The sequence below is a fragment of the Cibotium barometz genome, chromosome 10, assembly GCF_041138505.1.
Source record: "Cibotium barometz isolate CiBa-2024 chromosome 10, ASM4113850v1, whole genome shotgun sequence".
NCBI lineage: Eukaryota > Viridiplantae > Streptophyta > Polypodiopsida > Cyatheales > Cibotiaceae > Cibotium > Cibotium barometz.
In genome coordinates this window covers 20,484,656-20,556,744 of record NC_141055.1, presented here as the reverse complement: position 1 = coordinate 20,556,744, position 72,089 = coordinate 20,484,656, and the positions used below count along the sequence as shown (strand labels likewise).

The 72,089-nt window shown below is 38.8% G+C and overlaps 1 protein-coding gene across 1 annotated transcript; it reads right to left on the bottom strand.

Annotated features, from left to right (window-relative positions):
• Window positions 1-58,740: 58,740 nt before the first annotated feature.
• LOC147634647 (uncharacterized) lies at window positions 58,741-60,922 on the bottom strand. Its single transcript, XM_086803280.1, has 4 exons — window positions 60,682-60,922; window positions 59,524-59,723; window positions 58,962-59,422; window positions 58,741-58,867 (listed from the first exon to the last, which is right to left on the bottom strand). Exons 1-4 carry the CDS (start codon window positions 60,920-60,922, stop codon window positions 58,741-58,743), a joined length of 1,029 nt encoding a protein of 342 aa, XP_086659406.1.
• Between the last annotated feature and the right edge of the window lie 11,167 nt (window positions 60,923-72,089).

The following is a 72,089-nucleotide window of genomic DNA, read 5'->3' as shown; positions in this document are numbered from 1 at the left end:
AGGACGAAGGACTAGATGTGCAAGAGATCAGAGCAAATCCACACAACATGAGATGGATGAATGAGTGTATGTATAATGATGAGTATAAGAGGCCCTCTAATGTGAGGTGACTCTGAGTAGTAGACCGGCAAAGAAGTAAAGACGAAGTTGGTGTAAGAGGTTGGTCAATGACGAAGGCTCGTGGTGGCGAGGATGTGTAGACAATGATCACGATGGATGATACAACCTGGTGCTGCTGAAGCGATGACGTGTTGGGTTGATGAAGCTATTCTAGGCGGCTGCTACATTGGTTGTTGATCCAGGCGGCGCGACTGCTATGTTGCTGAGAGTATTCCATATGGGTTGCTCTTCTCGTGTTGCAGCAGCACATCAACAAACTTTGGTGAGAGTCGTGGCCAAGACCAGCGAAATGGTTAACGTGGTGTTGTTTAATGCAATGTTCTAGGTGGCTACAAAACAGTGATGGAGATGAGTCACACCAGGTTCTGGTTGATTGCCGGATTTAGGCCCAGTTCACAGTGAAGCGGCGGAAAACACACTCAAAAATGAGCAATTCCAGGTGGAAAAGTTAAAAAATGCACACTTCCGCCACCCGAGTGTTCACACAGAGGGCGGGAGGAAGACTGCACTAATTTTCTTCCGCCGCCCAGTGTGAACCTTTCGGCCGGCGGAAGAAAGAATAAAACAAAAACATGGAAAGTAGAGCCAAGAGTTGATTGGTGCCAACATGGCACTTTTTGCCAAGTTGGAGGGTGGAAGAAGTTTGTTCCAAGGGGGGGGGGTTGGAACAAAACTCCCTTTTTTCTTCCACGATGTGGCACCTCTCAACCTTCTCTTCCGCCGCTCTATGTGAACACTAATGTCCATATGGCAACTTTTTGTTGGCTTCTACACTTTTTAAATTCCTTCCGCCGCCTTATGTGAACTGGGCCTTATATAGCGCTTGTCCGCTCGCTCAACCGACTATAACAAAAAGGCTTTTTTAAAGGTAAATATAAAGGGCCTTGGGTGGCCTTTGGGCCTTCAAGCCAAAAGGGGACCATGAGAGAAGATGAATGGTATTTGGGTGAAGAGGAACATCACTACAACAAAAAGAGAGGTTAGCGGCAGTTATAGCGTGGCTTTTATAAAAATATCTGGAAAAGTGTTGGGGTATAAGCATCGTTATTTTTTCGATGCTATAACCGCTGCTATATCTACATTATAACTGTCGCTATATTCCACGCTATTTTTTGTCGCTTAGGGCACTGTTAAAAACATCGACGTCGCTATTTTTTGTCGCTCAACGGCGTTGATAAAAACATCAGTGTCACATTTTCGCCGCTTAGTGGCGTTGACAAAAAAATCAGTATCACTATTTTCACTGCTTAGCAATGTTAATAAAAAACATAAATGTCACTATTTCTGTTACTCATCAGCGACATTGTGGAATTTTTTTGGGGGCAGATTGGGGCATTAAAAAAATTTAATTCAATATATGGAAGATAGTTCTAATTTGTACAAACAGACATATCGACATATGAAAATACATTTGAAACATGGATACTCTCGAAATCTTAATTGTATTAAATCCCAAATGCCATAAAAGGCAAGTTACATTCAAAATGCCATAACAAGCGAGCTACATTGAGTATGGAGTTACACAACATTAAACACAATATGCCGGTCTCTACTATCCTTCTCCTCCTCCTCCTCACTCATCATCCTCCTCCTCCTCGCCTATTGCCTCTTCATCATCTTCTTATATCACACAAGATTAAGTAATGTTAAAACACAAACTAAAGCTTATAAAACCAAAATAATATAAACTAGCAAGCATAGCTTCATAGTTCAAAGTGACACCCTGTTGTCGCAACCATTCAAATGTGGCTGAGATAAGCAAAGTTGTACTTCTCACGGGAAGGAGAACAGTCCACCACATTTTTCTACGTTAAATACACATTAGAAATAATATTTTATATAAGATTTAATTCTTTGGAAACCAAAGTTTTGAATTAAAAATGTTAAGAGTTCAAATACTTACAAACTATTCTCAACAGTTGTGTGCGAGAAGATGAATTCGTTACGATATTAGAAGAAGCACACTAGGGAATAGTCGGAGGACATTTTGTTGGAGAAGTTCCAACTCGCAAGGTGCTTCAAGCAGGACTATGGTGGCCTATGTTATTTGGAGACACCATAGAATTTGTGAAGAGATGCAAAGAATGCTAACGATTTGCCATTCCGCAGTAGGATAGGATGCCACTTACCCTTGTAATTTGTGAGACGACCTTTGAGAAATGGGGTATTGATTTTGTTGGACCCATTAGTCCAGCAACGTATTCGTCACACAAGCTAGTTATATGATCATGCCCACAGATTATTTCACCAAGTGGGTAAAGGTGAGAGCCTCTAAAAAAGATACTCGACAAGTTCTTATATGAACAAACTAACCGGGGTTCACATTTCATCAATGAGGTGATCGAACAATTACTCATGGGATTCCTTGTAGTCCATCGTAAATCATCACCCTATTATCCACAAGCAAATGGCTAAGCTAAGAGCACTAACAAGATTCTATGTGATATCTTGACCAAGACCTTAGAAGCCAGTAGAGTAGATTGGGAACACAAGCTAACTGTAGCACTATGGGCTTATCGTACGTTGTACAAGGTAGCAACAGGATACACTTCCTATCATCTAACTTATGGCATCGATGTGGTAATGCCTATGGAATTCTTAATTCCAGCTTGTGTAGTGCGGTACAAGAAAGGCTCACAGAAAATGCCCTAGCCGAGAGGTTGATTGACTTAGAGAAACTTGATGAATGGCTAATTGCATCGCATGGGATTATGGTTGAGAAACTACGGAGAAAACATTGGTTTGACCCCATAACCTAAAATATAAGGAACTTGAAAAAGGAGACCTTGTCCTCATGTATGGTGTTCGAAGCACCAAGAAAAGGAAATTGAAATACGGAGGGTAAGGACCTTTTAGAGTGTTCAAGATCACCCAACAAGGGTCAGTCAAAATCGAAACTATCAATGGGGTAGAAATGGAGGGGTATATCAATGGAAGGAAGCTAAAAAAATATGTTACGGACCCCTGACCCAAGACATGCTCGCACAAGAGCATCTTCTGAAACACAACAAAAAAGAGCTGAAAAAGAAAAAATCAGACAAGCTCAAGAGGAAGCCAAGTCTAGAGAAGCCAAAATAAAACAGAGACTCCAAGGGAGAACACTACATGTAAACATGGCTTCACTCACTTTTCTTGTAGAGAGGATGACCTAGATATTGAACGTGCATGCCTCAATGTACATGTCTCTACAAAGGGTAATCAAACAAAGAGCATTGCATTGATTGATACAGGGTCAAGTCATAACTTGATTTCCTATAAAACTTGGGTAGCTCTAAACAGACCCACCCTAGAGGCAACTAATGCCTAGGTTCATAGTGTGCATCTGTCTATTATGTAAACCATGGGGTTTTTGAATGTTAACATCTCTATCAAAAATAATCCCTTGGTTGGGAAGGTATCTATTATGCCGGCAGGAACAATGGAAGAGGAGATGATTCTAGAAAGATGTTGGATTTACGCCACCAAATCATCCAATGGGAGAAACGAATAGTACAACTCATGATGGCAATGACACCATGACCATCCCATTATGGAGTCCCTTGAATAAGAGAAATCAAGCAATTATATATGACATGGAGCCCCAGTGCTAAGTAAAGCGGAAGGATCCACGGAATAGGCAACCACCTCTAACCAACATCACCACTCACATGAGGACCGCAGTAAAAGCATTATATGTATCCAGTAAGATAACAGTGGGTTCCCAAATCCCAGATTAAATCCCAAGGATATTATGATAATGACAACACCTCAGGGGTGTCAGGGGAAAAGAAACAAAGATACATACAAGAGCCAAAGGCAACCAAACCAAGGAGAGAAAGCAGCAACCCAAGCAAGCCCAAGCACAATTTGGCATTCAAAAGAGGTCGGCATGAAAAGACTTACTGGCATCGTAGGGATACTATCAAGGAGCCACAAAAGTACGGGTACCAAAGGACAACCGAAGATCTAGTGTGGCGTTTAACTCCAAAAGAACAAAAGATAACCATAAGCACAAGCAGAATCAAGGCCCAATTATATCAAGTGTCAAGGTAGCACCGTAATTGGTTTGGAGGAAGAAAATCATTCACCCAAGTAAACAAGGGAGTGCAAAACCTCCAACTTCACCCCAAAAAGAGATCAAGCAGAGCCAAGTTCTGGACAAAGGTATCACTGAAGTGAACCCATATGCACACGAGACACAATAGGTTCACGAAGATTTGGTAGATGTACTCTTCCACTGGATGGAAGGAAAACTAAGAAGTTCTCAATCAGAACTAAAGTGTCTACAACAACACATACCCACAAGCTCCAAAGTACCAACTTGGTTCCCATGGAAATAAGAAAAAGGCAAGGGGACAAGGAGTACCTAGATACCGAGCAAATAACTTCATTTATAAGGTAAAGGGTTAAGTATTTGTCTAACCCATTTCATGCCATGAAACAGGTTCATACATTTCATGTCCTCAGTTCTCCTCCTCTAAATGCATATTTTTATGTACCATACCCTCTCCGAGCCCCAATGCCAGACTTAAAAGAGTTGCTACCAATGGGAGGAGAGGGAACCTTGTGGGAGAATGTGGCACGACACACCAAATTGGCAAACCTACACAGCCAATCTGTTGAAAATCCACATTGTTACATTTATGATTAGTTACTGTTTCTATAGGTGGTGAAAATAGCATTCATGCGCATACAAGGGGTGGATATACCACAATAGAAACAGATGATACCAACCCTTTCCTAGAAGATTTTGGAATACTGCCTGACTGGCACAAGGAGTACCTCACATTTCTAGAATACAATTTTCAGTACCAATGCTCCACACCAACATAGCCAGTGGACCCACTGTACATGCTGATCAAGCGAAGGCTCACTCCATTACAGTTCCACGAAGTAAAACAAAGGGATTCCCATGTATGTTACAACTTTCCTCGATTCTTGCCATCAACATTCCCAAATATAACCAATCAAAGGAACTAGATGCATGGCGAAGAATCCCAAATTGACAAGTTTCCTTTATTTTGATTGGTTGAAAAAAATGTTTTTTTCAAGCACTCATCCATGTGGTGTAAAGTACCTTAGTGACCTTACAATGGGTGTACAACCTATGAAGAGCCCATCATAAATAAAGATACACAACAAGGAAAGATGCTCCCGTGTGAAAACATTAATGTCATTATTAGTCATTAATGTCATAATTACTCATTAATATCGTAAGAAGATAATATGTTAAGAACAGTTTCTTTCTACTTTCATCTTAGCTTGTGAAAGGAGAAATAGTGAAATATTAATTGATGGGCTCGAGAGAGACATCATTATCCATAACCAAAATTAAATGCCATAACTAAAAATAATTTTTCGTGTGAGAACATACTCACTCCTTGGTGAAATTACTAGCAAACCCTCGTATCTTGTGATAAGAAAGATAATCTCTGATTTCTATGATAGGGACTCAAACAAGATTATTTTTACACCATGTATATATGATTTTTCACCTTAAACCACCACTATCTACACTATAGCTACCAACTTTCAATTGTTTCGTACAGTTTTCTCTCCTCATTGTTATGAATGCCACTGTGAGCTTTCGAGATGCCATTGTCCATAGTCTTTCTATTCCTTTGATTGACGGTTGGAAATGTGTTATAAGTAGGAGGTTCCTTGAGTTTAAGCAAGTTTTATCCAGGCCATGTTTTGGTGAACTTGAGTGCTATGATAGATTCCTCTTTAGAGAGTTTCCTATTTAGAGAGTTTCCTTTAAGTGAACACAAAGACAGCATCTCCTTGATATACAACATTGTTTCCTACAATTTGCAAGATAAGGAAACTACCAAGCATGTCAAAGAAAGTGTTTAAGCATATAGTAGTAGAGGATTCTACATCAGAAGATGATTCAAAGTATTAAATGTTAGTGGAAAATGGTGAAAAAAAACTCCTAGAATCAATATTAACTCTAACCTAGATGATAATTACATTGAGGTGGATGAAGAGGTGCCACATCAGGAGTGCCTCGCTAGAATCTTAGATGATAACTGCATTGAGGTGGATGAAGAGGTGCCTTTGAGACCTCAGGAGAACGAGGTTTTCTTCAAAGTTGACATTTTTGAAGAAAATGTGATTTGGGCTCATTGGCTATTGCTAGATTAAGCACATTGATGTGTGTAGAGGGTGAGTAGGTGTAAACAGGTTGGTCATCTCCCAATGTAGAGGGTGAGTAGGTGTAAACAGGTTGGTCATCTCCCAATGTAGAGGGTGAGTAGGTGTAAACAAGTTGGTCATCTCCTAATGTAAGGCCTCAAACAAGGCTCTCCAATGAGTAAGAAGTCCCATCCTCCGTGTGGTCTAGATTTGAATAAGGAGAATCACCTTTTGGTGAGATAGGTTGGTCCTCCAAAATCACGGGTAGACGATCCATGTTGTGTGCTCTTGAGGTCTTCAATCCCTTTGCTCATAAAAGCTATGATACCATGTGAAGGGGGAAAAGGACGAAAGGATCAGATGTGTGAGAGATCATACTAAATCAACACAGTGTGAAATGGATGAATGAGTGTATGTATAATGATGAAGTAATCTAGTACAAGAGGCCCTCTGATGTGAGGTGACTCTGAGTAGTAGACTGGCAAAGAAGCAAAGATGAAGAGGGTGTAACAGGTCGGTCGATGAACGATGATGCAAGGTGTTGCACTGATCACCTGGCTATTAGATGCATTGATGAAGGTTTAGGTAGCTGTGTCCTCATTACGCAGGTGGAGAAGCACTGAAGATGTGTATACGTTGAGTTAACGGCTGCTGTTGATATGCTGCACTAACTAGTTTAATGACAAAGATCAATGATGAAGCACCAAGTTCATGTGTAGTTTGTCTACAATGGATGATACAGGTTAGTGCTACCTGAAGCGATGAAGTGTTGGGTTGATGAAGCTGTTCCAGGCCGCTCTATTTTGCAGTACGCTGTTGGTTAATCCAAGTGGATGTTGCAGAGTGTTCTAGTTGATATATTGGTTGTGCTTATTGTGTTGCAACAACATATGGACTTTGGTGAAAGTCATATCCAAGATGAGTGACATGGTTGACGTGTGTTGATGTAACATGCCCATCTTCACAATAATAATATATGCCCATGAACTTATGGTCTTTTGTGGTGTAAAATTAACAATTTTAATAAACGAGTTGTTTCCACATAGAATCTTAGAATTCTGAGTCCAAATTCAGAATCTACGTGCAATTTTACCATAATATAGGATTTTACAGCATCCAAAATGGACACCGAATCGAGCTTATACATAAATTTTTAGTTATTTTTAGTTAAAATACAATAAACTTAAACCTTAATAAATGCACGATTAGGTGTCCGATTGACAAACAGTCAGCACCCCTACGACCAGGGAGACACCTCGAACATTTCGCCGAAAAACATTTTTCGCACCACCGGGCGCTCTGGTATGCATATCGAGGTCAGTGCCCCAAATTAGGGATCCCCACCCCAAAAAGATGTCATACACACACTCGAGCGCCCGTATATTGCCCGTGCAAGGCCCAAAGGCCAACCGCCCTAGTGTACGGTCCACGCAGACCGCCACATGGACGCCCATGTTGCCTCTGACCCGAAAGGTACATGCGTACCTTTCGGGTCAAAGGCAACATGGGTAAAAGCTATGGTACATGCGTACCATAGCTTTTACCCACGGACAAGTACCATTCCTTTCCCAAGGCCCATGCAAGCCACATGTCGACGTACTTTCACCGTCGTACACCATCCTTTGCACCCATGCTTTGCTCTTCCTTTCCCCTCACCTATATAAAACCCCCAGTACCTCATGGTTGAGACACACAACACCTTGCTCTGCATGTACCCAAAACTCTACACAGCAACTGTACCCGACAGCCCATTGCACTCCTCCTCCAGCAAGCCATTTTTGCCCATCTCCAAGTAAGTCCTCGAGAATATTTTGCCTCCTCCCACCCTTGAGACCAGAGTGTCCTTAGCTGCTCTCCCCTCCCCCCCCGCGGGTGTGAATAGACTTAAGGGAGGACCCCCTTATCTCCCTCTAGGTGCAGCCTTCTCCCCTACAAAATCTAGTTTAAGGACACCTTCCCCCCCCCCCCCATTAGCGCGATGACTTTAGTAAGGGCTTTTAGGCTCTTAGAGAGGTGGTTCACACCTATGAGTTTTTTGCTCATAACTTGAGCAAACGAGCTCCAATTTGTGATCCAGCTAAAGCATTGGATTCGTGACTTCGTGGGCTACAAGAAGGCGAGCATAATGGCTCCAACATATTACCTCGAGGGACACGCACAACAATGAGTCTAGAGAGGTTACTCTAGATGCTGCTCCATCTCTTCCTTTGGGAGCCCCACAAGGAATTAATGACCAGGTTAGCTTGTTCATCGTTTAAAAGGAGATTTTTTATTAATCTTTAATGTTAACTTTAAGAAATTAAGAAAGAAGATGCCACTTTTCTTTATACCAAAATTTATGTGAAACTGTTGTTTTCTCAAGAAAAGTGATGATATTTATTATATTCTATAGTTTAGTTTATAAATTGTTAAGAAGTACAGGTACATCTTCTCTGCGCCTCGACGTTAACCTCATTTCCATGCTTGTGTAGTCGGGCGATGGCATTAGCGAGGCCCGGAGTTGACCCAAGGTATCCCTCATACCATTGGGAGAATGAGATTTCACCAATGAAGGTGAATATTGTGATGCTACCTAGTTCTACGAGCCCAGGCTAATGCGGTGAATAAGCTCTCCCTAATGTGTAGACATCCCTCTGAGAGGCGGGAGGATCAAGTGATGGAGCCTGAGAGGGCGACATGCCGGATTAATTCCTCGCCAGCTGTCGATGATGAGGTGTATAGTCCCATAGGGATTGCCCATTCTATAGAGGCTAGAAGGCTGAATTCTAGATCATCGGCAAAATAAAGTAAAGAGCATGGATTTGGCTATGAATAATTTTGAACATTGTATCTATTTTTTTAATCCTTTGTTTGTAAACATTGTGTATCATTGATAAAGATTGTTTAAACGAACCATGTGTAAGGCCTTTAATTAAGGAACTTGTTTATTTATGTCTGGTAGGATTAATTAGAAAACAAATTGATTGTGAGTTGGGGGGAAAGTGGGAGGATGGAATGCCCTGACAGCAACATCCTATGGATGGGTGGACCCGATTAGTCAGGTAACTTTCCAATAAATTAATTAAAGCTCTACATTAGATAAATAAATCCCTGGGGAACCCTACTCTAGAGGACTAGGTCCGTGGGGCTGTGCCTTGCATAGATGAGGAAAAGAGCGTTGTTTCTAGAAGTCAAGAATAGAGGTTGCCCGAGTTAAGGTCGATCACTCTATGAGTGGTTTGATTTTAGAAATCCTTTAGAAAAACCATGCTCCCCTTGCAGGATTGAACTAGGTCATACCTACTAATCAAATCCTTGTATCTTACATGATCAAGGTGTCGACGCGAGTAGGAAATTATCCCAAGTTAGACTTAGTAGACTATCTTAAAGGTTTCCCCTATTTAGGAAGGGGGGGACCTTATAATTGGTATCAGAGCGAATCTTGTTGCCATATACATAGGCAGTGATGTGTGTGAACACACTTAGGACCGTCGAGGTTTTTTCCCCCGGCTTGTATATACGCCCATCCTTCTAGGGCTAACTTATCTTTGTACATTGACATAATCTAATACACTTTGTGTTGTGTGCATTCTTGCTTCTTCTTCTCCAACCTTTGTGTGCTTTCCTGCAACCCTAATTCCAACAATTGGTATTAGAGCAGGCATCAGCTCCCAGGGCTACACCGCCAGCACCCTCCGACTCACGTTCTCCGATTGAGGTGAGCTTTCACGAGCGCTTTCAGGTCCCTATACTCTGCAAATAAGCCCATAGGGCTTGGCGTTCTCAGGAATCGCATCTGAGGTCACTTCGGGCTCCGTTTTTGCATTTCAAGTTCTGCACAGGTGTTCGTCATTTTCTGTAAAAATTTCGACAGTGCAGTTTTCTGCAAAACAGGCATACGTATTCTATTATGGCCCGTGCTACATAGCATGAGTTGTTTTCTGTTCAGTCTTTGCTTCATTACAGGTAGCTTTTGCATCAGTTTCAGTCAGTGGCCATGGTTGATAACAGCAATGATGTATTTCGCATGTTGTCTGCTGGAGATAGCAACTACCCACTTTGGGCATACATGATGCAGCATGTTTTGGTTACAAAGGGAGTGTGGAACATTGTGCAGGGTACGGATGTACGTCCAGGTTCTGAGGATGTAGGATCTATTGAGGATGTTGCAGGTTCTAGCAGCTCTACTGTTGCTGCTGTTTTACCCACTGCTGAATAAGCTCGTTGGGATGATAAAGATGCGCAGGCTCATGCCTTGATTGCACTTTCTGTCAAACGTAACATCACCCCACATATTCGTTCAGCTAAAACAGCAAAACAGGCTTGGGATATTCTAGCTGGTTTGTATGCAGGTCGTAACGAGGCAAAAATCGCTTACCTGCGTAAAGAGCTAGAATTGAAGATTATGCAAGAAGATGATGACATGAATGTTTTTCTTGCTGAGATTAAAGATATCAAAGAACAGTTGATTTCTGCAGGTGAGATTATTCCTGATCATTCTCTTGTGCAGACTGTTCTTGATGCTTTACCTGAGACATATCAGACTTTTGCTTTCACGTGGAGACTTCTTAATGAGGACAGACCTGATGCTGTCAAGTATGATACTTTAGTCAACAAACTCTTGCAAGAAGCGCAGTCCAGGCAAAACAGGGCCAGGCAGCATGCAGTTGATCAAGCATTTATTGCTGTCCAACAGCAGAGAAGAAGTGGTAAGGCAGCCCCTTCCACTGTTTCTTCTCCTATTAGTAGGTCTGCAACTTCTTCTCCTTCCACAAGTAGCAACAATAAGTCTGAGAAGGCTCTTGATAAAGGCAAGAAAAAGACCAGGTGCAACTATTGTAAGGCAAATGATCATGTCATTAAGAATTGCCCTAAGCTAAAGGCTAAAGAGGCAAAGAAGAAAGAGTCAAATGCAGCCACAATAGCGGATGCTTCTACAAATGCAGATTCTGTAAATGTTGTGCAGGATACAGAATGGGCATTTAGCGTATATTGCCAGTATGACCCATCTATACATGATGCATGTTTGGCAGTTTCTGTTGACTCTAATGTATGGTATTTTGACAGTGGTGCTACAAAGCACATTACCTCACATCGTGATATGTTCACTTGTCTTGAGGCAGTCTCTAATGGGAATACTATCACATGTGCCAATAATGCTTCTTACCTAGTGAAGGGCGTTGGTAAAATTATGCTTACTGCTGCAAATGGCAGCGCTTTCACACTTTCAGATGCTTTGTATGTGCCAGGGATAAAGAAGAATCTATTGTCTGTCTCTGTGCTTGCTAGACTTGGATTTGTAGTCAAATTTGTGGATGACAGATGTACTGTTCATGATTTGACTTCTTGTGATACGATTATTACATCTCGCACCTTGTTTCGTGGGCTGTATAGGCTCAATTCTTATGACAAGTGTGTGGAAGATTTAGCAAATGTAGTTTCTGATAAAAAGGCAGTTTCAAATGCAAAACTATGGCATGCTCGTTTTGGTCATCTGAACTTTGCTAGTTTGCTGCGTTTGCAGAAATTTGGTATGATTGCTTCATTGCCCCCTCTTGAGGTACCATTGAAACATGTTTGTGAAGGCTGAATTTTGGGCAAAATGCAACGTTCTACGTTTCCAAAGGATGGTTCTGTGCGGGCCACTCGCAAATTGCAGCTTGTACATAGTGATGTATGTGGGCCTATGCAAACTCCGTCATTTGGTAAACACTTGTACTTCGTGACTTTCATTGATGATTACTCAAGGCATGCATGGGTATATCCACTGAAGGCAAAGTCCGAAGTGTTTTTGTGCTTCAAACAATTTATGCTTATGGTTGAAAATGTATCCAATTGTACTGTGGGCACCCTCCGTTCTGATCGAGGGGGGGAGTACATGTCTAAAGAGTTTGATGCATTTCTGGCTAGTCGTGGGATAAAACACCAATGTACAGTGCCGTATACCCCTCAGCAAAATGGTGTTGCTGAGGGGAAGAACAGGTCACTTATGGAGATGGCACGATGTATGGTCAAGAGCCAAGCTTTGCCACATGCGTTTTGGCTTGAGGCTGTCATGTGTGCTGCATATGTACTCAACAGGTGTCCCACTAAGGCCTTGCAGTCTATTACTCCATACGAAGCTTGGCATGGCAGGAAGACTTCTATTGGTCACTTGCGTGTCTTTGGTTGCTTGGCCTATGCTTTAGTGCCTGTGCAACAACGCAGAAAATTGGATGATAAGGCTGTCAAATGCATTTTTGTTGGTTACAGTGCTGAGAGCAAGGGTTACAGATTGTATCATCCACAGTCAAAGCATATCTTGATTAGTCGAGATGTTGTTTTTGTGGAAGATGCTGTGCAGCCTTTGTTATCATGTACCAAAGAGACAGGTGTGAGCTCACGGGATGTATTTGATACATTGTTGCCTCTGTTTACAAGGATCGAAGCAATGGATGATTATTTCTCAGCTGCCAGTATTGGAGCAGCAAACTAGTCCATGCTTGCACGATTTCGACTCACCGGGGATGCTAAGCTCTGGTGGAAGTAATGGTGCCATGACAAGGGAGTCACTGAACACTCCCAAACATGGGAGGATATCTTGGTCAACATTCTAAATCTATAGGCATGAACACCATAGGTAGAGGCAAAATAGGAAATCCATCTATGTGGGCATCGTTATATAACTTATTAGAGTGGCCCAAGATTTGGACAACAGTCCAAATCTTTAGACATGAACACCATGGTTAGAGACATCATTAGATAGCTTATTAGTGCAGACCAATATTTGGATAATAGTCCAAATCTATGGGCACAAGCACCATGGGTAGAAGCATAACAGAAAATCCATCTATGTGGGCATCATTAGATAACTTATTAGAGTGGCCCAAGATTTGGAAAACAAGCCAAATATATGGACATAAACACCATGGCTAGAGGCATCATTATTTGTCTTATTAGTATGGCCCAAAATATGGATAACAATCCAAATCTATGGACATGAACACCATGGATAATTGCATAACATAATATCCATCTGTGTGGACATCAATAGATAACTTATTAGTGTGGCTGAAGATTTGGACAACAATCCAAACCTATGGGCATGAACACCATGGGTAGAGGAGTCATTATATAACTTGTTAGTGTGGCTCAAGATTTGGACAACAGTCCAAATCTATGGACATGAATATCATGGGTAGAGTGTGTTGCTATGGTCTAAGAACAAATCATTGTGCCTTGGTAAATGAGTGATTCTATTGGTCTTCCTCCTATATGAATCACTGAACTTTGAAATCCTAGAAGAACACATGCAAAAACATATATTGCCAATCTTTCTTGTAGTTGACAATATCAACCGTGTACAATGTGGTAGTTAATGAATGAGCACATGTTTTTTGTACTTCATCTCACATGCTTTTTGAGTTGGATTTTTTATAAATAAGCATCTCACTTGTTTTTTGATTCTTATTGTTAAAATCAAGGGTTCTTGGTGAAATGACTATGTTTCTCTTTTGAAGACGATCACTCTATGCAAGCATCAAAGGAGTACTAGGTAGTGTTTATAAATACCACCATTTTTTATTACAATCAAACTTGAGCAATGAAAGAGAGAGAGAGAATATGTGAATCTACTTGCAAAATTTTATGTTTCTTTTGAGGATGGAAAACTTTATTTAAGCATCCTAAGGAGGCCTAAAAGGTGTTTATCAACATTACCTTATTTGATAGCAATCAACCTTGTGTAATGTGGAGAGAGAGAGAGAGAATATGTGAATCAACTTGTGCAATCTTTGTGTACCTTTTGAGGATGACACACTTTATTCAAGCATCTAAAGAGGCCTAAAGTGTGTCTATTAACACCAACTTATTTGATAACAATTTGATAACAATAATCAACCTTGTGTAATATGAAAAGAGAGAGAATATGTGAATCAACTTGTGCAATCTCTATGTATCTTTTAAGGATGCCAGGATTTATTCAAGTATCTAAGGAGGCCTAAAGGGTGTTTATTAATACCACTTTGTTTGATAGCAATAAACCCTCATATAATGTGAAAGAGACAAAATATGTAGCTCAAATTTCCTTATGTTTATTTTTATTTTGTGGATGACAATCATTTTTAATTATAGTCACCCTTGTACAATGTGAAAGACATGGAATATTTAACTAAATTTGTGTAATGCTAATGTTTCTTTTGATGATAACATGCTTTAATTAAAGACATCCAAGGATGCCAAAATTTTGTTAGTAAAAATCACCATTCTTCTTGATGAATAAAATCAATAATACATCAATAGGAATTCCCAAAGTTAATGAAATTACCAAAATTAATGAAATTCCCAAAGTTAATAGGATACCTACCATTTTGAAATTCCCAAAATATGTGGATTTTTCCAAATTCCCTAATATGGTCTTTGCCTATGTCTCTAGGTTCTATAGTAGGTGAGGGCTCCTTCCACATGTTTGTCTCTTATTCAATCCTAAGGAATGAATTGTTTGACAATTCTCGATTTGCCTCTACAAACATTCTTGCCATCAGATCACTATGAGTCCCTTCCTTGGACTCTTTTGGATTGGAGTAGGTGCATCCAAATTTCTTTCCTTTAACATCTCATTCTGGATACATTGTATCCCTAGCCTTGTTAGCCCTCAATTTGGCTTCATGGTTGACCTGACACTCCTCTACAAGGGCCTTAGCTTCCTCAAGCTTTCTTATTTCCTCCTCAGCATTTGGATATTCTCCAACACCCTTGGGGGTTGCTGGTCTCTCTTTTGCCTACTCATCCAACCTCGCCACTTGATCGTCTCCTTCCTTTAATTGGGTGGAACACGTGTCAATGGTATCTTCATCGGATCCATCTTGAATTATGACCAAGGTATTACCCTTGCCCACCTTTTTCACTCTTCTCCTTCTCCTAGTCTTAGAGGTTGTAATACCTCATGGGGTTTTCCCTTTGTCTACTTGTTTCAATTGTGTGCATGTCAGGACATTTACTGGTGTGATATTTCCAAGCTGCACACTTATAGTCCTGATGGTGGCATGGTTAGATGTAGAAGCATTTCCATTGGTGTGACATGGGCCAATCCTTGATTAGATGATCAACACCACACTTAACACATGAAAGAGTTGACATGGCATTGGTCTGTGCTACTATTGACTGAGTTTGACCAACATTAACCACATTTTTTAGAGGACACTTCGCTACTCGATGAGGTTTACAATGAAAACACTATATGGGTCCCCTTCTCATAGATGAGTTTATGTCTTTTCCTTTCCACTACATCGTGGTTTGAAACACTAGTACTGGCATGCTATTTTGTATTACATAATACTCTGGTGTAACCTCTGTTGGCTCCTCATAGTAGTCGTTATTCACTACTACTTCGCGCATGGCTTTCCCCTCTTCCAAGGGTTCTTCAATCAACACCTGGTTGATCTTGGCCTGTGGTGGCTATGGTGGTAGAACACGTGGAGGTAATGGCAACATGTCCTGCATCCTAAACATTCCTCTTGCTCTAAGTAGGATGTACTCAGCTACCCTTTAGCCACATTGGGTTGCATTAGTGGTGCTGGTAAAGCTAGTGGTGGCACTCTGGGTGTTAGCAATTGTGCGAAAAGGTGGATCCTGGGGTATTTGCACATGGCAGTATCGCGGTTTTCTAGTGTCTGGGAATGAGTACAATAGAGTAATTACCTTGGTCTTAGGTGAGTGCTCGTATCAGCACCAACAAATAAACTCTCTCTGGGGGTAGAGATGGGCATTCCTTGATGCTTCTCTCCCATCCCTTTCATAAATGGCAGTACTGAGTTCTTCAATTGTCATGTTGCCAACTTGCTTATTCTTGGGTCCCTCATCTTGATGGACTAGAGACTCGTGATGCTGCTACCACCGAAGCTACCTTGTCATCTTATGGTTGCGGTAACTCAAGCATGTTATCTTCATACTCAATAGCTAACTTACAACACATATCCAAAGTAGTTGGTTGGTGGGCTAACACCAGATAATCATGAATCTTATGATCTCGGACTTTTCTCTGGAAGCAGGGAAATAACTAATCATCAGTTAGCCTTTCCCTTAATTTGCATCTTAAGTTTAGGTGCTCGAGTCGAGAAACATAATCTTGCATGGATTCATTTTCTTTTTGCTTGATGTTATGGAGCTGAGCCACAGAACTCCATCCATCACCACTTCGAGCAAATCCTGGTATGAACACATTCTTAAGCCATGGGAAATTGACTTTATCTTTAAGCTTTAAGGTTTGATACCATTGGTGGGCTTTCTCTTCTAAAGTTAGAGAAAAGGCATGTATCATGGTCACATTAATCATCGGCCCACATGTTTCACATGTTGACTAAAAGATCTCTATGTGTTATATCGGGTCCCCATCTCCTGAGGACTTCTACATGAGTTTTGAAATGATGTGTGGCTTCATCTAAGATGGTCTAGATTCAAAGGCAATGCCTAGTTCCCTAACCATGCCTCTGTTAACCCATTCCTAGGGTTAACAAGAACTACCACCATTATCTTACATCAAGGACTCAAGGTAGATACACCAAAGGGTCATACATTTAAGATATGAAGCAATGGTGTCCAAATCTACAGCTTGGACGGGTGCCTGTAATGGTGTGACAGAATACTTAAGGTGATTCCTACTTCAAGAGTGTGTGGTAGCAAGTTAGGATGAAGTCCCAAGTGATGTACTTCATGGATATATTATGAGAGTAGTCATTGTAATAGCATTAGGCCTCTTATGAGCTTAAAGTGCCTCGTCGGCCACAATTTAAATAAGTGTGAACACTTATGGCCATGTATATAAGTGAATTTCTCTCATAATACAACATACTCTCCAATTGTGCATTTGAGTCTTGCTCTTACTTATCCTTTTGCTTATCTCTCTCTCTAATGTATGCTAGTGAGTGTGTGTGTGAGTGATGTGAGGTGAGAAGGGACGAGTACCCGTAGTGCAATGTGGCGGTGTGACAACACTCACGGGAGATGCGGTGGAATTGCTTCTCAAGGAGTTATAGAGCTTGGAGACCTCAAGGGTTACGAGTTCGACCATTGGAAAGATCCTCACGACAGTTGTGGTTCACTAAGTAATCTCTTGTTGGATGTGTTTCAAGGGGAGTTAGAGTGAGCCATAACGTTTTTGGTGCCGCTGTCGGGGAGCCATCCCTTGGCTTTTTCCATCGTTTTTCCTCTAATCTATGCATTATCCATTTTCCATTATCTTGATTAATGGTTTCCCATGAAAAAGAATTGGATTTGATGAAGATTTGTGTGTGATTTTGTGAGAAATAGCTCTCTTTTTTGTTTTGTAAAGAATGCTTTTTTGCTTAATTTTTAGCCTAATTTATGATTTTTGTTGTTGTTAATGTGGTTTTTAATGTTCTTAGGGCTTGCACATAGAGTATATCAGGCTTTGTAATTTTTAGTAAATGTTAGCTCTCTTTAGAGTTAAACATAGAACTAGAATCTTTAATTTTAGCTTAATTTGTGTGTTTTTTGTTGGACTTGTATGCATCAGTCTTAGCAATCATTAGGAGTAGCTTAATCATTAGGCTTTGTAATTTTTAGTAAATGTTAGCTCTCTTTAGAGTTAAACATAGAACTAGAATCTTTAATTTTAGCTTAATTTGTGTGTTTTTTGTTGGACTTGTATGCATCAGAGTCTTAGCAATCATTAGGAGTAGCTTAATCATTGAAAATTTTTCTCAAAACCATCAAAAAACTCTTGAAATCGACTAACTTCTCTTAATGAACTGGTTTTTGTCATTAAGGGTGATTAATCTTGTTCAAGATACAAAAAATTTAGAAAATGTGTTATTTGGGATCTAATTGATCATGTAAGTAGTCAAAATTACTGTTTTTAAGTGTTTTGAGAACTTCTAGATGCATTAAAATGCCTAATTACATCAATTGGAGGAATTTGACTCTCTTTTGCTTAATTTGACTCTCTTTTGCTTAATTTTACCTTAAAAGAAGAGACCAAAATTAAGAGTTTAATTAATATCTAATTATATATTAATTTACACATTAGTTGATGTACATAGCTAGCGATTCCTTGCTGTATCCAATGATGTGCTCAATTGTGTAAATTAATTAGAGATTAGGGATTAATTAGAGCCCTTGATTAGTGTAGATGAGGAAAAGATTAGTGAAAGGATAAATCTTTGATTAATTTTTAATCCCTTTTTTATATAAATTATTAAGGCTAATGAGCATTGAATGAGTAGATGTCCATGAGTTGTCAAACTGTCCATTTTGGGGGTCATTTATGAAGGGTGTAATGGGGTGTCATAAAAAGATTGACTTTTTTAATTCTCACTTACCTTTTTGGGAAAATGCCCGTATCTCCTTAATTTAAAATTTTAAAAAATACCCCCTCCCCTGAAACAAGGAAATTCGTATTTCCCACTAGACTCAAAAAAAAAAAAAAGATTCACGAGTGAACCATTTTCTGCACTCACGCCTTAAGGTCTCACGGCCTAGGGGTCTATGCCCAAAAAAAATCGAATTTAATTTTTTCGTGAAGTCCGGTTCACGGCGTGAAATCCTAAGCATTTCACGGTGTGAAACACTAAGTATCTCACGACGTGAACAGTCCAAAAAAAATCAAATTTAATTTTTTCGTGAAGTCCGGTTCACAGCGTGAAACCTTAAGCATTTCACAGCTTGAAACACTAAGTATCTCATGGTGTGAAACAATAAAAATAAATAAATCAAATTTGATAAAATCCACGAAGCCCGCTTCACATCGTAAACTGCACCTTGCTAGTTCACGACGTGAAAGGGGGTCCGCGCGGCAAAAAAAAAACACCCCTATTTGGAGGCTCATATCTCTAAAGTCGTGAATCCGATGAAGGTACTCTAGTGCTTATCGAAAAGCTGACATTGAGCTCTTCAAATTTGGTCTTGACTGTCTGAAGTCAAAATCGATCATTTTGGTCTCCGACTAGCAGTCTCAAAATTCGACCCAAAAATCGAGGCAAAAACGGTCCTTAAAGCACTAAAAATCGTATAAAAGAATAGCGCGAAAATGATTGCGGATCATATTTGGGCTACTTTTTGAGGGTCTAAATGTCAAAATAAAAAGGACTCAAAGAGACAAAGTTGAAGTACTATAACTCTCTCATACATAGTTTTTTTCGAATTCCTTTTGGAACACCCTCAAAAACGTGTTGCAAAATAGGAAAAAAATTCATGGAAAAAAATTTCATCTTGAGATAGTGATGGAAAATAGGTTTTAGAACCTCCTCTTCCATCTGGAAAGTTACCTAGCATGCACTTTTTTTAGAAAAATATCCCTAAGGTCATTCACATGCGTGTAGCATCTAAGTTAATTATGGCGGCAAACAAACACTCGTTTAACCCAACGAAGAGTATGCCAGGCCTCTTGAGGCTATAATGGACTGTGAGAAAATCTAAAAAGCAAAAAAAAAAACACGTGCTTTCTCATTAAGGAGCAATTGACAGCATCATACATGGCAATGATAGAGGGAGGACTACGTGGGCTGACACTCTCACTGAAGCTAATGGCTGACATCTTTGAGCCATTGAGATCTATGTCCCAAATGCACCTCCTAATACCATTTTCCATGCCAATAACAAGAGTGTCATTGGGTTTTGCACCCCCTGCCACTTCAATCCCATCGGGCTTTGGTCCTTTACCTAACCTTTCCACAATTCCTATAGGTACCAACCCTTTCCAACCCCTTGGATGCCCACACCTTGGACATACTAACTAGTTTAGGAAAGGGGGTAGCCCAAGGACTCAGTGAGTCTCTACCATCAAGAGCACTCACATATGGCCTCAGTTACTCATACAAAATACGGCCGTACAGATCTCCAAAATTATGGGCAAATACGATGGAACAACTGATCTTGTTCAATTCATTCAAATGTTTGAACAGAGATGTGAAGCCTTTGGAAATCCAAACTGCCCCACCAAGGTACATGCGTTGAACCTATGCTTAGAGGGAAAAGCTAGTTGATGGTTCATCACATTGATGTTGGTGATCAAGACAAACTTTAGAACCTTAAAGTCAGCCTTTATCCATGGCTTTTCAAGACAAGGTGATTGGTAGAGTGCAGGGAAAGAACTCTATTCAATTGAGCGTAAACCAAATGAATCCATTAGAGACTTTATCCTTTGGATAAAACTCTTGGACTCACGATGTGAGTCATGGAAAAAATTAAACGATTCTGAATTGAAGAGATGTTTTATGATGGGCTTAAAGAAAAACAACTTACACAACTTGATCATTGCATCCAATCCAGAAACATTTGATCAGTGTTGTAAAGAAGCAATATGTTTAGATGATAACATGATGAGAGATGATCATGTTACGAGATGTTCCTCATCTAAACCAAGTGAAGCAATGGCTAAAGAACGATCGATCTCGGAATTGTCATTCTTCGAATTCTATATAGCCTTGCTTAAAAGCTTTCAATCGACATCTCTAAGAGAGGATTAAATCCTTCAAAGCCAAACAACTTTAATGCCTCTACAAGTGAGGAGCGAAAATCCTTGTGTTCAATGCAATCACTATGACCATCCCAATCCCCATTGTGCATACAAGGCATTTGTTTTTTTCTACTGCATATATTGTAAATCCTTTGGTCATGATACTACAAAGTGTCCCAATTCATCAACAATTGACTCAAAACCTCCATCTTCCATGCACCAAGCAGAAACAATCGAAAGGGTAAAAACTGATCAGGAAGCAGTTAAGCAAACACTTTAGTGTTTCTATTGTTGTGGACATCACAAAGTGGCAGACTGCACAATATAGAATACTTCCATGCCACTGACACTATGCAACCCATGTGGTGTGAACGATGTGGCATTAATCACATGTTCAAGGTGAGTTGCTTCAATGAAACTTGTCTCACAAAATACAACTCTTAACATCTTAAGTGTACAAAATGGAAAATTGTCCACAGTACCCTTGAATGTGCTTATACGCTTACAAGCTAAGACACGAGAAACAATAAAAAAGAATGCAAAAGATAACACTTTGAAATGGGTAGAAGAACATGCCTTAAAAGCAGAAACAAGAAGTGAAAACAAAACCCAAGAAAAACAAGGGACAACAAACCATCGAAACTAAGGTTGAAAAAGAGGACATGGAAAAGGAGCCTATGGAGGACATAAACCCAAAAGAGCCAAAAGCTACACGTGATGGAGAGGCATCCACCTCAAAGGCCACCACACAAACCACAAAACCCATACGTGCGACACAGGATACAAAAGCCTAAAAGAAAGTTCATTCTCGTCGCATGGGCAAACATAATGAAAACTTGATGATCCAAAGAAAGTCAAAAGATGAAACAAGTTCTAGTACGTCATTTAGTGAGGATAAAACAAGTTCTAATTCGGCACTAGGTGCACCTCATAGACCAATCAAGAAACTAGAACCCACCCAACCATCCCAGATTGAAAATCATGATCACATAACATATGCAGAATGCAAAAAGCAAGCTCAAGAGAGCATGCTTAGCATAGTTGAGTGTCTTACAGGATCACTGGTTGTGATTGAACCTCATAATGCTAATTATAAAAAAGCAACCAAAGTACAAAAGCCGAAGGAGTACTGCTTCCCCTTTCAAGAGGAAGACATACTCTCTACAGAAGAGTCATTAGAGAGACAGATCGCACGAATTATGCGGTTGAGAAAGCACGTGAGGAATTTGATAATTCTCTTACAAAATTAAAGCAGTCTCTCAAAACCTCATTTTGGAGGAATGCTCTTCTCTCATGGTGAAGCCAGCATAGCATCAACACTTGCATCTTTAAGGGCTCAATATGAGTTATACAAAGACATAAAGAGCTCCATCAAACGAGACTGTGAGGATTCACAAGTTTCCAAATAGAACTCAGTTACAATTGTCAGAGGACCAAGTGTGCCATTGTACACATTGGGTGCTCTTGAAAAAGTTGAGAGCAAAAAGAGGACAAAAGTGAATGGGAATATGAAACAGAAATGGGATCTGAAGCTAAAATACAAACTGAAACATCCATGGTTCCTCTTAAAGATTCTATCATGATATGGTTAGATTTCCCTACAGGAAATGAAGTTAAGTGCAAACCCGTGTTGATTATCCCTCGAGCTAGTCATAACATCATGACAATAGACACTTGGGTGTCATTGGGACAACCTAAACTCATCCCTACATACAATGGTCTTGCAACAAGAGGAGCCAATGGACAAAGCATTGAAGTTTCCGGTTACTTTAGCTATGCTACTCAAACAATTGGTGGAGTTGTGGAATTTACATTCCATGTTACCCTATATTTCCTTGAGTATGATGTCGTCCTTGGTGGAACTTGGATACGTGACTCATTGTATTCAATTAATGAATCCATGCAAACAGTCACCTTGAACACTCCTGTAGGCATTGTATAAATGCTATTATGGGAGGAAGAGACCTTGGAGGAGCTGGAGCTTCCAACATATCTTATTGAAAAGATCCCTAGGATTTTAGTTGGATTGGAACTTTCCAAAAAAATCACCACAACTCAAGCACAATTTTATCTAACATGAGAACACAATCTCATGACCCTCGAGTTATGGGATTTGTTAGGTCAATCAACACTCACGGCTCATCTTGAAAGAATTCCCTTTACACAAGACTTGAACATGCCATGTTTGGGGTACTTTGAACATAAAATGTATATTGAAACTAACCCCCTTACTTGCAAGTTTTTTACGGTTTAGTATGTGTTGGAAGTAGATTTGATCTTGGGGCATAAATGGACTATTGCTGCCCAAGAACCGCTATGCTTGCCCACCAGTGAGATAGGATGATCATGATGGTTAACGACACAAAGTTGGCAATATCATACTGCAAGGAAGAGGATAGAAACCTAATAGATTTCTATGATGTCGAACACAAAAAGTTACAAGCCTCTTCCAACAAGATCCCCTCTACACAATCACCTACCATCTGTGTCAACGACCAACTCCAATGATAAAGCATCTACTCCTTTAACCCCATTCTCACCAACGAAGTTCGATGCCAAAACCTTGCAATCAATAGCTATTCCTGAAGAAGTTTCTCCCGCACAACCATCTATCTCTGACAAAAGGAACTCATAGGAAAATCCCAGAGCCTATGCCTCTTCATCCACAAACCTCACCAAAGGAGACAACCGCGTGCTCGAAAGCCTCAACCACTCCACAAGAGACTCTAGCCTCATCATCGTCAAAAATACCCATGAGTCTCAAACCTGCAACCTCAACACCAACCAACGTGTCAGAGGGCCCACTACCTTCCACTGAACTAAAAAGAAAAATCCACCAAGACAACAAAAATCAAGGTATCTTAATGGTATCAAAATTGTGAATGGAGAAGCAGCTACTTGTAGCTCAAGGCTACAGGTATCTTAATGGTATCAAAATGTGGATGGAGAAGCAGCTACTTGTAGCTCAAGGCTACTACAAAGGTGCCAATCAAATTTGGGTGCCTTGACAGTCAAAGCCTCTTCCTCAACAGAGGCTAAGGAAAAATAAAAGTACTCCACAACACCGTCCACAAAAACCTATGCGAGTTCCTCAAAGAACTCCACCAAGTCAACAAGTGTGGGTACCAAAAACCTATGCACAAGGGTACTACCAAGATAATACTGAGCTTGGATTCCCAAGTGCATCACAAAGTCCCCTAAGCTTGCACAGAGAAGGAAGCGTCAACACCAAAAGCATCAGCCCACCAATTTATAATGTTTATCAAAGATGGGTGCCTATGCATGTGCTTCAACAACAAGGATATTATGAAGGTAATACCATCATATGGTTGCCAAAATTGAATAACAATGTGAAGAAAGCCTTACCACCAACTTCAACCCCAACAGCTTCACCTAAAGTTCAACAAGAATGGAAACCCAAGCAAGTCACTCAACCACTCTCGTGCATTCAACACCTACACAAGCAAGTCACTCAACCACTCTCATGCATTCAACACCTACACAAGAGCTTGTGTGTTCAAGCAACCCCAATGGTAACCAACTAGTTGTCTTACCTACCGCCGCCCTCGACAACATTTAAGCAAAATATTCAAGAATCAATTCCCACGTCTACAACAACGGACATTATGAGCGCATCAAAGACAAACTCACAATGCCCTTTTCACCCCTCTGGATGTGAACTGTAAGCGTAGAAGCTACGCGACAGACATAAGAACCTATTCTCTCAAAAAGGAGAGTAGCCACAAGAACCTGTTGCTCGCAAGGTGGTAACAAAAAAAAAAAACACAACCACAAGGGAGTCACACATATGGCCTACCTAAAAGTGATAGAATAACACAACCACAAGGGAGTCACACATATGGCCTACCTAAAAGTGATAGAATAACACAAACAACTCCCAAGGATCTTCAATAGCCATTATATCTTGTTAAGCTTATCGCTTACTATTCTTTTGGCTATGTTAATATAGCAGCTGATCCATGAGTACATATCTATACTCATGCAATGGAGGACATTTTCCCCAAAGCCTCACCATCGACAACTTTTAGGCACATCTCTAGATGGGGGGACATGGCAGAGTGTAGAACCTTCTAGCTCCTTAGCATTGGGTTAGTCACAACACTAGAGATGGTAGTGGGTGATGGACATGGTAAAATTGAAATTTGATAAATGGAAAGGGATGCAACAAGGATGGGCAGGTAGACTAACTGTTCTGAAACATCCTACTACCATCTTGTATCCCTTGTTGGGGATCTCGAATTCAAAACTTAAACCCTTTGAGGCTTTGTGTAAAAACTTCTTATGGGGTGGAGATGTAGAGATTTCTTCAAGCTTCCCTCACTGAAAACCTCATATTCAAAGCAGGTTTGTTCCATTTGGATTCTACTAGTTCTCCATGGTCTATAAAGACTATATTCATCTAAGGCTTCTTTTATATACTTGTAAGATGTCCAAGAAAGGTGTTTCTACTTGGGGAGATGCATGGGATTTCCAAAGTCACAGATGGTTGTCTCGAGTTGAACTTAGGGAAACATATAACTAAATGAGAATGATTTAAACCGACTCATTCTTAGACTTTCCCTGTGGAATTGGAATCTTGCATCCTTCATATAGAGCATTTTTTGGGAAGGAAAGAAAAGCCTTCTACCAATTTCTCAATTAAAAAGGGTGGACTCCCCTTTGCATATCAAGCTCAACTTAAGAGGGCATCTATCCTATGATAGAAGCCATTGGAAATTTAGGTTTTCCAACATTTGGTTGAGCACCTTCCCCCCCAAAGTGTCATATCTTTTATTAATAATTCTCCAAACAAGGCACTTTGGATAAATGAGAGAGCAAAAAAAGTTAGTATAGGTGTAGGGAAGAGGTTGAATCTATCTCTCACCTCTTTATTACTTATCCAGGAAACAAGAAAACCTTAGAATTTCTATCAGCCATCATCTCACTTGCCCATGCTGTTGCTTTAGATATTTTTCTAGGCAAGGAAAAGGGGTTTTCAATAGGGTTGTGGAATATTATTAGATCTTCATATCTCTGGATGATATGGCTAAAAAAAACTTTTATATATTTTAGGGCAAGCAGTCTGATCCAATGCATAGATTGAGATTGTCTTTGATTGTGCAGATGAGAGATGTTGTCAAGGAAACAAGGGCCAAATTGATGGCTGAGATTAAAGCCTAGGGGCATTTCAAATGGAGAATATGGAGATTAACCTTTCAAATCTCACAAATGAATTAGCTGCAATAGAGAAACTTATTGAGATAAAAAAAAGGGAAACAATAGTCAACAACCTCAGAGATAGTGAGCTCATTCAATGCATTTTAGAATTAGTAGAACTCCAAGCTAGCCTTGCTAGCCTTTTAGAGTACATGGGTCTCTATGTTTGGGATTAAGTTAAGTTTATTGGAGAAAAAGCTCATTGTAATTTCTTTCCTTTAATATAATCTTCCAGCTTTTTCCCAAAAAATGGTTCTCTTACACACCAGTTATAATAACAACAAATACTACATTTAAAGATGTATGACAAACATAGTAATAAATTTTATCCATAAAAAATGGTAAAATTTCCATGCAAGCTATAATAGTTCTCTTACACACTATTAATAATGACCAATTTCCATGTAAGTTGGTTTTTGCATAGTTGCTACACTTTTGTGGTGGGTGACTTGGGTGCACATAGTGCATACATTGAACTAAAATCACTCTTCTCACTCACACTCTTACACCTCACTCACTAGCATATAGAGATAGTGGATTCTCTCATGGGAAGTATACCCTGCAAGAGGTGTAAAAAGCCAGGAACAAGTCTTTGCATTATCACTGCACCAAGGGCAACAATAAACTACTCTACTCCCTTGCCACGGTGTGCACAATACACTTACTTCATCTGGCTCTTTCACCCTACTTAGCACACTCAAGACTCGCTCCCCTCCCTTGTGTAACACAAGTCCAAGAATGTATATCCCCTTCTCTCCCCTCGGGTGCAATATCTGGTACAACAAGAAGAGGAGAGAGGAAGGATAGAGTGCTTCCCTCCCCATAACTAACTCTACTTGCAAGAACCAAGAACAGGTTAGGAGGAGACGCCTTGCAGTTGGGCTCCTCATTGCTTGGGTAGGCTCCAAACTGTGATCCATCTTTGGCAAAGGGCAGCCACTTACTTTGATATGGTCCACAGTTAGGCCGCATTTCTTACTTGGTGAGCTGAATGGGTTGGTGCATCTTGGTATGTAGGGTGGAGAGGAAGGAGAGGCGGTATGGAAGTGCTGAGTGGTAGAAGCTATGGATGTGTGCAGGGCTGGGGTGGTGGATATGCCTTGAGTGAAATCCACCCTAGGTCTATACTCAATTGGCCGTGTAGATGAAGATGGTTTGGTATCTAGGGTTGGGTGAGGTGAAGAAGAGGGAGCAATATAGGTGGACACGATATGGAGGTGGTAGTGGTGGGTTTGGTGGATGGCAGTGGTCTGTGATCTAGGATCCAAGTAAGGAGTGAACCCACATAGGTGGCTTTGGTGGCTATGGCTTTATGAAGGACTGAATGGAGGTAAGAGCTCATGATGGTGCCATAAGGGTATGGATTACCACAAAGCATGTGTGAGAACATGGGGCATAATATGTGGGGCTAATTTGGATTTGGTTGGGAGCATGCAGACAACATGGGACGAGGCGGTAGAAGACATGTTGTAAGAGCACGAAAATGGGTGGCCACACAAGTGTCGGTGGACCAAAATGGATGCCCTCCTCCTGTCTCGTGTGTGATAGAGAGTATGGTGGCTACGTGGAGTGCTATATTGAAGGTTTGAGGTGGTAATGGGGGGTGGAATTTAAATATGTGTGTGAGATTTGTGGGGTTGATGAGGAGGATGGAGTGGGAGGTAGAAGTACTCCTACCAACCCTCTACATGCACACATGTTGTGAGAAGGCCAATGGATGTGAATGAAGTATAAAAGGCCCAAACGATGCAATTGATCATCATTGAAGTACTGAGATATAAGTGAAAGAGGAACTATACCAAAGAATAAGTTCCAAGCAACTTATGGTGGTTGTTCTGGTGTTTCATTGAAGTTGGTGGCATGAGTTGCTACCTTCCGCTTGGACCTGGGTGGGAACTCTTTTGGCTTAGAGGTGTCCTTGTTGGTAGAGACGGACTCCTTTGCATAATCTATAGCTTCTTGGCGGGGTCTTCCTGGTCCCCACTAGAAGTTGCCTCCATATACTAGGTCCTGGACTAGCTTAATAAGGAATGGTGCATCCTTCTCTACATTGGAGTCGGATTTTGCAAATTATGAGATCATAGGCTTTTGGTGCTTTGGTTCTAGGGGTTACCCTTCTAGATGGGAAGGGTGCTTAGGGAGTGTAGTTTGGCAGGTTCGTTGTGCAAGGTGGCATGGTGCAAGGGAAGTTTGGAGAGAGGGAGGGAATTCACATTAGATGGACATCAATAGAGGGATCAAAGGAATGAGGGACATGGTGCTGAAGGGGAGGTGTCAACAAAAAAAAGGTGAGGTTGTTCAAGGACTTGCTATGTGCAATAGATGAATAGGATAAAAGAGTGAGAGAGGACTTGTATACATAGCTCACAATCCTTATCTAGGTGAACTAGTAAGCATAAAGACCTCACCCACACTATGCAAGGCATATTTTATTCCTGTCATTTCTTGGGAAACTATTTAGAACAAATGAAGATTCCCCTCTACTAAAATCCTAACTAGACAATAGGATAATGGTACCCAAATCAGACCACCACAGTCAAATCATTGCATCCTTTTACGTTTGGAAATTCCCTTGACAAGACATGCATTTATGCATCTTTTTAGTCCTTAAAAATGTATTGCCTTATACAAAGCCTTGACTCTTTTCCATAATGGCGTCTTTGCTAGTGCTTGAAAAAAAAGTTTTTTCAACCCTTAAAATTATAGGCAATGCTAAAACCTAACCGGGATTTAGACCTAAAAATCTCTAAAAACCATACTAAATTTGAGGATTTATAATAACTAAAACATGTAAATTTCATCCCTTAAAATTAAAGACAATGCTGAATTCCAAACAGGAATTTTAAATTTCAGAGGGGAAAATTACACTGCAAACCACCCATAGCTTCTTGGTTTCCTTTGGACTTTGTACTATGGTGGCTGGCAAAGCAGTAGGGTACATGATGATCACCTATTATAATAGTTGAGATGTCACTTGAGCAATTTACAAGGTTGGGGTCGACATAGAGGGAGTTGTGATGGAAATGAATGTGGCCCGCTATCAGATTGGGGTGGCAAAATCATGGAGAAGGGAGGACGGCACCAAAGAGAAGTTGTGGAAGGTTGATCCTACACATGTGTTGGGTTCAAGCTCATTGGCGGGAGGTTGCTAGTGTAGGAACCACAAAGGCTAAGGATTTATACACACAAGGGTGAAGGGTGGGACGGAGAGCAAGTAAGTGTATGCTGGTGACCCATAGAGGATATGAGGATGGATGGAGATAGTGTAGGAAGCGCATCAGCTTGAAATGACACCACAAAATAGTGAGTTGAGGGCAACCACACTCGGTAGGGATAGAATGTGTCCAAGGCTCCAAAAAGGAGAGGGAAAAGGGGCTTGAGGTGCTAATCTCAATTTTTTTTCTAAGGGATAAAGCTTATCATTAAGGAAATAATTAGAATGGTCTCTAATTGGGTCATCAATCCATAATGGATTGAATCATCAATGTGCATAAACTAAAAGCATAGCAAAAAGCCATTAATTTGGCCTCAAGCATAGCTTGATTAAGGAAAAGCTTTATGAAAAGCTTCATTTGGATTGAGAATGAGTCATGAGTATGACCATTTCTTGAGTGAGAGAGAGAAATTACATAAAAACCATTAGAATTTAAACATAAATGGAAATTAACTTCTATAGCATTTATTAAATTATGTAACTCTTCACTACTATTCACCAATTAACTTCAATAGCATTTAAAAAACCATACCAATTAAACTTCTCAAGCTTGAGAGGGGTTGAGAAGAGAGAATCATTGAGTAATTATAGAAAAGATCAAAATTCAATATACTTACCTTATAATTTGCTTGATTCTTTATTCACGGTAGAGGCCCCCAACCAATCAATTGGTTTAGTATGTTGATGGAGCCACCAATGGGGATTGAAGAAAGAGAGAAGTATCAAAAACTAGTGAATTATAAAATTCCATCTGAACATTCCCCCATGAAAATTTCAGTTATGCAGGTTCTCAATTTGACATTCCTTAATTCGGTCCACTGGGTCAAAAGTCAAATAGCAACAATCTGTCAGCACGATCCACTAATCTCATAGTGATCTCTGCTGAAAGTCTTAATCGTCGTCTTCCAGTTACTAACATCATTACTGGGATTCTCTCCATTCATCCTCATTGTGGCTTTATTCAACTTATCTTCTTCCAACCAGAATTCAGAAATCATCATCTTTTAATCAGAATCCAAATCAATTCATCAATTCATCAATTCTCAAAACCAGAATTCTAAAATCATATCAACCAGCATTCGAATTCATCATCTGGATAACATTTTTGTTTATAACTTCAAGGTCTTAGTTTTACTCGTATATATTGCCAGTAAAGAGCTGCACTTATACCCACGGTATATATGAGTAATCATGGTCCTTGGAACTATAAGGAAAATACCATCACATCTAGGCCTCACGCAAGTCACGGATTCCACACAATTACGGTACTTCCATCTGAAGACCCAATTCCCAATTTATGAAACTTCATTCTGAATATCAATTTGTATGAATTGCATCACACAATTATAATCTTTTACTAGTAACTCATAAATTTTTGACATTTCTTGCTTCTTGGTTGATCAACTTTTGCCAATTCGTTGTGATACCACAGCTGAAAGATCCCTGTCCCCTCCGTGCAACGAATTCAGGGGTGCTAGCAGCAGAAGTAGCACTTCTTGCACAGGACAGAGTCTCCCACTCGGGGCCTCGCCCACGACTATCTGGACAAGAGACTAATCTCTCGGTTCTTCCAAAACCAAACCCAAAAAAACTTCCCTTGCCCAGCAGGCATAGGCGATTCCTCTAGGAAAAATTATTCTAATGTAGTCAAGAGCCTTAAATTACCCTTTTTCATTTCAACCGAACCCGCAAGTCACATGGTTGGGTCAAGGGAGGAACTTGCACTTGGATCATAGAGACCAATGCTTTTTTCCCCGCCGTTAAGAGGCACAGCCGTTGATTCTTTTCCATAGAACAAGGATTATCCGTGATTTACTTCAACTATCATAACTTAACAGAATTGAGTCTTATTTTAGGGATTCATCAGTCCAGCCTAACCCCATCCAATCCCATGGGTTAGCCAACCGCCTAGCCAATCCCATGGGTTAGCCAACCGCCCAACCACTGTATTGATAGCATTCATTTAGAAATTTGGTTATGTTTTGCCCTCGGGTACCAAGGAAAAGAGTTCCCAGGCCCCCTAGCCGACGTTTCAGGCAAAATTCAAGATAGTCACACCACTTACACACCCAATATAAAATTGCCTTTTTCACAGATTCCGTTGTCTTTAAAATAATCTTTTAATGAAACCATAGTATCACTTATCATAACCTCCAAAATATCTAGCTTGAATTCCAATTTCCAATCATTCCTTCATCGGTGTACCTATGGCATCATTCGCAACTAGAACGCTCACCACTTGCTCACTCAGGGGCCTTTTCAATAGTTCCTAGCTCATAGTACCCGGGAATATAATCATATAAAAATCTAGATGAGCTCTCCATTGAAGATGAACTAGATCAATCAACAAGATCCATATAAAAGGGTCATGAACTCATCCGTTGAAGACCAACAAGGTCAATCAACAAGATCCATGCCCGTGATCAGAAAACAACTCCAACTCATTTTTCTTCCCCGACGCATGCGTGGGGATCTTCGACGACCTAGAGACCGAGCACCGTATGGTCAGCACCCTCTAGGCTCCTTTGTAGGTCACCTAGTGCTTCACTCATAGGCTGCTTCCTTGGTCCTTCATCCACCGTACCGAAAGCTCACCATTTTAATCGAACCAAGGTTGGTCAAGACCTCGGCCGACCTTGCCACATGCGAGATGTCCTTTATTGACTCTCTGTCAACTGGTTGCAACATTATCACTTAGGATGACCTTAATCTACAAGATAGTCAAAATGCTTCCCAGCATTCTTGACAAAACAGTCTTTTAAAAACAGGCTCCATATACAATTACAGTTTCTAACAACTCCCATCTGTCCACATCATTTCTCATTATTCCACATTCTTCTAAATTAATTTACATCGCACATTCCACATCCATTCATATCCATTCCCATCGTCCTACATCTATTCTCATCCACTCTCATCATATCACATCCATTCATATCCATTCATCTATTCTCATCCACTCTCATCATATCACATCCATTCATATCCATTCATATCACATTACATCCATTCATATCCATTCATCTCACATTACATCCATTATGATCCATTCACCTCACATCACATCTATTCACATCCATTCAAATCCATCCACATCTATTCACATCCATCCACATTACATCCATTCACATCCATTCAGATCCATTCACCTCACATCACATCTATTCACATCCATTCAAATCCATCCACATCCATCCAAATCCATCCACATCTCATCACATCCATTCACCTCACATCACATCTCATCACATCCATTCACATCCATCCACATCTCATCACATCCATTCACATCCTTACATATCACAACTTATCACATCCATTTACATCTATCCAGACCCACATCTCATCACATCCATTCACATCCTTACATATCACAACTTATCACATCCATTTACATCTATCCAGACCCACATCACATCACATCTATTCAGATCCAGATCACATCACATCCATTTATATCTATTCAGATCCAGATCACATCACATCCACTCACATCCATCCACATCTCATCATATCCATCCACATCTCATCACATCCATTCACATCCATCCATATCACATCTCATCATATCCATCCACATCTCATCACATACATTCACATCCATACACATCACATCTTATCACATCCATTTACATCTATCCTTATAAAAATCAAGATGGAATCTCCGCTGAAGATCAACAAGATCAACCAACAGATCCATATAAAAGAGCCATGGACTCATCCGTTGAGGACCAGCAAGGTCAATCAACCAGATCCATGCCCCGTTTCAGAAAAAACAACTCTTACTCCTTGTTCCAATATCTTCCACGATGCACGTGTGGGTATCTTCGGCGACCCAGAGCCCGAGCACCATATGGTCAGCACCCTCTAGGATCCTTCGCAGGTCACCTAGCGCTTCACTCATAGGCCGCTTCCTTGGTCCCTCATCCACCGTACCGGAAGCTCAGCTGTTGCAACTTTATCAGGTAGGTCTCCACGACCACATTCTCAAGACAGTCAAAATGCTTCCCCGGCATTTTACAAACAGTTCACAAATACAGTTTCTATAATGAACTCACATCTTTCCAGATTGTTCCACATCAATCCATATTACTTAACCCAAATCCAATTCATGTGTATCCATTCTTGACCAGATACATCATTTTCCATCCCATCACATCAGATTCATTCACTTTACATAACATCCATTCTTATCTTTCTTAATTTACATTACGTCTCATCACATCCATTTCTCATTCTTGACCAGATACATCATTTTCCATCCCATCACATCAGATTCATTCACTTCACATAACATCCATTCTTATCTTTCTTAATTTACATTACGTCTCATCACATCCATTTCTCATTACATCTCATTCGTTCACATCTTATATTATTCATTTACATTCTGATTCACATGACATCTCATCTCATCCATTCGCTCATATCGACTTCATATCCATTCACATACATATTCGCATTCATTATTCCACATACACATCCACATTCGTATATCCACATTCACATCTACATCCATACATCCATTTTCACATCCACATCCACATCCACATCCATATCTACATCCATACATCCATTTTCACATCCACATTCATACATCCACATTCACATCCATACATTCACATCCACATTCATACATCCACATCCACATCCACATCCATATCCATACATCCACATCCATATCCATACATCCACATGCATATCTACATCCATACATCCATTTTCACATCCACATCCACATCCATACATCCACATCCACATCCACATTCATACATCCACATCTACATCTACATCCATACATCCACATCCATATCTACATCCATACATCCACATCCATATCTACATCCATACATCCATTTTCACATCCACATTCATACATCCACATCCACATCCACATCCATACATCCACATCCATATCTACATCCATACATCCATTTTCACATCCACATTCATACATTCACATCCACATCTACATCCACATCCATACATCCACATCCACATCCACATCCACATCCACATCTGCATCCATACATCCACATCCATATCTACATCCATACATCCATTTTCACATCCACATTCATACATCCACATCCACATCCATACATCCACATCCACATCCACATTCATACATCCATACATCCACATCCACATCCACATTCATACATCCACATCTACATCCACATCCACATCCATACATCCACATCCACATCCACATCCATATCTACATCCATACATCCATTTTCACATCCATATTCATACATCCACATCCACATCCATACATCTACATCCACATCCACATTCATACATCCACATCCACATCAATACATCCACATCCATATCTACATCCATACATCCATTTTCACATCCACATTTATATATCCACATCCACATCCATATCTATACATCCACATCCACATCTACATCTATACATCCATTTCCTTCAACCCACATCATTCACACATCAAACCACATCATCCATACATCCATCTACATCAACTTACATCATTCACACATCAAACCACATCATCCATATGTCCATCTACATTGATCTACGTCATTCACATCCTAATTCACAAGACATCACATCCATTCATCCATTTACATTTATTTGATTCATATCACTTCCATCCATCCATTCATAGAATGAAAGAGAATTCTAACTTTTTGATATAAAGATTCTTTACGCGTCTAATTAGGCATAAAGATAACTTTAGTAGGAATAACACTTTTATAAAAATCCTTTTATGCATCTATTTATGCATAAATTCGATTTTAAGGGAAATAACACTTTCGAATTAAAAATAAACCTTTTATGCATTTTACTATGCATAAATTCCATTTTAATGAGAATAACACTTTCAAAATAAAAATAAATCTTTTATGTATCTATCTATGCATAAATTCAATTTCAATGAAAATAATACTTTCGAAATAAAAATAAATCTTTTATGCATCTTTCTATGCATAAAATCAAAATTGATAAGAATAACTCGTTTGGATTAAAAGTAAAATTCTTTATGCATCTATTTATGCATAAAATCAAAATTGATCAAAATAACTTTTTTGAAATAAAAATGGATTTCTTTATGCATCCTTCTATGCATAATATCAATTTTGATGAGAATAACACTTTTGGATTGAAATAAATTCTTTATGCATCTTTCCATGCATAAATCCAATTTAGTACGAATTACACTTTTAAAATAAAAGAATTTCTCTTATGCATCTAATTTATGCAAAAAATCCATTTATGATGAAAATCACACTTTTAATATAAAAAAATCTTTTATGCATACAAATCATTTATGATGAAAATCACTCTTTTAACATAAAAGAATTTCTTTTATGCATCCATTTATGCATAAAAATTATTTATGATAAAAATCATACTTTAAATATAAAAAGTTATATCTTTTATGCATAGGTTTATGCATAGAAATCATTTCTGATGAAAATCACTCTTTTAATATATAAAAAATTATATCTTTTGTGCATACAAATCACTTATGATGAAAATCAATCTTTTATGATCAAAATAAAAATTTCAATATGTTTCCTTCTATGCATAGAATTTAATTCTAAAGAAAGTAACACTTTTTTAATAAAATATTTTTAGTATGCATTTTTCTATACCTAGGATGAAAAATAACACTTTAAGAATACATATACGATGGGAATTACTCTTTTTGAATAAAAAAGTAAAACTTGTTTTTAACAATTTTAGAAAAATTTTACCGTAATCTCCTTTGTATGGCTGATCATTTTTCAATTTTTAACTCTCTAAAATTAATTAGAATTTCACTAGGAGTATTTAAATCATTCTAATGTAAACATTTTCTACTTATTTAAGAGGAACATTATCAAAAACTTGATTTTATCCCTTAATCATTTATTTATGATAAAGAATGGTTGGATTTACTAAAGAAGAGAGGGGAATGCCTTTTTTTTCAATGAGGCATAACATCATATTCATATTAGAGAAGACAAAAATCATAAAAACCATAAAAATTAAGCATACATGGGAATTTATGTATTTCCTTACAATTAACTTCAATAGCATTAAAAAGCCATTCCAATTAAGCTTCTCAAGCTTGAGAGGAGGCCCCCAACCAATCAATTGGTTTGGTATGCTGATGGAGCCACCAATGGAGATTGAAGGAGGGAAGCTCCAATTTCTTCAATTTGGAGAGAATTTTAGAGAATAGTAAAAATTATCATTATTTCAGCATAATTCCAGCATAATTCTGGCATAGTATAATTCTCCTATTTTTTTACAAAGGGCTCAAGTTCTATTTATAGGAGAGGGAGGCTCTAACCAAGACCAACTAATTTCTAGAATTTTCTAGATTCAATTTGGTTGAATTTGGATCAGATTTGGACCTAGTTTGGTTCCTTTTTTATTCGGTTTGGTTCCTTTTTCATTTGGTTTGATCCAAGAGAGAGGAGAGATAAGAATATCTCATTATTTGGGAGTTTAAAACTCTCCCACACATGTGAAATAGGCGCCTCCTTCATGAGGGGAATTCCCCCATACTGAGGTGTCAAAAATGCATCATTTCATCTAAATATCTCTCTTTTTTAACTATTAACCTTGTCCTTAGTCAACTCTTCATCTTATGTGAGTATTTACTCATTTTTGGAGGATTTTCTTTTTATTCTTCTATTTATCTCCTCCCTACATTTGGATGAATCTTATTGGTCCATAGGAACCTTAATTTAAATTTTTTTGAAAATCTGGACCCCTAGGATAATGCCTCTTGAACAGATTATACTTAATTTCTAATGCACCTTCTGAAAATCTTTTTGAACTTCTGTTTCAGGGGAACTTATTTTAATAAGATGAGATATTTTTCTATCCCAAAATATTTAAAAACTGAATTATCACTCTCTAGAAGATTTTCTCTCTCTAGGCCAAAACTGGTAGAAACAAGATCTTTTATATTTCTGAAGAGGGATTTGACTACTACAGGGGAAGATACTGGACATCCTGAGAGGCTGGGGAGGAATCTTACATTCTACCCCACTTAAAAAACGCGAGATGTCCTCATCTCGCAAAACTAGAGGAGAATTCTTTTTCTTAAGATCCAACTGATTATGGGTTCTTTATGTTTTGGTGAACCCAAACAGAATCCTGGGATAAAGATCCCTTATATAAAACTCATTATTAAATAACAATTCACTCGGATCATAACATTCATTCCTTATCACAATAATGGTCCATTAGACTGAAATTTCTATTTGAAGAGTTCTTCATGGAAATTTTTCATTTATGCAGATTTTTAATTTGACCTCCTTTAACTTGATCCACTGGGTCAAGTGTTAACAGTAGCAATCTGCCAGCACAATCCACTAATCTCATAGTGATTTGCTGCAGTCATTAACGTCATTCTAACTACGAACATTATCACAAGGACTCGTCTCATTCATCCTCATTGAGGTTTTGCTTAGTTATTACAATTCAATCAAAATTTAGAAATCTTCATTTTTCAATCAGAATCCAAATCAATTCATCATTTCAATCAGAATTTAAAATCATATCAACCACATTCGAATTCATCATCTAGATAGTATTAATGCTTATAATTTCAAGTCTTAGATTTACTCGTATATACTGCCAGTAAAGAGCTGCAGTTATACCCTTGGTATATACGGGTACCCAGTCACGATCCTTGGAATTATAAGGTAAATACTATCATGTCTAGGCCTCAAGCAAGTCAGGGGTTCTATACAATTGCGGTACTTCCATCTGAAGACCCAATTACCAAATTATGAATTTCAGTTTGAACATCAAATCGTATGAATTTTATCACACAATTACAACCTTTTACTGCTTCTTGATAAATTTTTGACATATTTGGCTTCTCGGTTGATCCTCATTACCCAAATAGCTTTGATACCAACTGTAAGATCCCTGATCCCACTGCGCAACGAATTCTGGGGTGCTAGCATGGAAAGTAGCACTTCTTGCGTGGGGCAGGGTCCCACACTCGGGGCCTTGCCCACGGATATCAGGACAAGAGACTAATCCATCGATTTTTCCAAAACCGAACCCGAAAAAACTTCCTTTGCCTGGAAAGCACGGGCGATTCCACCAGGATAACTTTTCCCTAACATAGTCAAAAGCCTTAACTATAACTGAATTGATCTGACTAAACTCGTAAGTTCTATAGTCAGATCAAGGGACAGATTGCACTTAGATCATAGAGACCAACGCTTTTTTCCTCATCCAGAGGCACAGCCGTTGATTCTTTTTCCATAGAACAATTTTTGTCCTGGATTTACTTCATCTATCGAACTAAACAGAAATTGAGTCTCGATTTACGGATCCATTAGTCCAGCCTAACCCCATCCAGTCCCATGGGTTAGCCAACCGCCCAACCACTGTAGTGATGGGATCCAATTAGGAATTTGGTTAGGTTTTGTCTCGGGTACCACGGAAAAGAGTTCCCAGGCCCCCTAGCTAGATGTTCATACAAACATAAAACTAGTCACACCACTTACACACCCAATATGAAATTGCCTTTTTCTCAGCATCAGCTATCTTTAAAACAATCCTTTAATGAAACCATTGTGTCACTGATCACAATCCTCAAAATCTCTGGTTGAATCCTTATTTCCAATCATTCCTTCATCGGTGTACTTATGGCATCATTGGCAACCAGAACCCTCACCACTTGTTCACTCAGGGGCCTTTTAATAGTTCCTAGCTCATAGTACCCGGCAATATAATCTTTTATAAAAATCAAGATGGAATCTTCGTTGAAGATCAACAAGATCAACCAACAGATCCATATAAAAGAGCCATGGACTCATCCGTTGAGGACCAGCAAGGTCAATCAACCAGATCCATGCCCGGTTTCAGAAAACAACTCTTACTCCTTGTTCCAATATCTTCCACGATGCACGTGTGGGTATCTTCAGCGACCCACAGCCCGAGCACCATATGGTCAGCACCCTCTAGGATCCTTCGCAGGTAGCGCTTCACTTATAGGCCGCTTCCTTGGTCCCTCATCCACCATACTGGAAGCTCACCATTTAAATCGAACCGAGGCTGGTCAAGACCTCGCGGGCGAGACCTTGCTACACGAGACGTCCTCCGTTGACTCTCCGTCAGAGCTGTTGCAACTTTATCAGGTAGGTCTCCACGACCACATTCTCAAGACAGTCAAAATGCTTCCCCAGCATTCTTGACATAAAACAGTCATTTACAAACAGTTCACAAATACAGTTTCTATAATGAACTCACATTTTTCCAGATTGTTCCACATCAATCCATATTACTTAACCCAAATCCCAATTCATGTGTATCCATTCTTGACCAGATACATCATTTTCCGTCCCATCACATCAGATTCATTCACTTCACATAACATCCATTCTTATCTTTCTTAATTTATATTACGTCTCATCACATCCATTTCTCATTACATCTCATTCGTTCACATCTTATATTATTTATTCACATTCTGATTCACATGACATCTCATCTCATCCATTCGCTCATATTGACTTCATATCCATTCACATACATATTCGCATTCATTATTCCACATACACATCCACATTCGTATATCCACATTCACATCTACATCCATACATCCATTTCCACATCCACATTCATACATCCACATCCACATCCACATTCATACATCCACATCCACATTCATATCCATATCTACATCTATACATCCATTTTCACATCCACATCCACATCCATACATCCACATCCACATCCACATTCATACATCCACATCCACATCCACATCCACATCCATATCTACATCCATACATCCATTTTCACATCCACATTCATATATCCACATCCACATCCACATCCACATTCATACATCCACATCTACATCCACATCCATACATCCACATCCACATCCACATCCACATCCACATCTACATCCACATCCATACATCCACATCCACATCCACATCCACATCCATATCTACATCCATACATCCATTTTCACATCCACATTCATACATCCACATCCACATCCATACATCCACATCCACATCCACATTCACATCCACATCCACATCCACATCCATTTTCACATCCACATCCACATCCACATCCATACATCCACATCCACATCCACATCCACATTCATACATCCACATCTACATCCACATCCATACATCCACATCCACATCCTCATCCATACATCCACATCCATATCTACATCCATACATCCATTTTCACATCCACATTCATACATCCACTTCCACATTCATACATCCATATCTACATCCACATCCATACATCCACATCCACATCCACATCCATATCTACATCCATACATCTCTCTACATCCATACATCCATATCCGTATCTACATCCATTTTCACATCCACATTCATACATCCACATCCATACATCCACATCCATATCTACATCCACATTCATACATCCACATTCAGATCCATATCTATACATCCACATCCACATCTACATCTATACATCCATTTCCTTCAACCCACATCATTCACACATCAAACCACACCATCCAAACATCCATCTACATCAACCCACATTATTCACACATCAAACCACATCATCCATACGTCCATCTACATTGATCTACATCATTCACATCCTAATTCATAGGACATCACATCCATTCATCCATTTACATTTATTTGATTCATATCACTTCCATCCATCCATTCATAGAATGAAAGAGAATTCTAACTTTTTGATATAAAGATTCTTTACGTGTCTAATTAGGCATAAAGGCAACTTTAGTAGGAATAACACTTTTATAAAAATCCTTTTATGTATCTATTTATGCATAAATTCGATTTTAAGGAAAATAACACTTTCGAATAAAAAATAAACCTTTTATCCATTTTACTATGCATAAATTCCATTTTAATGAGAATAACACTTTCAAAATAAAAATAAATCTTTTATGTATCTATCTATGCATAAATTCAATTTCAATGAAAATAATACTTTCGAAATAAAAATAAATCTTTTATGCATCTTTCTATGCATAAAATCAAAATTGATAAGAATAACTCTTTTGGATTAAAAGTAAAATTCTTTATGCATCTATTTATGCATAAAATCAAAATTGATGAAAATAACTTTTTTGAAATAAAAATGGATTTCTTTATGCATCCTTCTATGCATAAAATCAATTTTGATGAGAATAACACTTTTGGATTGAAATAAATTCTTTATGCATCTTTCCATGCATAAATCCATTTTAGTAGGAATTACACTTTTAGAATAAAAGAATTTCTCTTATGCATCTAATTTATGCATAAAATCCATTTATGATGAAAATCACACTTTTAATATAAAAAATCTTTTATGCATATGTTTATGCATACAAATCATTTATGATGAAAATCACTCTTTTAACATAAAAGAATTTCTTTTATGCATCCATTTATGCATAAAATTTATTTATGATAAAAATCATACTTTTAATATAAAAAATTATATCTTTTATGCATATGTTTATGCATAGAAATCATTTTTGATGAAAATCACTCTTTTAATATATAAAAAATTATATCTTTTATGCATACAAATCACTTATGATGAAAATCACTCTTTTATTATCAAAATAAAAATTTCAATATGTTTCCTTCTATGCATAGAATTTAATTCTAAAGAAAGTAACACTTTTTTAATAAAATATTTTTAGTATGCATTTTTCTATACCTAGGATGAAAAATAACACTTTAAGAATACATATACGATGGGAATTACTCTTTTTGAATAAAAAAGTAAAACTTATTTTTAACAATTTTAGAAAAATTTTACCATAATCTCCTTTGTATGGCTGACCATTTTTTAATTTTTAACTCTCTAAAATTAATTAGAATTTCACTAGGAGTATTTAAATCATTCTAATGTAAACATTTTCTACTTATTTAAGAGGAACATTATGAAAAACTTGATTTTATCCATTAATCATTCATCTAGGATAAATAATGGTTGGATTTACTAAAGAAGAGAGGGGAATGCCTTTTTTTTTCAATGAGGCATAACATCATATTCATATTAGAGAAGACAAAAATCATAAAAACCATAAAAATTAAGCATACATGGGAATTTATGTATTTCCTTACTTCCATTCATCAATTAACTTCAATAGCATTAAAAAGCCATTCCAATTAAGCTTCTCAAGCTTGAGAGGGGTTGAGAAGAGAGAAACATTGAGAAATTATGGAAAAAGATCAAAATTCACACTTAACCTTACAAATTGCTTGATTCTTTGATCACGGTAGAGGCCCCCAACCAATCAATTTGTTTGGTATGCTGATGGAGCCACCAATGGAGATTGAAGAAGGAGGGAAGCTCCAATTTCTTCAATTTGGAGAGAATTTTAGAGAATAGTAAAAATTATCATTATTTCAGCATAATTCTGGCATAGTATAATTCTCCTATTTTTTTACAAAGGGCTCAAGTTCTATTTATAGGAGAGGGAGGCTCTAACCAAGACCAACTAATTTCTAGAATTTTCTAGATTCAGTTTGGTTGAATTTAGATCAGATTTGGACCTAGTTTGGTTCCTTTTTTATTCGGTTTGGTTCCTTTTTTATTCGGTTTGATTCAAGAGAGAGGAGAGATAAAAATATCTCATTATTTGGGAGTTTAAAACTCTCCCACACATGTGAAATAGGCGCCTCCTTCATGAGGGGAATTCCCCCATACTGAGGTGTCAAAAATGCATCATTTCATCTAAATATCTCTCTTTTTTAACTATTAACCTTGTCCTTAGTCAACTCTTCATCTTATGTGAGTATTTACTCATTTTTGGGGGATTTTCTTTTTATTCTTCTATTTATCTCCTCCCTACATTTGGATGAATCTTATTGGTCCATAGGAACCTTAATTTAAAATTTTTTAAAAATCTGGACCCCTAGGATAATGCCTCTTGATAGATTATACTTAATTTCTAATGCATCTTCTGAAAATCTTTTTAAACTTCTATTTTAGGGAAACTTATTTTAATAAGATGAGATATTTTTCTATCCAAAAATATTTAAAAATTGAATTACCACTCTCTAGAAGATTTTCTCTCTCTAAGGCCAAAACTGGTAGAAACAAGATCTTTTATATTTCTGAAGAGGGATTTGACTATAGGGGAAGATACTGGACATCCTGAGAGGCTCGCGAGGAATATTACACCATTGGTATGTATCTTTTATTAATGATCACACTAGCAACAAGGAGTGGGTATAATTTATGAAAGAGAAAAGTGAAGTGTTTAGACACTTTCATAGCTTCAAGGCTATGGTTGGGAAAGACAAGGGCATGCACATACAATGCTTAAGATCATAAAGTGTTTATACACTTTCATAGCTTCAAAGCTATGGTTGAGAAAGACAACGGCATGCACATACAATGCCTAAAATCACATCATGGGGAATAATATTTCTCCAAAGAATTCATTAATTATCTAAAAGAGCATGAGATAAAGAGGCAGTTTATATGCAACCACAACCCATAGGAAAATGGGATTATGTAGAAAGGAAAAACATACATATTGTAAAAGTCATGTTATAGAAGTTACTTGTGCGCATTGGTGAATAATAAAGGAATGTCTCATTATTTTTAGGCTAAAAGCAGCATGCAAATGCTTACAGTAGGGAACGTGCATATTGTAAAAGGCATGTTATAGAAGTTACTTGTGCATTAACGAATGATAAAGGGATGTTATAGAAGTTACTTGTGCATTAACAAATGATAAAGGGATGTCGCATTATTTTTAGCCTGAAAATTATGAAGAGAACCTTCACACTGCATCCGTTCACGGCATGATGCGTTGATGGCTTTGGGAGATAGTAGGCAACTACATTTTAAATTATGAAGAGAACCTTCACACTGCATCCATTCACGGCATGATGCGTTGATGGCTTCGGGAGATACTACCTCTATAGCTCCATTCAAATCACACCACCGTGCGAGGAGAGTCCTACAAGCACCATAGCCCAGTGAAAACAACCCTAGAAGGCACCAGAACTCCTAGCTAACATCCCCTTGCCCATAGTTGCCCCATAATTGGATACTTCAATACCCTCCTAGCCTCCCTACTCAATCCAACTACTTACTCAGGTTGTTCTCTAAGGTTAGCCTCCCTACTCAATCCAACTACTTACTCAGGTTGTTCTCTAAGGTTAGCCCCTACTTTCCAATACCTTTGCTCTTCCACCTAATAGCCTCTCTTGACCATAGCCGATATCCAGCTAACTAAACTCATCTCCAGCTACTAACGCATAATTGCTTAGATTCTGCCTCTGAAGTTCTCTCTTTGTTTCCTGTCAGAAATATGTTCTCCAGAGTCCCAAAATGTCCTTCACACTGTCAAATCGCTCCAAATCCTTGTCTTAAAACCTCTCAAAACTAAGCAGCCGCCCTCAGTTGACCACTGGTGGGTGGCTGACAGTCTACTCTCTCAACTACCATAGACAAGTCATATACTCACTATTGTTATGGCTCACCCTAACCCTCCTTCAAACACATCCAAAAAGAGATTACATGGTGAACCACTCGTAACCCTTGAGGTCTCCAAGCTCTACAACTCCTTGAGAAGCAGTTCCACCGCATCTCCCGTGCGCGAGCATTGTCACACCACCGTGTTGCACTATGGGTCCTCGTCCCTCCTCTCACCTCACTTCACTCACACACACTCACTAGCAGGCATTAGGGAGATAGATTAGCAAGAGCAATACTCAATTGCATACTGGGTGGGAGAGTATGTTGTATTATGAGAGAAATTCACTTATATACATGGCCATAATATTCACACACTTAAACTGTGGCCGGCTAGGCACTTTAGGCTCATAAGAGGCCTAATGCTATTACAATTACTACTCTCATAATATATCCATGAAGTACATCACTTAGGACTTCATCCTAACTCACTCGACCACACGCTCTTGAAGCGGGAATCGCCATGAATACTTCGTCACACCATTAACGTGCGCCCGTACAAGTTATAGCTTTGGACACTATTGCTTCATATCTTGAATGTATGACCTTTTGGTGTATCTACTGTGACTCCTTGATGTAAGATAATGGCGGTAGCTCTTGTTAATCCTAGAATTGGATTAACATTCCCCCCCTTCCTGATGGCAATGGCGTCTGCGTGTGATTGTTGAGAAGACTTGATTTGTCTAGAGCACGGGATTGCAGGAGTGGTTGTAGTTATGTGTGGGAGACTGTGTCCCAAAACCTCACTAAGTGCAATACTATTAGAACTTGGGCCAGATTAAGGATTTCTCACAAGCATTTCCCAGTTGTATTTGTTGCTAGCACAACCCTGCAAGCTATGGCTGCAAATTATATAGTTGATGATCTAGTTGAAATTGAGAATATATGTTTGGGTTTTTTTTTGTCATTTGTGTGAGATTTTTTTTAATCTTATGCTAGTTTCATTCATTTGCTCAAGTCTTAGGTGGTGCACAGTCTTCTTAATATAGGTAGTGAATCAAATTGTGTGGTATTAAAGAGTTCTTCTATGATCTTGGTTCAATTATGTGTTGCCTGGATGGATTTCTATTGAAGAAAAGGCCATAGGTGAAGAATTAACTCTGGTTGAGTCTGTGACAAGATAGTCAACCTCTATCGGGGATTGCCATTGTCAGCTAGACATCAGAATAGTCAACAAGGGGTATGGGGATCTTGTTCTATCCTGTTTGAGTTCAAGGGAAGCAATTCTAAAGCACAAGTGATGGTTCTAGGTTTGTCTGAGGACAGCTGTCAGAAGGCTTATTGTCTTACAGGGTTTTTGGGGTGGTAGTAGTCTGACACTAGTGGTCAGCTGAGAGTTTTTGATTCTAAGTTTTGGTTTTGTTTAAGTGTTTTGAGGCTCCTATGGTGTTAGCTGATTCAAAGTTGGGAGAATTTGTGTCAACTATGTCGGTTTGGTTAGTTGGGTGAAAGCAGTCTATTGTTTGGAGATAGTTGTGGGCTTGTAGTCGTAAGCTGAGAGCTTGAAAGATGATATTTTGTTAAGTGGAGAGACATCTAAGGGTTTGTCGTGATCAGAGGACATTTTGGGAAGTTTCAAAATTATTGTACACTTCGGAGGCTGACGGCTTTGTGGCATAATTCTGAGGTAGAACTCTACAGGATAGGAAGATCAAAGGACGATCAGAGGAGGGTCAGCATGACAACCAAGAAGGTCTAGAGAGTGTAGCTACAAGGTCTGTGAATGCTGGGGGAGCATAGATGACATTGGAGGATCGATTCTGGACTGGAAAAGCCATCAAAATTTAGAGGTAGGTAATAGTTGTTAATCCAATTCTAGGAATCAAGACCAACTTCAAAACCTTGAAATCAACCTTTATACATGGCTTTTCTAGATAAGGTGATCGGTGGAGTGCAGTAACAGAACTTTATTCAATTGAGCATCAACCAAATGAATCCATTAGAGATTTTATCCTTAGGATAAAACTCTTAGACTCACGTTATGAGTCGTGGGAAAATTTAAACGATGTTCAATCGAAGAGATGTTTCATGATGGGCTTAAAGAATAACAACTTACACAACTTGATCATTGTAACCAATTCGAAAACATTCGATCAATGTTGTAAAGAAGCAATACATTTAGATAACAACATGCTAGAAGATGATCATGCTACGAGGTGTTCCTCATCTAAACCAAGTGAGGCAATGGAAAAAGAAAGATCAATCTCGGAATTGACATTCTTAGAATTTTATGTAGCCTTGCTTAAGACCTTACAGCAAACATCTCTAAGAGAGGATGAAAACCTTCAAAACCAGACATCCTTAATGCCTTTAAAAGTGACAAACAAAATGCCTTGTGTGTTGAGTGCAATCACTACGATCATCCCAATCCTCATTGTGCATACAAGGCACATGTTCTTCTATATTGCATATATTATAAAACTTTTGACCATGATACTAAAAAATATCCCGCTTCATCCACAAGCTTCATCCACAATGTACTCAAAACCTCCATCTCCTGAGCACCAAATAGAAACAGTCCAAGGGGTAGAAACTACTCAAGGAAGTAATTGATCGAACACTTCAATGTTTCTATTGTCGTGGACCTCACAAGGTGGTAGACTGCACAGTTTGGAATACTTCCATGCACATAGTCACTGAACACTTTGCGACCCATGTGTGAACGATGTGGCATTGATCACATGTTCCAAGATTGTCCAAGACGAGTTTCTTCAATGCAACTTGTCTCACAAAATACAACTCTTAACATCTTAAGTGTACAAAACGAGCAATTGGCCATAGTGCCATGCTTACACGTTTACAAGCTAAGGCACAACAAATAGTCAAAAAAATGTGAAAGACAACACCTCAATATGGGTAGAAGAACATGCTATAAAACAAAACCCAAAAGAGAAAACAAAACCTTCTAAACCCAAGAAAGATAAGGGACAAAAAATTATCGAAATCAAGGTTGAATTAAAAGACAGGGAAAGGGAGCCTGTAGAGAACATAAACCCAAAAGGGGACATAAACACGAAAGAGCCAAAAGCTATACATGATGCACAAGCATCCACCTCAAAGACCACCACACAAACCTTGACACCCATATGTGCGACACATGATACAAAAACCCAAAAGAAAATTCGATCTCGTCGCATGGGTAAACATAATGAAAAACTGACAAACCAAAGGAAGTTAGAGAATGAAACAAGTTCTAGTATATCACTAAGTGAGAATGAAACAAGTTCTTACTCTTTGCTCAGTGCACCACATAGACCAATCAAGAAACTAGAACCCACCCAACCACCCCAAATGGATAATGATAATCACATGACATATACGAAACGCAAAAACCAAGCTCAGGAGAGCATGCTTAGCTTGGTTGAATGTCTTATAGGGTCACCAGTTGTGATTGAGCCTCATAATGCCAATCCTAAAACAACAACCAAAATACAAAGCCTAGAGGAGTATCGCTTTCCCTTTCAAGAGGAAGACATACTCTCTACAGAAGAGTCATTTGAAACAGACTGTACAAACTATACGCTTGAGAAAGCACGTGAGGAATTTGATAATTCCCTTATAAGATTAAAACAGTCTCTCAAAACCTCATTCGAAGGAATGCTCTTCTCTCATGATAAAGCCAGCATCACATCAGCACTTGCACCTTTAATGGCTCAACCTGAGTTATACAAGGACATAACGAACTCCATAAAACAGGACTGTGAGGATTCACAAGTTTCCAAATATCATTAAGAATTGTCAGAGGGCCAAGTGTGCCAGTGTATGCATTGGGTACTCTTGAAAAAGTTGGAAGCCAAAATGAGAATGAAAGTGAATGGGAGTATGAAACATAAATAGGATCTGAAGCCAAAATAATAACCAAAACACCCATGGTTCCTTTGGAAGATTCTATCATGGTATGGTTGGATTCCCTACAGGCAATGATGTTAAGCACAAATGCGTATTGATTAGCCCTCAAGCTAGTCATAATATCGTGACAATAGACACTCGAGTGTCATTGTTCGGACAACCTAAACTCATCCCTACAAGCAATAGTCTTGCAAGAGGAGCCAATGGACAAAACATTAAAGTTCTAGGTTGCTTTAGATACACTACTCAAACAATCAATGGTGGCGATATGGAATTTACATTCCATGTTACCCTAGATTCCCTTAAGTATGATGTCGTCCTTGGTGGAACTTAGATAAGTGAATCGTTGTATTCGCTAGATGAATCCATGCAAATAGTCACCTTGAACACTCATGCAGGCAATGTACAATTGCTAACGGGAGGAAGAGACCTTGCAAGAGCTGGAACTTCCAATATATCTTACTGAAAAGATCCCAAGGATTTTGGTGGGATTGGAAATTTCAAATAAAATCACCACAGCTCAAGCACAGCTTTATCCAACATGAGAACACAATCTCATGACCCTAGAGCTATGGGATTTGTTAGGTCAACCCCAACACTCACGGCACATTCTGGAAAGGATTACCTTTACACAAGACTTGAACATGCCATGTCTGGGGTACTTTGAGCATACAATGTATATTGAAACTAACCCCCTCACTTGCAATTTTTTTGTGGTTGAGTATGTGTTGGAAGCAAATTTAATCTTGGGGCATAAATGGATGTTGCTGCTGCTGCCCAAGCACGACTGTGCTTTGTAAGCGATAGAGTCATCATGATGGTCAATGATAAAAAGTTGACAATACCATACTGCAAGGAAGAGGATCCAACTTTAATAGATATCGATGATGCTGAACGCAAAAGGATACATGCCTCTTCCACAAAAGTCCCTCTACACAATGACCTACCATGTGCGTCAACGACCGACTCCAAAGCATCTACTCCTTCAACCCCATCCTCACCTACGAAGTTCGATGCCAAAACCTCACAATCAGTAGCTATTCCTGAAGAAGTTCCCAGATCCAAACTATCTATCTCTAACAAGGAACTCAAAGGAAAGACCCTAAAGCCTATGCATCTTCATCGACAAACCTCAACAAAGGAGACAACCGCATGCTCAAAGGCCTCGTCTCATGGCAGCCACTCCACAAGAGACTCTAACCTTATCATCATCAACAATGCCTATGAGTCTCAAACCTGCAGCCACAGCGCCAACAACCAAAGTCAAGGAGGGCCCAACACCTTCCACATAAACACTGAAAACTCCACCACGACAACCACAATTAAGGTATCTTAATAGTATCAAAATGTGGGTAGAAAAGTAGCTACTTGTAGCTCAAGGCTACTATGAAGGTGCAAATCAAATTTGGGTGCCTCGACAGTCAAAGCCTCTTCCTCAACGCAGCACTCGAAAGCCAAGGAAAAAGAAAAGTACTCTACAATGTAGTCCATAAAAGCCTATGCAACTTCCTCAAAGAACTCCACCAATGCAACAAGTGTGGGTACTAGAAAAACTACTGCAGGCACAAGGGTACTACAAAAGAAATACAAAAGCTTGGGTCCCCAAGCACATCACAAAGTCTCAACACCAAGCACATCGGCTACTAGTTTACAGTGTTCATCAAAAATGGGTGCCTATGCCTGTGCCTGTGCTTCAACAACAAGGATACTATGATGGTAATTCCATCATATGGTTACCAAAATCGAATAATGTGAAGAAAACCTCACCACCAACTTCAACCCCAACAACTTCACCTAAAGTTTGACAAGAATGGAGGCCCGAGCTACGACAAGCAAATCACTCAACAACTCTCGTGCATTTAGCACCAACACAAGAGCTTGTGTGTTCAACCAAGCAATCAACAGTCTTCCCTAGTTCCTGGACAACATCTGAGCAACAAATTTCGAAATCAATACCCACATCTGAAAACGGAGACTTATGAGCACATCAAGGACAAAATAACAATGCTTTTGTCACCCCTCTCGATGTGAGAAATAAGTGCATCAGAAGTGGTTGCTCTCAAGTCATGACCTAGCTGATCAATTTTTTAAAAAAACTATCAAGGTAAAAACCTGCAACTTCATGAGGTCAAAACCTACTAATTCATGGAACTCCATCTCACGAAATTACAATTCACGGAGTTCCATCTCACGGCTTAAGAACCTGCACTTTCACGATTTAAGCCTCATCTCGAATTAAGCCATTTCACGTGTAATAGCCATTATATATTTGTTAAGCTTATTGCTTACTACTCTTTTGGTTGAATTAACGTAGCAGCTGCTCCATGAGTACATATCCATACTCATGCATTGGATAACATTTGTACCAAAGCCTCACCATTGACAACTTCCAGGTACATCTCTAGATGGGGGGGCCATGGTGCGCGAAAGCCTAGTCAATGGTACAACCCATTTCCTGGAATTCTCCTTCAAATTACAAACCTCTCCAAACGATGCCACCATCTTCATAAATCAATGATTTTCAATCCCTAGTGAAGATCTCTATATTAGCCTTGCAAGTCAACAGGATCAAGTTGTCCTACTCAACAACATTCAACAAGAATCCTGCCACACAAAGGGACATCATCACAAGCCAATTACTTCAACAAATGATGAATGTCGCTTCAATGAATCAAATGAGAAATTGAGAATCACCATCTCGTTCTGATAAGTCTAGGTTCCTCTGGATCCTTCTCTCTCTTCTCTCCCATTATTAACATCTCTTAGTCTCCCCTCTAACAAAAATCATATGTAACCTTGCCGATGATTGCCAAAAACAAATTGAGCCAAAAAAAAAACAAAAATTGGACTCACACAAATATAAAAATGCAATCATTCACAAAAAACCCCACCCCCCACCCCGTTAGGAATTCCCAATACACCAGTAACCTATTCATTCATTAACTAGCTTTTGTTATTCCTTCCAGAGGAACAAAGACCATTGAACATCACTCAACATCAACGTCATCGACAAAGCTTTTCCATTCTCCCCACATAAAGGTCTTCAATGCACTGTGGATAGTAAGGGGTTGAAAACCTGTGTGTAATATGTAACTTCTGCATAAGCTCTTGTACAATTTTGCCTTTAAATCCAGGTCCTTGATTTGTCAACAATTCCAGTGGAATATCAAATCTCGCACAAATATCCTCAAAGACAAACCTGGCCACTTCCTTAGCAGTAATTCTCTTCACACATCTAGCCTCAACCCACCTGGTTAAGTAATCCACTTCAATTAAGATGTAGGTCCTACCCCTAGTAGTTGTGGGCAGAGGATCAATTCCATCTAAACCCCATTTCTCTCCATATAAAACAATAGTTTTTCTTAACTCATGATGCAACACCCTGCTCATGATGCTTTTGATATAGCTCACAGCTTCTGTGCCAATGATAAACATCCTTCCTCAAACTGGGCCACACATAACGTGTAGTCAGAATCTTTCTCAAAGTTAACTTCAGGGCAAAGTGCCCTCCACAGACTCCTTCATGACATGAAGCCATTATGGCAAAGATTTCTTCTCTCTAGTTGGAACCCTTCTAAGAATTAAGTATTTTTCCCTTCATGTAAAGTTGATCATTTACAACACTGCACTAGAGAGCCTTTATTATGAAATCATGTCTCTGTTTTCTAGATAAGCTTGAAGGTACCAGACCTGTGTGCAAAAACTCTTCCACTTCTGTAAACTAGTGAAACGCTTAGGAAGTAAATAAGACCTGAATTTTCTTAAGGCAAACACCACAGATACCATCACTAATTCTGCCTCAGAATAAGTCCTTTCTCTGAATGTCTTTGTTTTGCTAGCTCACCTCATATAGGAATGCTCTCTTCCTTGCTGTAACAGTACTGCACCTATGGCATCTTCTCCCACACTAGGATTTACAAAGAACTCCTTACTCTAGTCTGGGGGCATAACAATTGGCATAGTGCTTAGAATTCCCTTAAGGAGAGCTTACTTCTATTGCAATGGTACAGGGCATAGACAAAATGACTGTCCCATATTTTAGCACCATCAGTAGGAACTACATACTCTGGAAACCACTATGGGTTCTTGACACTTTCTCATCTCTGTCCTTTCCAAATGTAAAACTGCTAGCTCCATCCCGGCCAAGAAGTCCTTTAGATCCTCATTAGCATGCCCATGGAACACACAATAAGACATCATTGCAACCATCTCAATAGCTGACACTTCTTAGCTTCTACTAATGGTCTAAAGGGTGCCTTAAAAGCCCTCCTCAGGTGGGGCACCAAAACAATGATGGCTTTGGGAGAGATACTACCTATATAGCTCCATCCAAAGCACACCATTGTGTGAGGAGAGTACTACAAGCACCAAGCCCAGCAAAAACAACACCACATCCCCTAGTCCTCAGTTTCTGCAATTAGATACTTCAATACCCTCCCAGCCTCCCTACTCATTAATCCAGCTACTTACTCAGGTTGTTCTCTAAGGTTAGCCCCTACTTCCAATACCTCTGATCTTCCACCTAATAGCCTCTCTTGACCATAGCTGATATTTAGCTAACTAAACTCATCTCCAGCTGTGATGCAAAATTGCTTAGATTCTACCTCTGAAGTCTTATCTTTGTTTCCTATGAGAAATCTACTCTCTCCAGAGTCCCAAAATGTCCTCCACACCATCAGATAGCTCCAAATCCTTGTCTTAAAACCTCTCAAAACTAAGCAGCTTCCCTCAGTTGACCACTGGTTGGTAGTCTACTCTCTCAACTGCCATAGACAAGTCATATACTCACTATTACCTACCTCCAAATTTTGATGGCTTTCCTAGTCCAGAATTGATCCTCCAATGTCATGTATGATCCCCAACGTCCGTAGACCTTGTAGCTACACTCTCTAAACTTTCTTGGTTGTCATGTTGGCCCTCCTCCGACCGTCCTTTGATCTTCCTCCTGCTGAGTTTTGCCTTAGAATTATGCCACAGAGTAATCTGTCTCCAAAGTCTACAATAATTCTGAAACTTCCCAAAATGTCCTCAGATAGCTATAAACCCTTAGATGTCTCTCCACTTAATGAAATATCACCTTTCAGGCTCTCGGTTGACTACTACAAGCCCACAACTGCCTCCAAACAGATTGTTTTCACCCAACTAACCAAACTGACTTGTGGGCTGACACAGATTCTCCCAACTTTGAGTCGGCTAACACCACAGGAGCCTTAAAACACTTAAACAAAACTAGAACCTAGAATCAAAAACTCTCAGTTGATCACTAGTGTCAGACTGCTGCCACCCATAGAAACCCTGTAAGGCAACAAGCCTTCTGACACCTATCCTCACACACACCTAGAACCGTCAGTTGTGCTTTAGAATTTCTTCCCTTGAACTCAAACAGGAGAGAATAGGATCCCCATACCCCTTGTAGACTATTTTGATGTCTGCTACCTATGGTTGTCATCGACACAAGTTGAGTATCTCAGCACCACAGACTCAATCAAAGTTAATTCTTCAGCTACAGCCTTTTCTTCAATAGAACTCCATCCAAGCAATACAGAATTAAACCAAGATCACAGAAGAACTCTTTAATACCACACAATCTGCTTCACTGCGTATATATTAAGAAGATTGTGTACCATGCAATAGACCCTGAGACTTGAGCAAATGTATGAAACTAGCAACATATTAAAAAAAACTCTCACACAAATTACCACAAAAGAAACCCAAACATATATTCTCAATTTCAACTAGATTATCAACAACTATATAATCTGTAGCCATAACTTGCAGAGCAGGCTTTAGCAGAGCTACTAGCAAATACAACTGGGAAATACTTGTGAGCAATCCTTAATCTGGCCCAAGTTCCAACAGTATTGCACTCAATGAGGTTCTAGGACATACTCTCCAACATAGAACCCCCAACCACTCCTACAATCCCCTTCTCTGGATAGATCAAGTCTTCTCAATAATCACCTGTCACCTTCTACACCAGATAGCTAACTAGCTTCACCACAATCTTCACATCCAAACATCGGCTCTCTTGGAAAACTCCCACAATTCTCTCTACACTGCTCTCTCACAACGCCAAACTCACTTATACACCACTCTCTTTCTTATCCTCCTTGCACAACTATGCTGTATCTCCATACATACCCTCACCTACTCTACCCAATCCTGTCAGCTAGTCACCATGCAATAGTCCTAATAGAAGCTTAGTACAACTAGTTACAAGAGCATAACTATCCATGCAAGAATCCTATGTTTCCTAAGGTCACTTACCAAGCCCAATTTATTATTTTCTTCTCTTGGGGTTGGGGTGAGCATCCCCATGGTGCATGTCCTCTTGGCCATAAAAAATCCTATCAGTGTAAATAGGCATTTACTAGTAAAAAACCATAATTTGGTAGTGTTTGGGTGCATTACCTATGTACATATACTAGATAAGGTGAGACAAAAATTGGATCCTAAGATAGAAAAATATACCTTATATATGTTATAACCTCACTACACATGAGATGCGAGTAAGCATAGATATTTTGTTTAATGAGATGAGTAAATATATACACTAGTGAATGATTACATAGAGGCTAATGTAAACAACAATGTGGCTATAATGAATGGAGAGCATCAATCTCATGTACTTAGTGGACCACAAGAGTCCTTTAACAGTGGGCTTATTGTTAGACCTAGGTCAGGAAAGTCGAGGTAGAATGCTAGGAATTCTTACACATCATTTTGTGGTACGACAGGTGCTAAAAATTCAACAAATTCTCATGTATCATGTAAGGGAAAAGAGAAGGTGGATGAGCCCTTCATAATGCCTCATGTTTCAATAGGTCATTTGTTTGTTGATGGAGTTAGTGCCTCAGAATAGAAGAGTTTAGGATCCTAACTATTGCTTCACCTAGTGTATAAAGAGCCAAAGAAGGGTGAGAGCACCTGGCAGTGATCTAGGTATACACGCCTATGAGGGTCATTTATTTAGTGGGATAGGTTGAGATATGATCAGTATACAGTCCATCATTATACATATATGGTCTACGAGCGTGAGATATCTAGGACAAGTTGAGTTTGGGATCCCAAATATTGCTACACCTAATATATAAAGAGCCAAAGAAGTGTTGAGAACACCTGGCACTGATCCATTTGTATGCAAGTCTATGAGGGTCAGATATTCAATGGGAAAGTTGAGATATGAAGGGTATACAACCCATCATTATATATATATGGTCTATGAGGGTTAGATATCCAATGAACAGATTGAGATATGATGGGTATACATGCTCAAAGAAATATAAGAGATAGAGCTCACATGCTTTGAGGAGGCACTTGGACCTAAGCATTGGGAAGCTACCATGAAGAGATAGATACATTGGGGATGTAAATGAGACATGGGATTTAGTGTTCTTTCCTAAGGAGAAGAAGGCAATTGGATAAAAGTGGGTCTACAAAGTAAAGCATAATTTGGATGGGTCTATGAGCACGTACAAGGTAATATTGGTAGCCATGGAATATGCACAAGCCTATGGCATTGTCTATGAGGATACTTTTACTCCAGATGTTAGAATGATGGAAACTGTGAGAGAAGTAATTTATATGGTTATAGCTAAGGGATGGTCTTCACATCAAATGGATGTCAAGAATGTATTTTTACATGGTGATTTACAGGAGTAGTATGAGGACCATGGACACCTAGATTTTGTTTTTAGGTTGCGTCGTAAAGCCTTCTTGTATGGATTGAACTAGAGCATGGTCAAACGATAGGAGAGTATCTTTTCACTATTAAATTTTAGATATCTAAAATAAATTTTTCACTTTATGTGAAAAAAACTAACACGGGCTAGTAGTCATTTATGTTGATGACTTAATTGTCATAGGGGATAGTGATGAGGCGAAGATGCTCCTTAAGAAGAAGTTTGAAATAAAATATTTGGGTGAGCTGCAATACTTCCTGGGTATAAAGATGATTAGATCACATGATGGATTTGGCTTTTGTAGAGGCAGTATACTTTGGACATACTGTCCAAGTATAGAATGACAAGCTATTAACCAATCTCAATGCCATTTAGAGCATAACACAAAATTGGTTTGCAGATAATATTCATGATCTTTTGGAGAACCTTACTATGTACAAGTGCATCATAGGGAATTTGATTTACATGACTATTACCATGTCAGATTTAAGCTATATTGTTAGATTAGTGAGTCAGTTTATGTAGGCCCCTAGGAAGTCACAATTGGATGCAGCTAGGAGGATACTAATGTATATAAAGTCCATAGTACACTATTATTTTTCTATGAGGCTAGAGTAAAGGTACATATACATCGATATATATATGCAGATTGGGTTGGTAGTGTCTTTGATAGGAGATCCACTAGCAACTTTATGTTTGGGTTAGTAGTGTCTTTGATAGGAGATCCACTAGCAACTTTATGTTTTCTTTTGGAGGACCTTACTATGTACAAGTGCATCATAGGGAATTTGATTTACATGACTATTACCATGTCAGATTTAAGCTATATTGTTAGATTAGTGAGTCAGTATATGCAGGCCCCTAGGAAGTCACAATTGGATGCGGCTAGGAGGATACTAATGTATATAAAGTCCATAGTACACTATTATTTTTCTATGAGGCTAGAGTAAACGTACATATACATCGATATATATATGCAGATTGGGTTGGTAGTGTCTTTGATAGGAGATCCACTAGCAACTTTATGTTTTCTTGGGAGTGTTATTATTTGGAGGAGTAGCAAAGGAGTAACCAACAATTGTTTTATCGAGTATAGAGGATAAGTACATGGGCACTGCTATATTATGACATAAATATCATATAGTTGGATAGCAACCCAATGTATCATGCTAGGACAAAGCACATTAGGGGCATTATCATTTCATGAGGGAGAAGGTTCTAGCAGCAAGTCATGTGGATTTGGTATATGTTAGCAGCAAGTCATGGGGATTTGGTATATGTTAGCACAAAAGATTAGGCAGCTGGCATCTTCATGAAGGCCTTGGGGTGCATAGAAGCTTCATAGGTTTAAGAGCTTACTTTGAGTGTAGGGTATGAAGTTTAGCTTGAGGGGGATCGTTAAGGTATTGAGCTCAAATCTAGTGCAAATATGGATGACACACTAGGATGGCAGCTCCTCACTTATGCCATTGGCATGGCTAGTGAGATTATGGGTGATATGCCATCGGTTTACAAGTTGTGTGACAGAGTCCCTTTGGTTCACTAGAGTTATGGCATAGTTATAGTGCCAACTTATGTAATCAGGTTCACACTATGGACTAACCTTATATGTTTTAATAAGTAGAGTATTTTCCCATATAGTATGCCCTCTTATCTTTATGTTATGTTTGTAGAGAAGAGAAGAGAATAGAAGAAAATTTAGTCAATACATGAACCTAAAGTTATGGGAAAATTACCAAGATTCTAGAAGTAGTTCTAGGAACTATAAAGCATATTTAGTGCCTAAAGAAATAGGTTATTATGGCCAAACAGGGGTATGTCTTTTCTCTGAGCGTCTTGGTCTGAGCACATTTTTCTGAGCATGGCCTATATTGTGATTTCGTAGACAATTTTATCATAACATCACACACCATTTAGTCATAAAACTACCCCAAGAAGATACTATATACATTTCTACCCCACAAAGATGCCGCTAACATCACACACCCTTTAGTCACATCACACACCCTTTAGTCATAAAACTACCCTACAAAGATGCTATATACATTTAATTACATTTCTTTCCAATAGTATTTAGGGCTTATAAGATCCCTTTATTCACAAAACTACTTTTCATGTCTACTTCATTTCAACACCCTCCACCTACATCATCCATCATTCATACTACCATGATAGATAGTGATGATGAAATGATTGCAAGTCACATGGTGAAGAATTTAGGGTGCAAATTTGCATGCATCTATGCCGAAACATTTATTAGTTGCAAGGAGATACTTCAAGATTCAATTCACCATGATGATCATTTGTACACAACTCATAGTTTTGACATGCAAACCTTAATTAAGATATGACATGATTATCACATCTCTAGCAAATAGAAAAAGTTTTATGAAACCAACATGCTCAAAATTGAATATGCGATATTGAGATTAATATTCATGGTGGGTACTCACATGATGTACTAATAGTTCTTCAATATGATTACTACATCTCTAGCAAATGAAATAGGTGCAAGACACCACAAAAGTTATGCATGTTCAATACTAGGGCATCACAAGCAAAATGAATTGCTTGAAGGGAAAAACTCATGTCAAATCTCTAGACTCAATGCTTGAAGGGAAAAACTCATGTCAAATCACTAGACTCAATCTTCTTTACTAATGTCATCCACATAGATATTGCGACGATGCCTTCTCTCTTTGATGGGGGCATTGAATGCAATGTCATTACACATCATCTCAGCCATAGCACCTGCATAAGAAGGCAAAAAGCTAAAATAGATCAATCAATATCAATGCCTCATTGATAATAATATTCTCCAACAAATAAGTTTAAAAAGATTAAACACGAGAGTAACATACTTACTAGTCGTCTGGAAGATTAACAACCATTTCCACATCTTCGGAATCATTTAGAGTCCCATAGTTGCTTAACACATTTCCCTTTCCTTTCTGTCCATCCAAAAATGGTTGCAATATAGAATTGCAAATGTCAGGATCATTCTCAATAGATAAGCATGCTCTCCCAGAATGCACGCATGCTTTTTGCATAGAACCAGTCCCAGCACCTAAGTCCACCACATGTCCAGAAATTGGACACAAGAACTCCAAGAAGTACAACATCATGCATGGAGCCTTCTCCAATGCACCTCTCCATGGAATACTCTCTCCATGTTTTATAGTCTGCTCACTTGTTGGTAAATAATGATGAAACAAACTACTTCCAAAAGCAATGCCCAATTTGGTACCAACCACGGAAGCATTTCCAGGATTACAAACACAAGACATACCAGCCCGATGAAGAAGGCATAAAACCACAACATCCACCTAAAGATAAGAAAAGAATTAAACATATACTTAGTACAAGCCATTTCATTATACGAGAGCATAAATTCTTTCAACAGGTCATTGTATGACAATTGTCTCACCTTATGATCAATACCACCAACTTTGATTGTGCAATATGCATCCAAGCATTGCATGTACATTCGACATGCAAACTCCAATCTACTAATCCTAGCATAACGCTCAACCAAATGAAGAACATGAGGAGCACACATAACTAGGATCCAGCCAGAATCTGAAACAACTGTGGCCGCTACTAGCAAGGAGTAGCGTACATGGTCCTCTGTTAATAAATTCCAAGATGGAGATGTGGAATCCTCTACTCCAAGATGGAGATGTGGAATCCTCTACTCCAAGAGCTTCTAGCTATGTAGGCAGATCAATAATGACAAAATCTGCAGCCCAAGCAACACTCTTACCATTTCTTGTTTTTCTTTCACCTCCAAGACCCACAAAGTATTCCTTCATGTCTATATAGGCTTGTGTGAAGTTTAAGACAGACAATTGCTTCCCAAACTCGACATAATCATAGCACCAAACCTTGCAATGTGAAGCATCACATGTGCCACTCTGATTCAAAGTTAGAGAGGTCAATGGAATGTACAAAAAGCGGACAGACCTATCTTTCCATTTACATCCTTTCAGAATGGGTGTAAACTGTAGTATCTGCACATCTGTACCCACACCACATATGTAAAGACACAAAGTGATAACAACATATGTTACACAAACAAATAATAGCTTGAAAAAAGATCAAGAGAACTTACCATTATTAGTACTAGGATTTTTTGGTGGCCTACCACCCTTCTTTAGTTCCATACTTGAATCTTTGTCCTTTTTAGTCATCTTCTCAAGTGTTTTTTGAACCTCAATGACTGCATCATCCTCATGGACTGAATTTGAGCTTGATGAACCCATCTCTCCCTTTTTATGCTGTGTGTACAGCTCTACCTCCTCCTCGATGCAACATCCTTTTTTCATATCGAGCCACCACGGGCAGTTCTTTCTCTCCCACTCAGAGAGCACTTGCTTCCCTTCTTTTTCTATCATGTTTGGAGAGTACATACAGAATTTTAAGTCCTGAATTTTTGTCCATACTCGACATATGGGCAACAATTTTTCAATCTTACCAATAGCTTTTAAGGATTGCAAGAATCTGCATACAATAAGAGTCTTAGTACAAAAGTGAAATACTTAAGGATGGATTTTTAATTGAAAAGGAAAAAACATGTATTGCATACCAATCGTCGAGATGCCCTCGTCATCTCCATTTGTCCTGTTTGCAGCTATAGCAACAGTCATTGAATCCTTTAAATCTTCATAAAGTTCAAGTCTGTTCATTGCTTGTATTTCCCCAAAATACTCTCTCAACGTAGGATCTTGAGGAAGCACAAAGCTAGCTTGTTGACTAGCAACCAAGACCTGAGAGAGTAACCTCTCATATTCACAAAGCAACTGATCCATCCATGCCTCTTTCGCCATCCACTTTATGAATTCTCTATCAACTTTTGGCATCCCATAACTTGTTCTCAAATTTGAATCTGACCCTAAGTTTCTGAGGGTTGCTAGTTGTGTCTCCTTTGAGACTTTTGCAATGGAGATGTTATACAACTTTTCCAATGTGACAATGGGTGATTTATCATCAAATGGGAGGCTCCACAAGATATTAAACCAATCTTCACCATTTGTTGGTTTGACAATAGACAGAATCTACATATAAACAGTACATGCAATCGTCACACTCAACTGTATTTTTTAATCATACAATGCATGCATATCCCATACCTTGATCATATAAACAGTACATGCAATCGTCACACTCAACTGTATTTTTTAATCATACAATACATGCATATCCCATACCTTGATCATTTTGTAAACAAAGATCATATGACCAATCTCAAAAAACACTTGAACACTTTAAAAAGTCAACTTTATGTTAAGAATCATTAAATTAACCATACCTTGATCATTTTTCGACCATACTTGAGATTCACATCCTTTCGAATACTTTTAAGTGATTTCTCCATATCAGCAACACTCAAATTTGGCTGAAGTTCCTTTAGCTTTGCCTCATAATCTTGCTTGTATAGTGGCTAAAATATATTCCAAAGAGATGAATGAGTACAATGAATTAGTTAGTTCTAATTTAAAAGACATCCATGACAAATGGTATGAAACTTACTGCAAATACCATTCTCCCTAGCATCAGAGATGTCCAAGGATACCAAGTACTTGATCCTTTACTGCTTTCATTTGCCCTATGCTTTTCAAGTGTCTTTTTTTCTTCCTCAGAAAAAAGTGATAAGTACTCATTCTCATCACATGAACACATTGTCTTCGTGTTGAACAAATAATCCTTGAGATTTGTTTTAATAATTGCTGTTTCATTAAGGCTGAAAAATAAAAAATACATAGCTTCAAACATATTAAGAATTGTTCACAAAACCCTTAAAAGCTCGAAAAAAGGTAACACATATAAGTAAGAACTCGCATTTACAGATTGAACCTTTGAAGAGCAGCTATTAGCTTCATTTCTGTTTCTTTCTCTGGAGTAATAAAACTTGCTAAAACTCGAATATGCCATGCCTTTGATGTCTTGAATTTCTCCTCAATTAGAGACATCCATGCAACAGTACGGTGATTCCCCTCCCACACAAAAAACATCTTTCGAGACAAAAATGACCAATCAGCATCATCAACAATCTGTGCCTCAAATTCTGCATTTACATCCCTCCAACAAGAATCCCATGATTGTTCAATTTCATCTGTCACCTCTTGTGAAACACCATCCGAAAGTGTTGTAGATAAAATAAACATTCCTTAGAATAGACTTACAAGGTCAATTAAGTCCCAGCATTACTTCAGTAGCATACAAAGAAACCCCAAGAGGCTTCAAAATAGAAAATACCTGAAGCTTGATCGTGATGCTGCTAATTGAAGTTGCACTTGACGAGATGATGGGGCTTGAGGAGACTAGCTGGACAACAAAAGCATACAAGAAAAAGTTATTAAGCATACAAGAACAAGTTATTAACCTTAAAAGCGTACAATATCTCAAATAGTGTTGTGTCTCCTAAGGCCTCCTCGTCTCCTTGCCTTATTTTCATAATAGTGCATGTGTCTAAAAGGGAAGCGAAAAATCTCCAAGTACTATGCGTACATATGTCAATATCATGTGGTGTATAGGAAAACAACGTGATGTGCCCTTAAACCACACAGGGTATTTTGTTTATACAGCTTGGTATATATGTTCATTGTGCAATAATAATCTAGTCAACCAATTTGCAATGACTGACTAGAAAAGACATGTTTTTTTGCATTTTAAACATCTTTAATACCTCCCTGATATCATAAGGGAGATATTGGGGGAAAGCACAAAGAATCTTGATCATAAAACTCCTACTGAGTCTCTTCTACTACTCAAAATAGGCAACCAACAATCATAGAAGCCTTGAGAGGTATCGAACTTCAAAATATCCAAGTTGATGCTGCAAACATAGTATGCTGCTCTAGGTTACCATTTAATATTCTTCATTATCCTTCATGGCATAGATCCTTGCAATCATGGTAAAAACTCTATAATTCCATCCTATTGTGCCAGTTTGACAAGCGTCTCTTTTCCATGTAGCACATACGGAATGTCTAAAGGTACAACATACATACATACATGCCGTCGGCCAATGACAATCAATCCTTTAATTGTGGTTGAAAATAACAACACAGTCCTGCACGATGCTTGGCACTGACGTTGCAAACAACAACATACATACGACAGGCAATGATGGACATGACAATGTATTAGTCTTCTGTTTCTTTAATTAATTAAGAGCCTTACTGATGCATCAAGATCTACAAGAGGAAAAGGCGTGTGCATATATATAGGGTTCCGCTTTAATAAGTTTTACTTTAACTTTCCGCAACTCAAAGGCTGGAACGTGGCGAATTTGTATTCTGCTATATATATATATAGGGTTCCGCAGTGTGATCTCTGGAGCCGTCTTCATATCTATTTTGTGTGTTGCATTTTGCCAACTTCAAACCAGTTAGTTCATACTCTGTCAAGCCGGGAGGATACACGCAAGCTGTCTCGCGCAGCGGAAAGAAGGCCAACATCGTCGAAGTCTCAACTTACGTACTATATTGTTTTGCTCCACCCCCAATAATAAAAAGATCTACAAGAGCGACGTGCGACGTGTGCATACCTTTCAGACTTGCGTGGCCATGACAGGTTGAGACGCCGTCCACCCACAGGTTGACGTCGCGCCAAGCACATGGGGAGTATACCGCCATGTCAGCACCTCTCGACGTCGCGCCAAGCACATGGGGAGTATACCGCCATGCAGAGCGTTGATTTGTATACCGCCATGCAGAGCAAGAGCGAGGGAGGCAGAGAGTTGATGATTATGCAGAGAAGGGCGAGGGCGAGGGAGGCAGAGCCTTGATGATTTGTATACCGCGATGTAGAGCAAGGGCGAGGGCGAGGGAGGCAGAGCGTTGATGAAAACGAAAGGCGTTGAAGATTGAAAACGAAAGGCCAAAATACCCCTTTCGTCGACGAAAGGGGTATTTTGGCCTTTCATTTTCATGAGGAAAAAGGTGGGCCACCCCCAAACGATGCCAAAATTTGTCGGTCATTTAAGGATACCGTCTTCTTGTTATTTGTGTAAGATTCTCATGATTTTATTGTTATAAAAAATTTCATGAAAACGATGCCAAAATTTGTCGGTCATTTAAGGATACCGTCTTCTTGTTATTTGTGTAAGATTCTCATGATTTTATTGTTATAAAAAATTTCATGAAAATATCGTGTGATATCGTGTGTCTGCTAACACAGTTGCAAAAAAACAAAATGGTTGTTTGAAGTTTTAAGTCGCTTTTTCATAGGGATATCAGTTCAAGTTATGGCATTTATGGTTGGTGTTTAAGAGACTAATGAGGAGAATTAAGACAAACGTTTTTTTTTCAAATTTGGGGCCCCTTTTTCCTCATGAAAATGAAAGGCCAAAATACCCCTTTCGTCGACGAAAGGGGTATTTTGGCTTTTCATTTTCATGAGCCCTTAAGAAAATTTAAAGGCCCCTTTCGTCGACGAAAGGGGTATTTTGGCTTTTCATTTTCATGAGCCCTTAAGAAAATTTAAAGGCCAATAGACCCCTTTCGTCGACGAAACGGGTCTATTGGCCATTTATTTTCATGAGAGCCTAGAGTACAGAGAGACATGGGGGTGGCGTGCGGGTGGGTCGCGAGTCATCACGAGGGCGAGGGCGGCGATGGCCGATCCAATCCATAATTCATCCAAGGGCTCTCATGAAAATGAATGGCCAATAGACCCCTTTCGTCGACGAAAGGGGTCTATTGGCTTTAATTACAATCTATGCTACCAAACTATGATGTTAATAGGAACCATGACTTATAATGATTATCATACGAATTCGATTGCTAATGAGAATGCAGCAATGATGAGTGATCATTTAATTAAACATCATTACTGTGTGAGGTTGATAATTTTTCATAATTGTGAGGTTGATTATTTTACTGTGTGAGGTCGACATACAATTAAATATTTTTTTGATTAATATTCAATTAATGATAGACACCTATTGGAGAGAATAATTAAATATAGAGGCCAATAGACCCCTTTCGTCAACGAAAGGGGTCTATTAACCTCTATATTTAATTAATGGTTCATGAAAGATAGAGGCCCATAGACCCCTTTCGTCGACGAAAGGTGTCTATTGGCCTCTACCTTTCATTAATAATTGATGAAAGATAGAGTCCAATAGACCCCTATAATCGATGAAACAGTCTTTCGGCATATTTTTAACATCATAATTTAGATTCAAAAGGTTAGAGATGTGCTAACCAACCATTTCTTGTTCGCCACAGTTATAATTTATATCTATCTATCAACTTTATGTAGCAATAATGAAATGTCATTGCTAGCGAGAATGGCTTGCAATAACTCCCATACGTGTCAAAGAAAGGTTGGGGATTAAAAGGTCTAAGAGTCCATGGTATTATAGTATTGTTGTTAACAAATGATGGCTAAAATTTACATCATGGTTCAGTACCATTGTCACACTTGTGCCGACTTTCACAAGACCTATCTTACAAAGTTGTGAGTATAAACAATGGGCAGTGTGTGCAAAGCATTTGTGAGCATTTTTTCTTGCGGCAGACTCTTGTTTAAAATAAGTTCTTGAAATGAACACTCTGCTCTTGATCTCACCCTTTGGACTTCATCTCATTGAGTTGCACAGCTCAACCATTCCGTTCTTATGGAATCTGTCACAATTTAGAATGAGGATAGATCTTTGCATATGCTTGTTCGCACTTCCATAGGTAGAGGAGTGTTGTCAGAGATGGTGCTTGCTAGCCATTTTAAATTCACACTTGGGTCCATATCTGTCCCATCAGCACTTTGGTGATAATGGGTCTGATTTGACAATGGAGCTGCAATACGAAGTCCATGACGATGGATACAAAATGTTTCACCTTGATGCGCAGTTTGGTGATATTTTCACCGTGAAGGGAGAAAGATTCAAGCTTGATGACAATGAACTTCAGAAGACTCTAGTGCACGAAAACAAAAAAGATTTCTACTCTATTTGCAACAAAAATGATGAGGCAAGGAAACATGATTCAGCTAGCAACATTGAGAATGACAAACAACATAGTGTCATTGAGATTATTATGCAACTACCTATAAAGAACAGATTGCGTGAGGCCTATGAGAAGGTTGGAATGCACGTCACTGTGGATGAGTTGCCTTCTACTTATGATGGTGATGTTTTCTTTGAGCTACCAGCTACTTCAATGAAACATCGCACAAAAGGTACGGAGTCAAAATTTGATGGTCATGTTTGGAGCGATCCTATTACAACAAATATAGTATTTCCTGGTGTGGTTCGTAGAAAGGAATGTGGAGGTCACCTCCGTTGTATAAATGCAACTTGTGGTTATAAAGAAAGAATTGGGATAGAGAATGAGACACAATGGGATGGGAGATTGATTAGAGTGGCCCCAGCAAATGTGTCAATTGAATCATATGGCTCCTTATCATGTATACATTGTGGTCGTCCACCAATTTGCTTGGAGAGATGTTACTGTGAAATGTTACTCTGCATGCCAGAATGTAGAGATGGTGTGAATCTTACTCGTGCAGTCATACACCATGGCCATCATAATCATCCCGTTGGAGATGGTTTGACTAGAAGAAGAAAGGATGCCATTAAAACCAAAGTTTCTGAAATGGTGAGGGCTGGTGGTGCTGTATGCCCTAAAGGGATACAAAATATAATTGTCCAAGACATTATTCTGGAAACTTTATTGTCTAAAAATGTGCAAGATGGGATTAAGATGTCGGATGTTGAGCTACAAGATTTGCTAAAACAATGTGAACCTTTGCTTGACAAAAGAAGGTAATTACCATAACATTTGTTATTGCATTGGTTTATTAAATTATGTTATCACAATGAATATTGATCAACTTTATGTCTGTGTAGATTATCAAGATGGATTGAGGAGGGTCGACGTGACTCTCGACCTGTGTCAGGGCTAGATGGGATTTTATACTTGAAAAGACATTGTAGATATAATTATTTCCAAAGTGTAGTGTTTCCTGGACAATTGCAACATAGTTCATTCAGCAGGTGTCGTGTATTTAAAATGTCTACCCAAGGTTCTAGTTTAGGGGTTGATTTGGTAAATAAAATGAGACCTGGAGGAGAACTGGGTCATTGTTGGATGTTGTTTGACTTTGTGAAGCGAATGAAAGATTGGACTACCATGGCTTGCCATGTGTATAATCCTTTTATCCTAAGGCCCAAGCCAACTGGAGAGCTGTACGTGCCACTTTCAATGGTGGCCCTAACAATATAATGGAAGGGAAAGAGCGTTCTTGCCTTTTCCATTGGGAGCAAAGTCTTCATTCCCATGCAAAGGCATGTATAAAAGTTGGCAGCCAAGAGGAATTTAAAATCCGATGTAGAAGCTGGAAGGATGCCTCTACAGAGCAAGCTGCAGAAGTCGAAATGAGAAGCCTAAGGGCATGGTGGAATGCAGGCCATGCAAGTGACTTAGACTTGCCACGGCTTGAAACTTGGTTTGCATGGTGGCATGCTAGGATTTCCCATTGGGGCCACTACATTATAGAGGTTGGTTTTATATTTCTCTTGAATTTTTTTTGTCATGTTAATAATGTAATTTTGCCATTACAATATCTTTGCAGAGTATGTCAGATAACGAGAAGTACTTGATACCTCGAACAAATCTAGCAGAGTCTATTCATGGTAGTTGGAGGGCTGGATTGAACCATGTCAAATATGTTGGTCTCTACAATGCCTCTATTAGTGACCTCTCAAATGCAATTTTACAAAGCGCTAGATACACATCTTTTTTGAAGGGCCAGTTTATCGGAAGTGGGCCGAGTCTGGAGACCTTTAAAAAAAGATCTTTAAAATCTCGGATTGACATTAGTGCCAAAACAGTTGTTGATCTAACAAGTGATGTTGCAAAGGAAATGGGTGTTGCATCTGAAGTATGTTTTAATGATGGAGATGACAAGACTGTGCGAAGGAAAAGGCCAAAGTCAATGCCTTCAAATATATGTGAGGATGATAGTCACCGCCCTGAGTACAGTTATGCAAATAAGAAAAGATACTCCATGTCTTCAAAATCTAGTACTAAATTTGCAACAGAGAGTTTTGAGGATGATGATTCCAAGAGTGTACAAGAATATGAAGTGCATGATGCAAATTGGGCATTGCGAAGAGTTCCTATAACAAGCCAAGTCCGTTGCCAGGCTTGGCTTGGACAAGGAGGAAAATGTAACAAGCTTGTCAATATAAAGGATCGTGAAAATCGACGTGGAGTTGTTGCACCATCATTCTTTGGGAGGATTCAAACACCAATTGGAGTGCGCTCCCAAATGATTTGGTTTTGTGGAAATGATGTAACCCACACGTGGAAGCCATCAACTAGCATTACAGGTATTCCAGGACCATCACCAGGAAGGTGGAAGGTTCCATCAGGAACATCCTTGACAAGTGCAGAGATTGCCAGGTTGACAAGCTCGGGGTTTGTCATATTAGGAGTGTCAACTCCGATGGTGGGTGCAAGTTGTGCTTCACCAATTCAAGCCCATGATGAAACAATAGTATTGCATGAAGATCGACCTCGGCGTCGAGATGGCAAAGCAATCAGATGGCGAAACAAAATCTCCAAAGAAATGGAAGATAGAATTCAGAGGTCATTGGTCATGAAATGCATTGTTAAGGATGCAACAGTCGTGAAGGCCATGGAGCATGCTGAGTTCATTGTTTCTACAGAAGGATCAATGCAAAAAGGTATTGAATACAAGATTGACATTTCTCCATTTCCTTCTTGCAATTGTGAAGACTTCATTGGACGATCCCGCAAATTGGATGCCTATATTCCATGCAAACATATTTATTACATCTTCCTTTCATACCTTGGATTGGATAGCAGAAATAATATGTTTGTTCACCAAGCCACCTTGAGTAAAAAAGAGATATTCCAGGCATTGTCCCGCATGCCTTGAGGTTTAGTTTTTGGAGACTGTACTTTCATGATGGTCAACAAAAAATGGAAGGGCTATTATAATAATCCTTTTTCCATAAGGATTTTGAACCACAAAAATGGTATTTTTTTGAAGACTGAACCTTCATGATGTTGAATACAAAATGAAAAGATATCTATAATAATCCTTTTTTCCATGAAGATTTTGAACCACAAGAACAATGTTTTTGGGGCCTTTTGCATTTCTCCTTGTGTAAATTTTTGGTTTGTTTCTCTACTTGTTGATAATTGTGGCAACACGCTTTGTAGGAAACTTATTTGAAATAACATGAACTCAACACATCTAGTAGTAGCAAAATACCAAACTATGAGTGTAAAATATTGACTTAAAATTTGGCTATATTTGTTACATTTCCTTTTGTACCTTGGATTGGATATAAGAAATCCTTTTTTCCATGAGTAATTTGAACCACAAGGATAGTGTGCTAATTATTCTCCACTTGATAATTGTGGTAGGACATTTTGAAGGATGATTTTACATCACAAAAGTTTGAACATGTCTTCTATGTGATAAATCATGTCTTCATTTTCATTTGCATAGGTAGAAAACTTATTTGAAATAATGTGAGCATGTATTGGAAAATACAACAAATAGTAAAATAGAAAATATTGTGAGTGTATTTGACTTAAAATTGGGCTATATCATTTACATATTAACTTATATGGATAAAAAAGATAATATTTTTGGTCACCAAGCTAACTTGAGTACAAAAGAGATCTTCACAGCATTATCTTGCATGCCTCAAGGCCTGGTTTTTGCAGATTGCACACCTTCATGATGTTGAACAAAATTTGAAAGGACTATTATAATAATACTTTTTGCAGATTGCACACCTTCATGATGGGAAGCCTTGTAGGATGATTTTACAATCACAAAACTAGTTGTTGTGGTTTATTAGTTTACAAGGATAACCACTTCTTTTATTGTTTCTTTTATTGAGCAATATGGACCCTTCATTTACAAAACGGTTTCATAATCATGGCCTCATTTCATGAACTTCAAGAGTTAGAAAACTTGTTTAGTCAGAAATGAGGATATCCATTTCTTTTCTTAAGCAATATGACCCCTTTATTCACAAAAGGGGTCCATACACTTGGATTGTTTTCATAAACTTTGACACAAAAAAACTACATTCTGATCCAATTTGCTCAAATGCTCAGATGGTTTTGCTCAAAAATTAGAAATCCCCGCCAAACAGTGGAAAATTTTGGGATAATTTATTCAACAAAGTTATAGCTCATAATATCTCATCTATTAGCCTATAGAATCTGATCAAAAGGTATTTCTTAAAACGGGGGAGATAATAGCTCTATAAGATAGGTATATAGTGTATTCTAATGTATAAAAAATTATCATATTTTATAGATGTAAACATAGAGTGTTTACAAAGTGTAATTAAAGAGTGTTTACAAAGTGATTTGGGAACACAATTCTTGCTACTTAGTTTTTTAATAAGGAATTTAGATCTAGGATTAAGAAAATCTCCTTGGCTTTCTTAATAGGTCATGATTCAATTGTGGTCATTAATATAAGTAGTTTTCTCTTTGGCTTGTTTAATAGGTCATGATTCAATTGTGGTCATTAATATAAGTAGTTTTCTCTTTGGCTTGTTTAATACTTCATTTTTTTATTATATGAGTCTTGATCATTAATATTGATAGTTTTCTCTATATATAACTATGATGCATAGATATATGTGATTTCTCCTTGTTGATCATCCTAGTACACTTAATTAGTGCATTCTCTTATCTTTGTGATCAAATACCACTCTAAGTTTATAACCTACAGCCTATCTCTCCCTCATTTTTTTTAATTAAGAAGGATATAACCATTAGGATCTCCCTTATCACAATTAATAGTGGAATGCTTTACAAGAAAGGTTAGGAAGACATGAGGAAATATGTGCATGAAGATGATTTTTTCACCATCCTTGAGCAAGCTCATTCTAGCATAGGCAGAGAACACTTTGCCGTATGGAGACACAAGGTTCTCCAGGCTGGACTATGGTGGTGTGGCCTACACTCTTTGGAGACATGGAGGAGTTTGTTAAAACACTGGAATTAAGGCCAAAGGTTTTCCATGGTCCAAGAGAAGGATCATATGTATATAATTTTAGAACAACCATTTGAAAAATGGGGCTTAGACTTTGTGGGTCCCATTACCCATGCATGCTTTATAATATCACCACCAAAGTGGGTTGAGGCCAAAGGCTATGTAGACTGATGACGCAAGATCTATCGCCAAGTTTCTTTATCAGAATCTGATTACTCGTTTTGGTTGCCCACTAGAATAAAGAGTGAACATTGTACACATTTTATAAACAAAGTGGTGGAGTTCTTGCTGAAGTTCTTGCTCAAACAGTTCCTTGTGGTTTACAAAAACTCACGACACCTTACTACCCACACGCAAATTGCCAAGCCAAAAGCATAAACAAGATGTTGTGCACCATTCTTTCCAAGATGGTAGATGCATTGAGAAGTGACTAGGAGCACAAGTTGCACTTTGCTCTACCACACCATATGCAAGGTGGCTGCATTTGATCTAAAAGTAGTCATGTCAATGAAATACTTGGTTCTAAGCCTTCTAATTATAACATGGCATAACCTCAATCATTGTACAAATTTTATCAACAAAGTGTTGGAGTTCTTGCTTAAAGAGTTCCTTGTGGTGCATAGAAAGTTGCAAACACCTTACTACCCCCACAAGCAAATGGCCAAGCTAAAAGCACAAATAAGATATCATGTGCACACCATTCTCACACCAAGATGGTAGAGGCAATGTGAAGCAATTGGGAACACAAGTTATACTTTTCTCTATTGTCCTACCACACCATATACAAGGTGGCTATTAACAATACATTTTTTAGCTTGCATTCGGGCTAAACATAGTCATGTCAATGGAACACTTGGTTCCAAGCCTTTGAATTGTAGCATGACATAACCTCAAGGTAAACCCTCTCACAAAGAGGTTAGCTACCTTAGAGTAACTAAGCGAGCAAGGATTGCAATTTATACTAAAAGACTATGATGCAAGATATGATTTGTC

Coding starts and splice junctions, on each gene's coding strand:
- LOC147634647 (XM_086803280.1), bottom strand. CDS start 60,922: ATGGCGAAAGAGGCATGGATGGATCAGTTGCTTTGTGAATATGAGAGG. Junction 59,724..60,681: donor CGAGGGCATCTCGACGATTG/GTATGCAATACA, acceptor ATTTATTAACAG/AGGACCATGTACGCTACTCC. Junction 59,423..59,523: donor TTGGTGGTATTGATCATAAG/GTGAGACAATTG, acceptor TCTTATCTTTAG/GTGGATGTTGTGGTTTTATG.